The sequence below is a fragment of the Elgaria multicarinata genome, chromosome 10 (assembly GCF_023053635.1).
Source record: "Elgaria multicarinata webbii isolate HBS135686 ecotype San Diego chromosome 10, rElgMul1.1.pri, whole genome shotgun sequence".
In the NCBI taxonomy this organism is placed as follows: Eukaryota; Metazoa; Chordata; class Lepidosauria; order Squamata; family Anguidae; genus Elgaria; species Elgaria multicarinata.
The window spans coordinates 91313933-91386021 of NC_086180.1; the positions used below are offsets into that span (position 1 = coordinate 91313933).

The 72089-nt window shown below is 44.0% G+C and overlaps 1 protein-coding gene across 1 annotated transcript; it reads left to right on the forward strand.

Annotated features, from left to right (window-relative positions):
- The first annotated feature begins 18664 nt into the window (after positions 1 to 18664).
- WDR1 (WD repeat domain 1) lies at positions 18665 to 57948 on the forward strand. Its single transcript, XM_063135613.1, has 15 exons — positions 18665 to 18802; positions 19394 to 19515; positions 38956 to 39046; positions 43165 to 43312; positions 44870 to 45050; positions 47161 to 47238; positions 48092 to 48172; positions 48618 to 48851; positions 50261 to 50348; positions 50810 to 50966; positions 51712 to 51799; positions 53923 to 54033; positions 55191 to 55364; positions 55625 to 55769; positions 56982 to 57948. Exons 1-15 carry the CDS (start codon positions 18787 to 18789, stop codon positions 57089 to 57091), a joined length of 1824 nt encoding a protein of 607 aa, XP_062991683.1. The 5' UTR covers positions 18665 to 18786; the 3' UTR covers positions 57092 to 57948.
- Positions 57949 to 72089: the final 14141 nt, after the last annotated feature.

The window sequence follows — 72089 nt, forward strand, 5'->3', positions numbered from 1 at the left end:
CAGTTGTCAGTGCACTTCAGTACCACTATAAAGCAGTAGTGTGGCTCCTGCCTTTTATATACTGCTTTCATACCGCTTTCATAGTGGAATTTCATGCTTGGTGTAGATTAGCCCAGAGGTGTTACAATACTCCCTAAAGGTGCAGTGGTTAGTATATGAGACTATGAATGGAGAAACATGGGCTCAAATCTACATTTGATCATTAAGCTCACCTTGGGCCAGTTACTTTCTCAACCCAACCTTCATAACACAAGAGCTGTAATAGAGGAGCTGCAGAGAATGTCTAAAAATGGGACATGCACACTCCTATGGTTCACCTTAGGAGTACTAGTAATAGAACATCTGGAATGTGCTCCCAATTGACATCAGACAGGTATCTACAGTTTTGACACCTCCTTAAAATATCTCTCTTTACGAAGGATTTTCCTGAGGTGTGATCCAGCCACTTATAGTTTTGTTAATCAATAGAGTTAGCATTTTATTGTAACTTTTTATTGTTATACTTTAGTGTTGAAGTTATTATGTTCACCACTTTTGTTGGGAAGTGATATATAAACTTGTGAAATAAACTAAATAATAAATAAATGTATTTCTCTGAATTGCAGCTAATTAATTGCATAATTTTAACAGCTGAAAAGTACTCTTGACCGCAAACCTATGCATGTTTCCAAAGTTGTAAATTATTCTAAATTAAATGGGTCTTATGCCCAAGTGAGCCCTTTTGCTAGTTATATCATTTTACTGTTGTCATCTATTTATTTGAATTTTATGCTTGTTAATCAGTTTCTTTGCCAGCTTGAATTAATAGGCAGCATATCAGATTTTAAAATAAATATAAATATGCATAATACAACTGCAAGAGATAAAGAATGACAATATGAAAAGTAAAAACCCACAGTTGGGCAATACCTTTATACCTTTATTAGGACCAACCAAAATGCCACAAAAGATTGTGCAAGCTCTTGAGTTCTCCAGAACTCTTCATCAGGCTAAATGATGAAGGGGATGTAGCCCGATGAAGAGTTCTGGAGAACTCAAAAGCTTACACAATCTTTTGCACATTCTAGTTGGTCTAAGAAGTTACTGCCTGACAGAGGATTTTTGCTTTTTCCTCATGAACCAACACAGCGACATTGGTTATAGAAAATAAGTTTTGTCATATTATAATTATTAAGACACAATGCTAAAGCCAAACAATAGAGTATTTGAATGTAAAACCAAATTAGAGATTGACATGAAACTGCCAGAGAGAGAGAAAAAATCCCTATCCACCTCCATCCATGACATGAAATAATGTTCTTTCTTGGGGTGCAGGAAATAAGACTCACAAGTTAGCATGCACAGAATTACAGCTGCAGCCCGACTTCTTCAGGCATAGCTAAGCTGTGGATGGGAGAAGTAAAACATTTGTATTTCAAAGGAGTTTGAAGGCAAAATCCTAAACGCACTTGCTTGGAAGTTGGTTTTATTCTGTTTGCTCGAGTCTTGCTTTCAAGTAAACAGAGTGACCCTGTAGAAATGGGCCATTTCAAAGCCAGCCCCTTCAGCTTCATGGGCTCCTGGAGGCTGCATTCTGTTTGCCCCATCATGTCTGGGAGGCAAGCTGCCAGGTAGGTAGTCCCGAGGTTCCCACCCTAGGTACCCTCACCTGGAAGTAGATCCCATTGTGGCGCTCACTTCCAAATGAACAGGCATCGTCTTGGCTCTGAGTGACCTGCAGACTACGCTGCGCAATGCGAGGCGTTCCTACAACGTGCATCCCTAACCCTTAAAAAGTGCGTCCTTCCCCGTTGCCTTCGCGAGAAATGGCGGAGAAGGCCGCAGTCATGCGCCGAGCGGCCGCGAGGTGGCAGCACAAGCGCCTCGCTCCCAGTCCCGCGGCTCCGCTTGTGCCCGAGGTGGTTCAACGGCGCCGCGCGAGCCCCGCGGACAGCGAACCACGCAGAAAGGGCGCAAGCAGGCAAGGGGGGCCCCGAGGGGAGGGGAGGGGAAGGGAAGGGGCGAAGGAGCCAGCCCGGCCACGCACCACCGCAGAGGAACGCGCCTCCTCGGTGAAAGAAGGCGCAGGCAGCGGGAACCGGGCGCGGGCGCCCGCTCGACACTCACCTCCGGCACAAAAGGAGGCGCGCAGCCCGGCAGCGCATCCGCCGCTTCGGCGTGGTACAGCGCTCCGGCGCTCGCCCGCTCGCTTCACAGCCTTGAGCCACGGCGGAACTGACCTCAGCTGCCTTCACGGTCGGCCCGCCCCTCGGTTGGCTGCGGCCTGAAGCCCCTCCGCCTCCCCTCGCAGCATTTCTTACCGGGGGGGGGAGCGCGCGCGCGCACTGGGCAAACGGGGGGAATAGAGCTTTGCAGCGCGGATGTGGCCCGGGAGCGCGCTGGGCAGGGAGAGGAGAGGGAGGCGCCCTTAGTGCCGGCCGCGCACTGCGAAGCCTTCGATCTTCGCCTCAGGGACTTGGGAGTAAGTCCCATTTAACTCAGTGGGGCTTACATCAGAGGAGAAGATTCTCTCCCCCCGCCCCCAGCTTAGGACATTGATTTATGAAATGTGCGGCCAAAAGATGTAGAGATGGCGACCGACTTCATTGGCTTTAAAAGAGGATATTACGACACATTGATAGAGACTACCGAAGGCTACTAGACATAATGCTGGTTGCTGGGGGGAAGAACAGCAGGAGGGGATAGGCTGGTGGGACACTGGATGTCAGGCAGGGTGCTGGGCTAGATAAGCCTTTGGTTTGGATCCTGCAGGACCCTGCTTGTGGTCACCACACATGGACAGAATCAGGAGTGAAGGTGGTGAGGAGACCCAGGGCAAGAAGTGTGGATTCATGGAAGGCAGTTTTATCCAGTACCTCTCTGCTTTCTCAACAGCTATGGTGCAGCCTAGTGGGACAGCATCTGGGCTTTGATTCCACCTGGATGGATGCTGTGGCTTCTGACGCTCTCCTATTTGCATCAGAATTCCACTGGAATCAGTGGGGTTAGCATCCAAATAAATACATCGAGGATTGTGACAGATCACTTCCAAAAGCTTAAATCACAGTGCAATGAAAGGGATTGCCATATGTGCAGTGCAATCTCAGGGGGGGATCTACACTACTGCTTTAAAGCGCTTTATAACAGTTTTGACAACTGTTGGGGCCCAGGACACACTGCATATACAGGTTTCAAAACGTTTTCAAAGTGCTTTAAAGTGCTTTAAAAGCAGTAGTGTAGACACCCCCCTAGTAATGTTTTACTCATTCGTAGAATACACTTAGGAAGGATTAGAGCCCCCTCTGTGTGTTGACTGAATTAAGACACATAGTGATGAAGGCATTTCCCCAAGGACTGGTGCTTAGGATTGTATTGTGTACCCACACACACACTTCCGTCAGACACAAAACGGTTTTTCAGTCTTACTGACTTCAGAGGAAGAGTTAGACATATGCTTAAATTTCTGGCAAAAAAATCAATGGGATTTAGAGTCCCTGGTTTTGGCTAGGACATACCCTATGTTTTATATGTGCATTTCAAAGGAAATAAGTTAATATTGTAACAACATATCCTTTTAATTTGTAGAGAATCCCTACAAACACCATTAAATCACAGTTTAAATTTATATCCACAAATCACAATATAACTGTCTTGAATCTAGCAAAACTAAATCCAAGGCATCTGGACCCTCCTGGATTTCTATGATTTTTAACCTAGAAACACTAAAACTACTGTCAAATTACAACTTATATTTGTACCCACAAATCAATGTTTACTTTTTTATTAAAACTAAAAACCATTTATATACCACCTTGTGGCACTAGAAATAATGGATCCACAGTGTTGTGGCACCACTACCATGCAAGAACCTAGATCGTTCTTTACAGGAAAAACACCTCAAATCCACGATGTGAATGCAGTTCACATCTGTGTCACACACAGCCTGCAAGTAAATATCATAAATCCAATGGTTCATGCTGTTGCCATAGTGCAAAAAACAAGATTTGAGGCACACGTTTTCTTGAATCCCCATGTATTTTAGAAACACCAAGACCACCACAACAAAAAACATCACCATCCAGTCACAAGCATGGATCTGTTTCCACATACTTTATTGCAAACAACACAGATCTGCCATCTCATGACAGCTCAGTGGTGCATAATTTTAGGCATGGATTCTCATGATTTCTACATGGAGACCCCCACCCTCCCCAAATCTACTGCCTAATAACTATTGCTTTAAATCCCAAACTGGGTCAGACTGATTTGGAAAGATTCAGAAAACGTCCGTATCAAAGTAGGGCTTCTCGGAAGCAGACAAAATCTGAATCTGATCCCCACCCACAAAGCTCCAAAGCTTCAATAGCAGTTGAATTGGCACATAGTGACCCAGTCTATTTGTCTCCAGAAGGACTTGTTTGTTAAGCGTGCTTGAAAGGGCTTTCTCCTGTGGAATCCACTCACTAAAGACGTAAGATTGGCCCCAGTCACTTGGCTTTTAGAAAGGCCGTGAAGATGCGCCTTTGTAATTTAGGCTTTTAAATAACATAGTTTTAATGCTTTACTGTTTTTAATGTTCTTGCCTTTATTTCTACTCAGCCAGTGGGAAGGAGGAGGAGGAGAATACTGTGGTGCCCCAACTACACTGTCTTTTTGAAAAAGAGGTCATCAGTCATAATTTCTGCTGTATACGTCACTAGGGCTGCCATTAGGGATGTGCGCTGACTACAAGATTTAGTTTGGATCCCCCTTTGGAAAACAACCAAATTCACTTGTATTGATTTGAAAGCAAGCTACCTGATTCAACTTTGGGACAGGATCTGAATCTCAGTTGGGAAATCTAAAGCTTTATGTAAATCTAAAGCTTTATCTAAAGCTTTTACTGGAAATCAATAAATGGCTATAATGTTTTTTTGCTGTTTGAAAGAATTGGATGGAATTTTCAGGCATAGTTGCCCCTGCCAAATTTCAGACAAAGAGGTACAGTGAGTTTTGTGCTAGATGCCTTTTAAATTTTGATTCATTTATTTATTTTCAACATTTGTATACAGCTCCATATCAAAAACAGATTAGCAGCAGCGAATGTAAGAGCTACAATGGTAAAAAGATTAAAGCACCATATTAAAATGATTAAAAAAACAGAATGCCAATAAAACGGCTGGTCATTTAAGGAATGCTTCCTGGAACAGAAATGCTTTCAGGGGGAACTGGAAGCAACACTGTTGGTGCCTCCATGACATCCAGGGGCAGGGAGTTCCAAAGAAAGGGGACCACCACATTGAAGGCTCTTCTCTGGGTGAACTCCAGTCAGTCCATAGATCCATGTGGAACCACTGGGCGCTTGCCCTCTGAAGACCTCAGAAACCAGGCAGAGTAGTAAGGGAGAAGCCATTCCTAGTCCCAAGTAGTTTAGGGATTTGTACACTAGTGCTGAAACCTTAAACCTGGCCTGGCAGTAAATAGGCTGCCAATGCAGTTCCTTCAGCAAAGGAGTTGCATGCTGAAAAAGAGTAGCTCCTCACAACAGCTAAGCTGCTGCATTCTGCATTAGCTCCAGCTTCTGGAGCAGTCTTAACAGCAGCCCTACATAGAGCACATTGTAGTAATCCAGTCTTGAGGTTACTAGCGCATGTACCACTGTGGTCAAGCTGTCCCTGTCCAGGAGAGGCCATATTTGGTGAACTTGTCAGAGCTGCTAAAAGGCACTCCAAGCTGCCATGGCCACTTGGGCTTCCAGCAACAATGGCAGATCTAGGAATACTCCCAAACTACAGACCTGATCTTTCAGAGGGAGTGTAACCTCCCGGTATTGGGCAAAAGGCGGGATACAAATATAATAATAATAATAATAATAATAATAATAATAATAACAACAACAACAACAACAACCTCTTCCAGAACAAGCAATGATCCTGTCTTCTGGACTCAGGAACCACTTATCCACAGTGCTTGCATCTTGCCAGAATTGAGTTTCAGTTTATTAGCCCTCATCCAGCCCATTACTGCATCTGTACACTGATCCAGGATTTGCACAGCCTTTCCTGATTCAGATGTCACAGGGAGTTAGAGCTGTGTGTCTTCAGCATACTGCTGGCACTTGGCTCCAAATCCCCTAATGACTTCTCTCAGCAGCTTCATTTAGATGTTAAACAACATTGGAGACAAGATGGTACCCTGTGGAACCCCATAGCTCAATTGCCAAGGGGCCAAGGAATGGTTACCCAATATTACTTTCTCAAATTGGCCCCGCAGGTAAGACCAGAACCAATACCCATTCCACAGAGTCGATCCAGGTGGTTACCATGACTGATGGTATCAAAAAATAATGAGAGGTTGAGCAGAATTAACAGAGTTGTTTCATAAAGGGCCTCATGAGGCACGGCAGTTACTGCAGCCGAAACTCCACACAGCCTGAGTTCGATCCCAGCGGAAGCTGGTTCTCAGGCAGCCGGCTCAGGTTGACTCAGCCTTCCATCCTTCCGAGGTCGGCAAAATGAGTACCCAGCTAGCTGGGGGAGAGGTAACTGCGACTGGGGAAGGCAACGGCAAACCACCCCGCTACAAAGTCTGCCAAGAAAACATCAGCAAAAGCAGGCGTCCCTCTAGGAGTCAGCAATGACTCAAGTGCTTGCACGAGAGGTTCCTTTCCTTTTTTCCTTTCATAAAAGGAACTGCTGGAAACTTCTTCTTTTTTGGCAGAATTGGATGAAATTGGAAGGCATAGTTGCCACATCCAAGGGGATAAAGCCTGCCAAGCTTCAGACAAATAGGTAAGGGGGCTTGAAGAAAAGCAGCACTTAATTTTTGGGATGTTTCCCGCCAAAATGTATGTGCTTATTCCCCAAACTTTTTGTGAGCAATTATGAAAATGAGCTGGCCCAAAACAACGTTAAGTTGGCCCAAACTAAGAAACAGCAAAATTTCAGAAGGACAGATGCAGCAGGTTTTGAGGAAGGGAGGTTTTAAAATTTGGGGGAAGGGCGATTTGCTTCCCCTCCCCATCTTTGGAGTGTGCTTGGCAATTTTTATAAAAAGTCATATACTCATAGAGGTGTCTCTTGGTAAGAAACCTTAACAATGTCAGAAGGCAATTCTAATGAATGAAAAGCAGGGGGGGTTGGTTTTCTGCTCAGTTGGCATCAAAGTCACAGAAAGTTCAATAGGACAAGGGTAGATAATAGATGTGGAACATTCAGTGCAGTAAGACCTGAACTTCCAGCATTTTTCAAGCAAGTAATGCAGGTTGCTTACCTGTAACCGTAGTTCTTCGAGTGGTCATCTATGCATTCACACAAGTATGGGCCTCTGCGCCTGCGCGGAGTCTCGTTCGGGAAAATTCCATAGCTGAGGCGTTTTGGGCAGGAACCCCTCCCCCATAGCGTACTGTGCATGTCCGGGTTCCCGCCCGATTCTCCTCAGTTCCTGGAGACCGACATTGTGGCCTCGCAGTCGAGAAGAATTCTCAGTACCAATAGGGTGATCGGCCCCGAGAGGGTGTATATGAAGAAAAAACGTATAGCCTATATAAGGTTATTTACAGTATGCCTTCTTATCCCTCGGTATCGAAGGTATGATCCCTTAAACTAGGTACGTCAGGCTTTGGAGTCCTGTAGACAGTAATGCACTCACACCTAGGTACTTATCATGAATACATTGTACACCGAGAGGGGTAGGTGGGTGGGTTGTGTGAATGCACAGATGACCACTCGAAGAACTACGGTTACAGGTAAGCAACCTGCATTTCTTCTTCGTAGTCTCTGTGCATCACACAAGTATGGGAGATTAGCAAGCTGATTTACCGGAGGAGGGTCAGTGTCCTTAAGTCAGTATCGAAGACAAAACTGCTCTGCCGAAAGAGCAATCCGCTCTGGCCCTGGTGTCCAGTCGGTAGTGCCTCACAAATGTGGAAGGCTTCGACCAGGTTGCAGCCCTACAAATGTCTGGTAATGGTACTCCCCTACCGAAGGCTACCGACGTTGCCATAGCCCTGGTTGAATGAGCATGGATCGGTGCTGCCAGTGGAAGCTTGGCGAGCTGATATGCAAGTGTGATGGTGCCTACAATCTAGGAAGCTAAACGCTGTGAAGATACGGGCATCCCTGTCCGGGAAAGCCACCAAATGGCTTGACAAAGAGAGATAAGACGAGCTGGTAGCTAAGCAACAGATGTGTTTATTTACAGAAGCCTCACACAGTGCCAGGAAAGGGGAGGGGAAGCGGGGGGTTGAGCTCAATAGCCCAGGGAGAGAAACAGTTCGGGATTCAAGCTCTTAGAGAAGTCAAAGTCCAGTCCAGGGTTGAGGGAATGTGGCAGAACGGTGATTCGTGAGTCCAATCCAAGATCAAGCACAGCCAACGGGTCAGCAATCATCCAATAACACAGTCCAGAGTCACAGGGCAACTACAGGCAAAACGTAGTCACAAACCAGTCCAGGGTCGAAGCAGGTATCCAGATTAGGCAGACATGGTCAACGGAGTCCAGGGATCAAGGCAAGAGTCGGGAACCAGGAATCCAGAGCAAGGCACGAGGTCGAGAGATCTAAGAACCAAGGCTTCCGCCAGAAAGTTCAGATAATCTCTGACAATTTGGCATGGCTCACGGCTGCGCTTTTATGCTCAGTCAGAGTGCTGAGTCATGGTCTCTCAGCTGATCTTTAATTGCCTGGCGTTTCTGGTGGAGGCAGCAAGACCGGCGTCTGGTTGCCTTCTCCGCCCACAACTGGCTGAAACCAGGCTTCTCCGCCTCTTCCTCAGACTCCTGCGGCTCCTCCGTAGTTTTTGCTGGCATCAGGCCCTCAGAGCTGGCAGAGGTCCCAGCTGGCCTTGGCTCCTCTCCCTGAGGCTCTGCCACAGTCTCTGCCAGTTCAGTCTCCTTATCTCCTGAGCCGGGCCTCTCGGCACTAGGTCCAGCCTCTGCCACTTCCCCCTCATCTCCCGACTCCATCTCCATGCAGGGCATGACAATCCCCTTGCGTTGACCAGTGTAACAAACAAATAGTCACTGCGACTTTCGAAAAGGATCAGTTCGTTGCTTATAAAAAGCGAGGAATCTCCTAACATCGAGAGTATGTAGAGTGGCTTCGATTTCAGAGGAAGGAGCAGGAAAAAAGGCTGGGAGAATAACGTCCTGGTTTAAATGAAAATCAGATACTACTTTGGACAGGAATGCGATATCTGGACGCAGGACAGCCTTATCCTTGTGGAAAATCAAATAGGGAGCGTCCACACGTAAGGCTGATAATTCGCTAGCCCTTCTGGCAGTAGTGATGGCTATAAGGAAAGCTGTTTTCCAGGACAGGAGTCGAAGGTCTGCCATTGCCAAAGGTTCAAATGGTTTGGATGTTAAAGAGTTCAAAACCACTGAAATGCTCCATGCTGGTAGCTGATGTCTGACAGGTGGTGCTAAATTATTCAGTCCTTTTGGGAAACGTTTTGTGAGTGGGTGTGAGAAAACGGTATAACCCTCGATATGAGGGTGAGAGGATGATATTGCTGCAAGGTAGACACGTATGGAAGAAGGTGTCAAATTTTTTTCTGATAGGCTCAGTAAGAACAAAAGGATTTGCTCAATCTTTGCGGAAAAGGGGTCAAATTGTTTATCTTTAGCATAGTCCATGAAAAGTTTCCACTTGTATTGGTAGGATTTTCTTGTTGTAGGCTTTTTTGCGGCTTGCAGTACTCTTTGCAGGTTAGGAGGTACTGTGGTAGAAGGTGTTATATTCTCCACGCCGTGAGCCGGAGTGTCTGAGTGTCCGGGTGTGTCACCGCGCCGTGTTGCTGGGTTAGTAATGATGGTAGGAGTGGGAGTCTTCGATGTTGACTCTTCGATAGCCGAAGTAGTGTGGCAAACCATGTTTGCCTTGGCCACCAAGGGGTGATTAGTATGCACTTGGTATTGTCCGCTACTATCTTTGCTATTATTTTGGTTATGAGTGGGAATGGAGGGAAGATGTAGAAGAGACCTTCCTTCCACTGGAGAGAGAAGGCGTCTCCCTGAGAATTCCTTCCTAGGCCCGCACGGCTGCAAAAACTTGGGACTACCTTGTTCGACTCGGTTGCAAATAAGTCTATGTTTGGTGTGCCCCAGATATCGAATAGTTCGTGTAGCACTTTCTTGTGTAGTTGCCACTCATGTGGCATGATCTGAGATCGGCTGAGTTGATCTGCTAAGACGTTGTGGATACCTGCGATGTGAACTGCAGTAAGTCTTATATTTCTGGGGATGCACCAGTGCAGGATCTTGATTGTAAGAGATAGGAGCTTCCTTGACTTCATGCCTCCTTCCTTGTTCAAATATGCTACTACTGTAGTATTGTCTGAAGCTATTTGAATGAAATGTCCGGTGAGTTCTCGCTCGAAAGCTATGAGAGCTCGTTAGACTGCGCGAAGTTCTAGAATGTTTATGTGGTCACGGGTCTCTGCAGTCGACCATCGGCCCTGAGTTGTTAGAGGGCCTGAATGTGCTCCCCATCCTGTCTTCGAAGCGTCTGTCGTTAACATCTTGGTTGGTTGTCCTTGTTGAAAAGGAAGTCCCTGGGTTAGGTTGGTTGTAATGGTCCACCAAGTGAGGGAGTCCCTGACGCGTGTGGGGAGATGTAACTGCGTCCTCTTGGATTCGTTTTGCATGTCGAAATGGTGTATGAACCACGATTGCAGTGGTCTCATCTTTAGACGTGCGTGTTGGACCACACTGGTTGTGGAAGCCATGAGGCCTAGTAACTGCTGTATGTTGAAGGCGGAGGTATTTATTTGTTGTCGTAGCTTGTCTGCCAGGAGTGATATTCTTTGCGCCCGGTCGGGTGGTAAGAATGCTCAACCCTCTGTCGAGTCCAATACTCCCCCGATGAATTGTATGATCTGTAAAGGTTGTAATTGTGATTTTTCATAATTAATATAAAGGCCCAGATCATGCAGAAGGGAACAGGTAGCATCTATTGATCTCCGGATCTGTTCTTCTGATGGCGATACTAAAAGCCAGTCATCCAGATAGGGGTAGATTTCTATTCCCCTAGTACAGAGAAAGGCACAGACTACTGTCATACATTTAGAAAATACTCTCGGTGCCATAGAAAGTCCAAAAGGAAGAGTAGTGTATTGATAGATATGGGATCCAATTACAGATCTTAAGTATCTACGGTAGAAGTCTTGAATTGATATATGGAAGTATGCATCACGAAGATCAATAGATGCAAACCAGTCCGCTTTAGATAATAGTGGCATGATGGAAGCTAGGGAGATCATTCTAAACTTTTTAGGTCGTAGAAAGGTATTGAGGAGTCTTAAATCAAGGATAGGACGAAGACCTCCGTCCTTTTTCGGTACCGTGAAGTATAACGAGTAAAATCCGGTGCGATGTTGATCTATGGGTACTCTCTCAATGGCCCCTTTTTGTAGGAGCATCTCGACTTCTTGTAGTAAAGAAGGTGTTGGTGGTGTTATCCGCATGGTACCGATTGGAGGAAGGTCTTCAAACTCTATCCTATATCCTCTCTGAATGATAGATAGGACCCAAGAGTCAGTTGTGATCTCTTTCCATGTATCGAAAAAATAGGAAAGTCTGTTATCGAAATAAATTGGAGAAAAGGGGTAAGTATATGGGGCAGTTGGATTATCAAAAGCGCCGTCTAAAGGAGCTGTCTCCCCTACGAAAAGGGGTTTTGCCCCTCTGAGTGGGAAATTGCTTACGTTGTGGAAGGGGTTGTTGCTGTTGTTGTTGACGTGGTTGATTTTGTTGATATTGTTGTTGTCGAATTGGATAATATGATGTGCGTGGGCGAGACCAGCGGCGTTGAAAAGGTTGTTGTGGCAGGGCGAACCCCATTTTACGCGCAGTTGTTCTGGCTTTGTGCACTGTATTGAGTGCATCATCTGTTTTTGAATTGAATAATCCTAGGCCATCGAAAGGTAGGTCCTCTATTCGTGATCTTGTCTCCTGCGCGAGTCCGGCCGATCGGAGCCAAGCATGGCGACGAAGTGCTATTGTTCCGGTAAGGGTCTTAGCCATACAGTCGGTCTGATGTCTGGATGTATGGATCTGTTGCTGTGAAAGTCTGAGGGCTTCGGAATGGAAGAGTCTTGCAAGAGACTTTTTATCATCTGGGAGATAGTCCATAAGTTTTCCCATCTTTTCCCATAAAAGGAGTTGATATCCAGACATCGCTGCCTGGTAGTTAGTGACTCTCAGTGCAAGCGAGGAGGATGAGTAAAGTCTTCGGCCAAGAAGATCTAATCGGCGTCCTTCCCTGTCTACAGGGGAGGCGTGTTGATGTCTATCTTTCCCTTGTGCTGCCTCTACTACGATAGAGTTTGGGGCAGGATGTTGGAATAAAAACTCGACCTTGTTTTGTTGAATTTTATACATGCCCTCTAATCTTTTGGAAGTTGGTTGCATTGTCGATGGGGACTTCCATGATTGTTTTATGGTGTCGAGGAGGGCAGGTAACATTGTTATTGATACAGGTTTTGTTGTATCTGAGATGATGGAATCGAATACAGGGTCTTGAGTCGTGGATGCTGATTGCTCAACTTGTAAGCCCAATGCCTGTGCCATTCGTACGACCTGGTCAGAGAAATGTCCCAGGTCCTCAGATGGGGAGATTCCCCCTTGTGGGATAATCTCCGGGTCTGGAGAAGCTACAGAAGGAGGTGTAGTTGATGTGGAAGATGAATCTGAGCAATACTCATCTTGTCCCGATGATGGAGATTGGCGCGGGGCTGAGTGTGGCATAGCCTGAGCCGATGGGATCGTCTGAGATTGTGTTAGTCCCAGTGAGTCCGAGACAATCCTAGATGGTGTCCCAGAGAGTGGCAGTTGTGGCTCATCTTGCTGGTGTGTTAAAACAGCATATTGTTGGGGAGGTATGTCCTCATCCTGCGTTGTTATAATAGGCTGGGTTATTGGGTTAGGGAATGTGGCAGTGGGTCTGGATACTCGTGAGGGTGGTGGTTCTCGGTATCGATCCTCTCTACCGTAAGCATCTTGAGGGTAATAACCCCAGTGATCGTCATAGTGATGTCTATAGTAACGATCATGGCCCCAGTAAGGTGGATAATTGGGGTCTCGATCCCATCTAGGCTTCCTGTCCCTGTCGAACGGAGAGCGAGATCTCTCTCTAAATCTTAGTGGTGGTTCATCATAGGAGTAATCCCTTCGTGAACGCTGTGAGAACATGGAGTCAGGTGAATCCTGCCTGTGTTCTCTCCTGAGCGGCTGACCCTGTATTGGAGGCATGGGGGTGGGAGAAGTATCCCGTATCTCGCCCTCCGATATCGACGTCTGTCGCTGGTCCCCTCGTGGGAGGGATCGTACAGTCGGTATAGGTGAGAGGAGTAGCGGCGGTGGTGGTGGCGGCATCGGTTGCAGAGGCTCGGTGGCCGATGTGCCCGGTGCCGTAGTATCCATCGATACCAAGGTGGTCGGTATCGGGGAAAGCGTTAGTGGTCGAGCCTCTCTCGGCATCAACTTTCTAAGAGACTTCTTTTTGCTCTTTTTTCTGTGCTCCTCCGAGCCAGATACTGTGTGTTTCACCTTTTTTGCCCTTTTGGCCAGTCTCTTTGCAAGAGAGAGAGTAACGCCCCTTCCCAGAGTTGGAGATAACTCCTTTGGGTCAGTTACGGGCAGTATTGCAGGTTGAGGAGAAGGGTCTGTGGTAGCCATGGCTGGACTTTCCGTACTGGGCTTTACTCCAAAGTAGGGCTTTTAGCCTATCAGACCTGTTCCTCCTCGTTTGTTTGGAGAAACCCTGACAGAATCGGCAGGTTTCAACAACGTGGCTCTCACCTAAACAGAGTAGGCAGAGTGAATGTCCATCCGAGGGCGGGAGTTTGCTGCCGCACCTAGTGCATTTTCTGAATGGCGCCCTGAGGGCCATGCGCCCCTTAGGGTGATCAGAGATCGCGAAAAGAAATAAACAAATATATAACTATAAAGGTAGAAGTAAAATTAGAAGGATAGGAAAGGTAGAATTTAGAAAAAAAGCCTCAAATTTTTGTTTGTTTGTTTTTCACAGAGGATTTCCCAGACGAGGTTACCACAATGGCAGTCGAAAGAGAACTGAGGAGAATCGGGCGGGAACCCGGACATGCGCAGTACGCTATGGGGGAGGGGTTCCCGCCCAAAACACCTCAGCTATGGAATTTTCCCGAACGTGACTCCGCGCAGGCACAGAGGCCCATACTTGTGTGATGTACAGAGACCACGAAGAAGAACCAATGTTACACAAGCATACAGCAGCTCGTTTAATGTCCCTTCTCTTCGGATTGAGAACCAGGAAAGAGCGCTAAACACTGAAACAGTCCTATGAGATATTACTTCCAACATCCCTCCCACATAGTGTTGGGACTGAAGAGCCGTGGTAAAACCATCCACTATGATTAGAAGCTAGAGCTGTCAGTCACAAAACTACACCCGCTTCTCTTTAAAAAAAATCCTGTATGGAGAGGTTGGGAATAACTGTATCCATTTTTGCAGGCACACTGTCTGTGGCCATAGCTAGACCTAAGGTTTATCCCTGGATCGTCCAGGAGTCAAACCTGTTCATCTAGGTGACACACAGGGGATCCAGTGCTCAGGGATGATCCCAAGATAAACCTTAGGTCTAGCTGTGGCCCATGTCTCTCTGAGTTGCTAAGAAAAGCTTCAGGAGAGTTCAGATTTAGATCAATCCACTTCAGAGGAGCCTACTTTGTGATTTGTCTCCCACATCTTTCTAAGTGTGCTTGATTTGGTATTGGATTTGCCCAAATCTGATGCATATTCCTAATTGCTGGATTCTTGTATTATGCAGATATCCAAGTATTTATTTATTATGACTACCGTATTTCTTCAATTGTAAGATGCCATCGATTGTAAGACGCACACTAATTTCAGTACCACCAACAGAAAAAAAAACCTAAGACACACCCGCGATTCTAAGATGCACCCCATTTTTAGAGATGTTTATGTGGGGAAAAAGGTGTGTCTTAGAATCTAAGAAATAGGGTATTTATATTCCACCTTTCAAGATAGAAATCCTTCCATGGTGGCTTACATGTAGATGAAAATACATTAATAAAATCACTATAAAAATATTATTTTTAAAAAATCTCATAAGGATCCATAAAAGGCCCAGTGGTGTAAGGGAGGATGGCCAGCTGGAGTAGGGGCCTGAGGTGGTCTTTACCTGCCTGCATCTTTGCCTGCCTCTTTGCTTTCTGTTGCAGTGCATTTTTTTTCTGCACTTCACCATCATTATTACCCGAAACTATGAGCACTGCTGTGATAGAAATCACTCCCTACTCCCACCCACACATGTATATGTTAAAGAAGAATAACCCTGCAGAAACCAGAATTATCCTGCCTGGAGAAAGGCAAAAACTAAAGGCTTCATTGAAATACAGGTAAAGGAAAAGATTCAGAAAGCTCTGGGGGAATCCTAGAAAATTGTTCATGGTTTCAAGTGGATGAGAACTAATGGAAATCATCAGGGATTTTAGCAGTGCTGAGCCTGGTCCAAAAGTTCAGAAAGCTTAGAAGGATATAGGGTGAAAGGCAGAGGGCAGGAAGATAGATTATAACACCAACTACAGCAGTATCAGAATTTGTATCAATTATTTATTTATTTACCATGGAACTACGTACATTGCACTGGAGGCAGGCAATGATGCATATGTAAGAAAATTGTAGGTCAGCCTCATCCAAAATCACATACAAATACGGGCATTTGAACATGGCTTTGTTATTCAATATATAAGGTTTGCAATCCAAGGTATCTCCAATTAGTAGCGTTGGTCCGTCTTTCACATGCAAGGCAATGGCGTCCATCTTCTTTTAACAAAAACTCAGCTCTGATTTGTTCCATACTTCATCTAAGGATGCATCCATGGAACATAGAAGATGTTGATCAAAATTTGTGGTAGTTATGAGTAATGCTGACAATGCTTCCTGACCCCATCACACATTAATGGCTTGTCTTTTTTATCCTTTATGGGCACTTCTGTACTAACTTTCATAATAATATCAAACCTGGATGTAAGTTTCTCTTCCTGTATGTTCCTGGGAGTTCAGGATAATGATTTCAGCCATAATGATTTATCAGCAAAGATTCCAAATATTTGACAGACACTGAGCTGTCAAATACTGGAATGGATAAGATACAACCCATCAGATAAAACCACCATGTTGCACAAGAGAACTGCCCCCATGGAACAAGTGAGCTTCGGCTATTGGGCAGTATAGAAATGTAATAAATAAATAAATAAGTGTACCTCTAACCATTCCGTTTCCATGGGTTCCATAAGTAAGTCTACAATTCATGTTTCAACTAGATAAATGTGTTTTACTTTACATTTATACATACAATGATTCATAACAGAAAACGAAGATAAGTAAAGTTGCAACCCTTTCCATGTTTAGACGGGGGGGAATCCTACAACTTGCAGCATCCCTTCAGACAGCCATGCTGGCTGGGGTATGCTGGGAGTTACAGGACCTTTTTCTGTCTAAACATGCATAGGATTGCACCCTAAGACATAGTATTTAATTATGGCAATGAAGGATGTCTATGTGATGGCCATTTTATCTTAGTCAATGTTTGACACAATATCTTGCACTAAGGTAGAGCCAAACAGGTGGAAGAATCTGGTAAATTGCCTACCTTCTTAAGATGATTGTAAAGTATGAAATGTGGGGGCAGAGCTGTCAGTTGGGTCTATTGCATGGTCTGGTCCCTCTGTCCTGTGTACTATTGCTGGTTAGCATCCGCTTCAGGTTGGGAGGTGGTCTGGAGGCCAGGACTGGTCTGCCTCCCAAGGCTTGTGAGAGGGAAGTGTCTGTGCTGATGATGGATTGGAGTTCACTGATGATCCGTTGCAGTGGTTTCAGTTGGGGCTGTAGGTGACAACCAGTGGTGTGCTTCTCTTGGCCCGTTGTCCTTCCTGGGTGTCCGAATGGCCCTGTCAATCTCTCTTTAAGTTTAAGGGGCTGCTAGTGTTGGTGATAATTTGTCCAGTTGTGAAAGAGAAATGTGTTTGGCTTGGGCATGGAGGGGTGGGTGGGTTGTCTGACAGGGCATTTGTGCAGTTGGGAAATATGCTGTTAAAAAACCCCGCTGGGCAAGTGCTGTCCTATGGATCCCTCTGAGCAAGTCCTGTCATTTGTTTTAGTATGTCCCATTTATGACCCTCAGTAAAAAGCCTCGCAGGATCTCTGAAGCGAGCAATCCCCCTACTATAGCTGTCACCGCTGGCCAGTCCTTGTCTCAGGCACAGCCCGCAGCTTACAAATAGCCCTTCGAAGTGGTTCAGCTTCCCAGAGCAAAACCTCACATGCAAAACACGCCCCGGAATGCAGCAAAGGCGCTTCAGGCTCCTTAAATCGCCATCAACCTTCCGGGGCCTGCAGAAGCCTTTGCGCTCTTCTGAGTCGGGCTCTTTGTACCTTCATTCCACTTAGGGCGCAGCCCGGTGCAGGTTCAGGCAGAGAAAAGCACCGCAGCTCCCGGTGTTGCTCAGCTAGCCTGGCTGACTGGGGCGTTCTTGGCACTGCGGATTCCCCCACCACACAGCCGCCCCTCTCTGCCTGAACATGCACGTGCTGTGTTTATGCTGTATTTTTGAATTTGTGTTTTTAAACTGTAGGTTGTTTTATTGTGGTTTTAATTTTTGTGAACCGCCCAGAGAGTTTCGGCTATTGGGCGGTATAAAAATGTAAGAAATGAATAAATAAATGCACACAGTTGCCTACCTGCCCGGACCCTAAGGTCATCTTCAGGGGTCCTTCCCCGCAAGCCCCTGCCAAAGGAAGTGAGGCAGGTGGCTACCAGGAGGAGAACCTTCTCTGCTGTGGAATGAGCTCCCTAAGGAGGTTCGCTTGGCACCTACGTTATATGCTTTTAGACGCCAGCTGAAGACCTTTTTAACATTAATTTTAACCTTGCTGTTTTAAATTTGTAATTTTGCATTGCTGCTGTTTTTATCTGGTTGAGATTTTATACTGTATTTTATACTGTTGTTTTATACTCTGAATGTTTTTAATTTTTGTGAACCGCCCAGAGAGCTCCGGCTATTGGGCGGTATAGAAATGTAATTAATAAATAAATAAAAATTAAAAAATGTCCCCACGCTTCTGAAAGAGCAGAAAGCCCTGCCTGGACCCAGTCTGCCTTTCGCGTGCGGGGGGAGGGGGGAGGCGGCCGGCCAGGCAGAGCGATCCCCCCCTCCTAACCCGAAAATGGGGTGTTCTGTTGATACCGGAAGAGCGGGCTGCGCCTCCCTTCGCTCCTGTCTAGCTCAACGTCGTTTGGCCGGTCAGGTGCACGTAGAAGCGCGTGCTAACGTCAGAGGTGGGGGGCTGCTGCGTTGGGCCGCCTCCCTTCCCTTCCCTTCCCTTCCCTGGCTGTGCTCGGGGGCGGGGCTTGCTCCGCGTCGGTCTCCTTCTTGGCGGCATTTCCGGGACGGGTGGGCGCGAGGTGCAGCGCAAGACAAGCCGCTCCTTCTCCGCGCGCGGCTCGAGCAGAGTTGACTATATATGGTCAAAGCCAGGGGGAGAGACGGAAAAGTGGTGCGAGCGGGCGCTTCCTGGTTTGGGCAGCTGGGAGTTGACGTCGCTGCTGCTGCTGCTGCTGCTGCTGCTGCTGCTGCAGGAGGAGGAGGAGGAGGAGGAGGAGGAAGGGGAGGAAGCAGCGGGGGAAGAGAGAAATCGGCCGCCCGGCGCCTGGGCTCTGCGTGCGCCCCCTCCTTCCTGCCTTCTTTCCTGCGTCCTTCTCCGTTGCACCGGGGCGTTTGTCGCAGTCCAGGAGCGGAGCGGCAGTAACAAGTGGGGGGGGCGAAGATGCCTTACGAGCTGAGTAAGTCTGCCTGCCGAGCGGGGGAGGAAGCGGGTGGAGCACCGCAGCCCCCGCCGTGGCCAGGCGGCGGCGTGGACCGGGCGCCCCTGGCCGCGAGGACGCTAGGGCTCGCCTTCCGGCTGTCAACCCGGGGCACCTTTGGGCGCCCCCACCCCTCCTTGCACGCGTGGGTAGGGCGGGGATTGCAGGGTGCGGCGGGCGGGTGGGCGAGGAGGCTGCCGTTTAATCTGGCCCCTGCCCTGGAAAAATCAAACTCCGACCAGCAGCAAGACTGTGGGGGGGGGGGGGCGTCGGGGGGTCCTCCCCATTTGCACGTTGCGATTAGCAAAATTAGAAGGAAGGTAGATTTATTTTGCCACTTTTCCGAATCGCCTCTTGGTTCCCTTAATGGGAAAACCAGCAAATGTGGCCGCCTGAAGCTTCCTTCCATTTCAACATGCATTTCCAGCAACAAGTTAAATGCCTCCGTGGCTGTATCGCCCTGCGTCCTTCCTCCGGAGACAGCTGTTGGTAATGCGCGGCTAATAGATGTCTCTCCTCTTCTCCCCCCCCCCCATTTTTCCTTTCTCCCCTCTTCTTCTTTTTTGGTAGGAAAAGTGTTCGCCAGCCTCCCGCAGGTCGAAAGAGGCGTCTCCAAAATCATTGGGGGAGATCCAAAAGGCAATAACTTTCTGTACACGAACGGGAAATGTGTCATCATTCGAAACATTGATGTAATGTATCCTCATTTTTAATATTTCATTTTAAATGTGTGCATTAATGGCTTCTTGATAACTATATTATCAAGGTCAGAGATCTGTGTCAATTTAGGATGGCAGGCATTGGGATGAAAGTAGAAAATGACTCACAGGAGCTGAGAATAACGTAGATGAGGTTGCTTGTGGAATCTACCGAGCTGATGAAGGGCAGTTTATGCATGTTTTAAATGAATAGAACACCTGAAATACAAATACTGGTTCGGGGTGGTTGGGTGGGGAGATTGGAGCTATTATAGGATGTATTTTAGTACTGATGTAGAAACACAAAGCTTTGGGCATATTGAACAACAACCTATAAGCTTATCTCATTTCACCTGTTGTGCTTTCCCTAATCTTCCAAATAGTATAGCTGGAATCCAGTGTGTATGTCTTGCGTATTTTGAACGCTTGTGTTTATTTATCTGGTATGAAAATACTTACAATCTTAAATAACTTGGGTTTTTTTTAATGTTCAGTGGCATAGAGTTGTAGTTGCAAGATACTCTTTGCTTACTCTGCCTCAGGAGAGGAGCATAGACAGCAGTTCTTCATGCCCTAAAGCTATGGTGAACAATAGGGAAATTGTAATAGTATTTATGTGTTAACAGATACAAGCACATAACAGAGCTTTTTTAGTGTACTGAAATTCATCAAGTATGCAAATGTTAGTGCTGTCAGGGGGACATAGAGAGTGAATCTGGTGAAACATTTTTTTATTATTGGAGATTACGACTTGAAAATTCCTTGCCTCTTATATTATTATTATTATTATTATTTATTTATATAGCACCATCAATGTACATGGTGCTGTACAGAGTAAAACAGTAAATAGCAAGGCCCTGCCGCATAGGCTATCAATGAAAAAAACATGTCTAGTAATTTCTTACATGGAAAATTTAGATATGATGGTGGTGATGGGAGGGAAATGTCTGCTTTATATAATATTTACACATTGAGAGTTGGGTGTCAGTTTGCCTATACTCCCCATTTTTTTAAAAAAAATGCTGGTCATGGGATTGTCTTTAAACTCTGGTGTTGGTGTCCATAAAGACTAGACCCTACACTTAGCAAAAACTTTTTCAGACATGGTCTAACTTTATCAAGTGAGTTTAGAGAAGCAGTCTTCTACCATTCCTCCCTACACCAGGGATCCTCTGAGCCCTATCTCCTCCTGATCTTGGCGCCAGAGAAAAAGATGGGAACTTATCCCCATGCTTGTACTGCATATTGAAATGTTCTGAAACATCTCCAAAGCTCAACAAGACCCTGCGACTCCCCCTTTTGGTGACCACAAATCTTGGCCTACTACCTAGGTCAGCTGAGATTTGTGGATACATATAAGCAGCTACATAACATGTGAATTGCCAGCCCTACAACCCGAGCAAGAGAACATTGTGGTATGCCTGGAAGGGGCAGGAGGGCTGGGCTATGGCATAATCAAGGGGCTATATGCCTCGCTGCCTGCCTCTCCAGCACTGTGGTCTCAAGAGCTACCTCAAAGCATGAGAGACTGTATCTTTGTTAGAGATGTGAAGACCCAGGAAAAAAACAGAAAGATTAGGAAAAAAACTGTTTTTTCTCATTTTTTTCCTGAAACCTTTTTGGGTTTTTTTCCAAAAATTGAAGAAAAAACAGATAATAGTGCTAATATTGCATTATTTCAATTTTTCTGAAAATTTCCTTTTTTTTCGGAACCCCCCCGAAAAATCCCAAGTTTTTCCCATGGCTTCAAAATTTTCAGAAATTTTACATCTCTGTTTGCTATACTGCGCCATAGGATGGCACCACTGGTGTAGGCTGGCCACTATTGATGGAGTTCATAAAGCACTTGGAGGGCGGGAGGGGCAGCGATCTTTGCCTCCATCCTCCTGCCTTACATTTTTTGCTAGATAGTTGTTTTTGTTTTTGCAATGGCACTTTGGCGGGGTGGGTGGGAAGGAGGGTGGTGAGGCCTCAGGATAGCTCATATGGTGGCCTCTCTGGTCCCCTCCCCTCCTTGCCCAATGAAATTCCCCTTTCCACTTCTCTGAGGCTACTTTTCCGACCATGGATGGCTGCTAGCAGGGTTCTTGGCCCTTACTGTGCTGGCTGTGAGGGGTTGAGGGAGCGGGGCTTGGATCTCCGACTCCCCATTCCGTGGCGGGGATGCTGCCTCTGTCTTCAGAGCAGGGGATCCCCAGTATCTCATGTCTCTCAGGCAATGTCTACAGGCCATAGGATTGCTCCCTGAGATACAAAAATAAAGTAGTTCTTTTAAAAAAATTACATCTACCATATGTCCCATCCTTTTTCCAAGGAGCACGCATGGAGCTTTCCCCACTTAATCATTTAATATAGTTTCTGGACTGAAACTATATTAAATGGATTTGAATCAGTCTACTACTTAATCTGCTCTACACTTACTAAGCACAAAATAAGCACAATGAATATTCGTGACAGAAATAACTGGTGATAAAACAATGATTCTAGTGTTGCTAAGTTAGTAACCTGTGAAAGGAGATTAGTCTCAGTTCATGCCCAAGTGAACATTATCGTCCAAACCAGCTCCCTGCGAGTAGCTACGTGTGTCAACAAAAGAAACACTCCAGCGGTGGTTTGAAGGAAGCTTTACTTTAGGGATAAGTAACTTTCCCTCCTAGGATAGGATGGCTCAGTCCAGCCATGTCGTCAGCAACCCATGAGGCAGGGAACAAGAAGAAGAAGGAGGAAGTAGAGGGGAGGAGACAGGAAAGGGGGAAAACAAACAGCCCATCACTCCCCTCCCACCTTATTCAGGTACACATTAACTCTTTCACTCCAGGTTCAGTGACCTATAGCCCGAGTTCTGCTTACACCCCTTCTCGAGGGCCATAGGTCACCGCACTAGTCCAAATGGGTCATTGCATCAGTCCTACGCCCATCAGATGCCACTGGTGCAGTTCCCCTGGCAAGGGCTTGGTCAGCACGTCTGCCACCATTTCTTCGGTCAGGTCAATCACCTCTTGCTCCTCCAGGTCTCTTATCAGGTGATGCTTCACATCGATGTGCTTTGTCCGTGGTCTCAGCTTTTCACTCAATGCCAGCTTTATGCACCCCTGATTGTCCTTATGTAGCACCGTGGCTTGAGTGATCTCCAGCCCCATGTCAGTCAGTAATTGCCTGAGCCAAATCACCTCCTGACATGCACTGGCTGCCGCCACACATTCTGCCTCTGTGGAAGACATGGCTACAACCGCCTGCTTTTTACTGGCCCAACTGATGGCCCCACCATTGTATGTGGACAGGCTTCCCGATGTAGACTCATCTCCCGCCCAGTCTGCATCCACAAACCCAATCAGTCCCATGGATGCGCCTCTTGGCAGTTTTAGCTTTGCGTGTGCATCACGCACTTCACTCCATTCCAGTCTTGCTGAGATGGGTTGGCCACATTCCAGCTCCGGATGCCCACAGCTGCAGTGATGTCTGGCCTGGTAACCATTGTGATAAATAACAGCTTACCGATCGCCTTTCGATACTGCTGGTTGTCAGGTAGTGGAACATCATTGTCTTGACCCTTCAGAGGATCCGTGGTCATGGAATCTTGACCCCTTTCGCCTCTGCCATTCTAAAGTCCCAACAGCATCTGTTCAATTTTCGGTCTTCGGTTAAGGAGAAAGCTCCCATCTTCCCCCTTCTCAACTTGTATGCTTAGATACTGCGTTATTGGACCCAGATCTTTGATCTCAAAGTTCTTCCTCAACCCAAGCATGATTTCTGTGCCATCGCTTTCCTGCTCATAGCGCAGGACTAGGTCATCCACATACACTGACATGTATGTCCACCTGCCCCCTTCCACCTAGTGTACAGACTGGTCTGCTTTCCCCCTGGTGAAGCCTAGATTTACTAGGACTCCATTAATTTTCTCATTCCAGGCCCTGGCAGCCTGTTTAAGTCCGTAGATGCCCTTGTGCAATTTACACACTTTCCCCGCCCCTTTAAGATCTGCAAACCCTGGCGGTTGCATCATGTACAGGTCTTCTTCTATCTCACCATATAGGAATGCAGTTTTAATGTCCAGATGCTTCACTTGCATCTCTCTGCTGGCTGCTATGCTCAGCGTGGCTCTAATGGTGGTGTGTTTGACTTCTGGGGCAAAAGTTTCATCATAGTCCTCCCCGTACTTTTGGGAATATCCCTTCGCTACTAATCTATTTCACCATTTGCATTGCATTTCACCTTGAAAGTCCACTTGCAGCTGATTGCCTTGTGGTTGGGTGGAAGCTTGGCCAGGGTCTGGGTCCTATTCTTGCGTAATGAGTCCATCACTTCTTGCGCAGCCTTCCTCTATTTATCTGCCTCATCTTTAGGCAGGTGGGCAATGCCCTCCCAACTTGCTGGTTCTTGCATCTGTTGTGCCTTGGCTGCAAATTAATGGTCACTGTACCTGGCTGGTGGCAACCCCTTGGTAGCCCTCTCTGACCTCCTGGGTTCCTGTTGCTCCGTTGCCTCCAGGTTGGGCTCCTCAGTGTCACCAGCATCACTGCTGCTTTCTGGAATGTCGACTTCCCCCTCATCTTCTTTGTGCACCGTGGGCTCCCCTTCCCCACTCTCAGGTGTGCTTAGGTTCACCTCTATGAGCTCCATAGTCCCGGGCCTTGCAGTCTCAACAAACTGCTGACTTCAGCTGACTGTAATGCTGCAGTCGTGGGGAATAAGGACTCTGTAGCCTTTACCATAGGGGCTGTATCCCATCAGGACCCCTTTAATGGCTCTGTCACCCAGCTTAGACCTTTTTTGGTCTGGGATGTGAGCTTGGGCCTTACCACTGAACACTCTCAAGCGGCCCACCTTTGGCTTGACTCCGTGCCACAGCTCAAAAGGTGTTTTATCAGTGGCTCTGTTTGGCAGTCTTACCATGTGTAGGAGTGACCTGTTGCGCCTCTCAGCCACACGTAGCTGACTGCCCTCTGGTACACGATGTTTTGGCCCCCAGGCACGCTTCCATTTCCTTTCCAATGTACTCTCCTCCATTGTCAGTGTGAATGTCACTCAACGTCCTATGGTACTTGTTCCTGGCCGCTGCAACAAACTCCTTCAGCTTGCTTAGCCCTTCATCCTTGCGCTTGATGATGTCGTGAACCTGGAATAATCATCAATAACCTCCAGGGGTTATTGCCTCCATTGGCCCTCAAAGGTCGGAGTGGATGAGCTCCAATGGTTCCTTGGCTCTGCTCTCGCTTGCCTTGGGCAGTGGGGCTCGCGTGGCCTTGGTCTTGATGCAGCAAACACAGCTCATCTTAGACCTCCATGCTGGGATTTGTAGGCCTGCAGGTGTCATGTGTAGCCCTGCTCCCCCTGTTTTGGTAGAAGGTTTTTCAGCCAATCAATCAGAATCGGATTCTGAAGTGGAGGAGTCGGCACCAGACCAGCCTGTACCAATGGGGGAGATACCCATTGGTATTCACGATCGTATCTCGGCATGTCTTTCAGATATCTCAGCTTGGCTGCTTCATCGTCGCTTGAAGCTTAACATGGCAAAGACTGAATTGCTTGTTTTTCCTCCTAAACCTTCTCCTCATCTCTCATTCTCTCTTACTGTCAATGATGTTACGCTTACTCCGGTCAAGGAAGCTCGTAGCCTTGGCTTTATCTTCGACTCCTCGCTCTCCTTTATTCCTCATATTGAGGCAGTAGCTAAATCTTGTCGATTTTTCCTATATAATATTGCCAGGATTCGATCATTTTTGTCTGTCTCTTCTGCCAAGACGCTTGTTCATGCACTGGTTATTTCACGGTTGGACTACTGCAACCTTCTTCTCTCTGGCCTTCCTTCTTCTCACATCAGTCCGTTGGTTTCTGTTCACCACTCTGCCGCAAAGATCATCTTCTTGGCTCGCCGCTCCGACCATGTTACTCCGCTTCTGAAATCTCTTCATTGGCTTCCAATTCACTTCAGAATCCAATATAAACTTCTCCTGTTAACCTTCAAAGCTTTTCACGGTCTAGCTCCTTCCTATCTCTCCTCTCTCATCTCACACTATTGCCCCGCTCGTGCTCTTCGCTCCTCTGATGCCATGTTTCTCGCCTGCCCAAGGGCCTCTACTTCCCTTGCTCGGCTTCGTCCATTTTCGTCTGCTGCCCCTTAGGCCTGGAACGCTCTTCCAGAACATTTGAGAACTACAAGTTCAACCACAGCTTTTAAAGCTCAACTAAAAACTTTTCTTTTTCCTAAAGCTTTTAAAACTTGATGTTGTGCAGACTTCTACTGTTACTTTCTACTGTTAGTTTTTCCCTACCCTGTGCCTGCTTACCCTACCCTGTACCTGTTTGCATTCTCTTCCCCTCCTTATTGTTTTACTATGATTTTATTAGATTGTAAGCCTATGCGGCAGGGTCTTGCTATTTACTGTTTTACTCTGTACAGCACCATGTACATTGATGGTGCTATATAAATAAATAATAATAATAATAATAATAATAATAATAATAATAATACCTCTCATGGTTGCTCCTCCAGCTGGTGATCTCGCTCCAGAGCTTATCTCTTCAAGGGCAAATCCTACACCTGCAGTGGGAAGCGATGGCTCTTCCGGAGGAGAGCGTCCCAACAGGCTGGCTGATTCTAGGCTAACATGCGCAGAGCGAAAGGAGGGTGTGAGAAAGTCAGCTCAGCTCACATTGCACCAGAAGCCACCTCTGAATCAGGCTCTCTGAAGTAACAGCTTTGGGAAAAGGCTTTCTGTTCTCCTTGATAGGACAATTGTCTCGCTTAGTTTGCATAGTTTTGCCTAAGGGAAAGTTTCCAAGAGGCTAGACTCTCTTCAAGTGGGAAGAGATGTTAATTGCTTAATAAAGGCTCTGTGGTTTACTTAGCAGGCCTCATCGTTTGTTTCCCATCGAAAGCAGGAGTTTCCTGAGAAACGCGACAGCAGTAAGTCGTTTGGTCACCAATTTGTTCACTGCCTCTATACTTCTGTGCCCTGTGTGCCTGTGCCAGAGATGGATGCAGCCATCGTGGGGTATGTGCTCTGCCCTTCTGGCTTCTTCTCTTCTGCCAGCAACTTCGTACATGGAGTTCCTCACCCTGCCATTGCCCTACAAACTTCCTTCTCTGTTGATTTGACATTTGTTCCCTTGGAAAAGCAGGATGAATCCATCTTCTGCAAGCCTCCTTACAGAGAGCAAGCTCCCTTCCAGGTCTGGCACAAACAAGACATCCGTCACCGCCTTGTGGTGGAGCTATGCAGTCTATGGTGCCTTCTCCCACCCCGGCTGTTCTTATCCGTTCTCCGTTTGCTAGGCAAACATAATCTTGCCTTCGCTGATCCAGTTTCTCGAAGAACTCCCCTTGGCTAATCATGTGGCTGCTAGTCCCTGAGTCCAACACCCAAGTCAGATTATGCCCTTGAGCTTTGGTTACCTCAAGGCCAACCGTTTTGCGAAGGCTTGTCTCTCACTGCCCTTTGTCTCCCTCTTGTGGCCTTTTTCCAGGTAGTGTGTCTTGGCTCCACACTTGTAACATTCCTTGGTCCTTGCCTTGAGGGCTTTTTCAGATTCCCTCGTGGCCTTTGTCCTGTTATGTGAGGCGTCAGCCGTGTTTTCCATCCTGCGACTCCACTCACTGATCAGCCTGGCCTTCACGTAGTCCAATTTTAACTCTGCTTCCGGGGGGGGGGGGCGCTTCTAAGGCTGTTATGAGGGTTTCATAGGAGTCGTTTAGGCTGCACAAAATAATGGCCACAACATCCTCTTCTGAGACCTCTGAGCCAATTTCCCGTAGCTCTTCAGCCACTTGCAGGACTGCATTTATACGGTCTGGCAAGCTGGCTTCTCTTTCAAGCCTCATTCGAAACAACTTTCTCTTCAGAAAGAGCTTTGCATTTATTCTGGCAGGCTGATGCACTTTCTGCAAGGCCTCCCAGGTTCCCTTGGCTGTTTCCTCATTCCTGATGTGGAGGAACTGGTCATCTTGGACTGACAATGCAATGGTTGTCTTTGCTTTTCTGTCCCCTTCCACTAGCACCATTTCCATCTTGAACTTCCATGTCTGGTACTTCCTGGTGTCCAGTTTTGCCATGGCTGCATACGTGTTGCCTTCAACCATTATCCCACACTCCGAGGTTATTTTTTCTTTGTCTAAGCAGTACTCACAGTTCCTGAGTGATTCTTTTCACAGGCTATTCTTCTTTATCTGCATCCTGGGCCCATAACCAATTGTTGTCCGAACCGACATGCAAGTAGCCACAAAAGAAACACTCCAGCGGTGGTTTGAAAGAAGCTTTACTTTAGGGATAAGTAACTTTCCATCCTAGGATAGGATGGCTCAGTCCAGCCATGTCGTCAGCAACCCATGAGGCAGGGAACAAGAAAAAGAAGAGGGAAGTAGAGGGAGGAGACAGGAAAGGGGAAAAACAAACAGCCCATCAATCTCCTCCCACCTTGTTCAGGTACACATTAACTCTTTAGCTCCAGGTTCAGTGACCTGAAGCCTGAGTTCTGCTAACAATGAATATAAGCAAACTTTTACACCAGTGTGGTGTAGTGGCTAAAGTGTTGGACTGGGAGTGGGGAGATTCAGGTTCTAGTCCCCACTCAGCCATGGAAACCCACTACCAAACCTACCTCAAAAGAGTTGTTGTCGTGAGGATAAAATGGCGAGGAGGAAGATTATGTACACCTCCTTAGGTTCCTTGGAGGAAAAAAAGGCAGGATATAAATGTAATCGTAATAATGATGATAACAACTTGACAATTTCTAATTCAGCCGTGTTTTGTTGAGAGGTCATCCTTTACAGCTTCTTTGTTGAAGAATGGCAACTTTCAGTTTGAAGGAGGTGGTCTGGGATTACTGGTATGGTTTCCCATTAGTTTCTGAATATTGTCTTCCTGAAACAAATATTATAAAGGGTATTCTCAATACTGTAAGGGGTACTCTCAATGAATGCCTAGTTCATACTGAGGTTATAAATCTGTGTGTGGTCTTATGAGTTGGATTTTTTTTTTAAAAAATAAATCTGCATGCAGAAAAGTTAATATTAAAGGAAAGATAAAGCTAAGACCCATATTTCAAAGAGATCTTGTGATTTATGTGCAAGTAATTTTTATTGAATGGAAGAACATCCAATCACAGGGACCCCATCTGCCATTAGTAGTGCAATCGAACTACAGTTCTACAACTTCATGGAGAAGTAGGTATTGCAACCCATTTCTACTTACGTCTAGTTGGAAATTACACAGAGTTCAGTGGGATTTATTCCCAGGTTAGTGTATTTAGGATTGCGCCTTCGACTCTAGCATCTTTATTCTTAAGCTATTTGGTTTTCATTGGAAATTTTCCCTGTGAAAACCCTATGTAGCAGAGTTTTTATCGTTCTCTTAACACTGCTTTCCACCCTTCAAAAATGCCAGTTGAACTATTCTTGGAGAAAACGGCTTGAAGGTTGCAGCCTTTTGAAGTTTGATTCTAGTTTGGCAGTACCAGATCGCTTTAAATAGGCGGCTTCCTAACCCTGCCCCATGCTTGTGAACTGGTATTGGAGCACAGTATAACTAACGCAGGATCACCCTGCGTTAGTTATACTGTTGTTGTTGTTATTATTATTAAATTTATTTATTTATTTGTATCCCGCCTTTTGCCCAATGCTGGGCCTAAAGGCGGCCTTACAAATAAAACATACATTGGGGGGGGACATAAACATTTAAAATACACAACAAAATTATAAGACATTAACATAGATGGAGGGCCAGATTATTCTCCAAAGGCCTGCTGGAACAAAAAGTTTAAGCCTGCTTCCGAAAGCCCATCAAGGAGGGAGCCAGCCTATCTTCCCCGGGAAGAGAGTTCCAAAGCACTGGAGCAGCCACCGAGAAGGCCCTCTCCCATGTTCCCACCAAGCGCACCGTTGTCTGTTGTATGTGTGATTGCTGCACAAGACTCTTAGGAATTCTCAATGTTGTAGTTGTCTCTCTTCTTTAAATCCTACTAATGTACCTTGCACTTGCTTAGTCCTTTTGTTTTGTTTTTAATGTGTGTTTTTTAATCTTTCCCTGCTGGTGGTTTTTACTCTGGTTTTTATTCTGCTTTATACTTTTACAGATTTATATTGTTTATGTTTTATTTTAAGGTTTTTATTTTTGTTAACTGGCAAAAAAAAAACCCAGTTCCCAACTATATGACATTAGGCCATAGAATTTGGAAAGCAATAAAAAAAGCTGCACAAACTAATGAATAACAAAACTGTGGAAACCGTCAAAAGTGGAATATGACCACTTTCTAGTGCACTTCTCTAATTTGATACCAAAGGCATCATATGGACAATTGCAAGAGTGAATTTAAAATAATATGTGGTCAACAGTTAGTGTAGTCTGTAAATATAATTCAATAAACGGTATTTCATTCGGTAAAAGCAAATTTCCAACCTTTTGCTAAAAAGCCATATAAACAATCTACAGCACCTGCAGGACCATGAAGTAAATCATCCAAGGAAAACCCTAGCATGATGAAGCAACATGAAATTGCGATTTATTATGAACTAGCATAAGATACATTGCCAGTTCATATCGGTACCTTTTCACCCTGAGTCCATAGGCTACTGTCTCACGGCTGTCCATAATGAGCATTCCTGGAGGTACTATGCGCCCCATTAATGTTCTAAAAGAGTTTTAGAAAGCACCATAAGTGTTTCAAAGATAGGTTTGTTGCAAATGAGGAAGGCAGTATTATATAAAAATAAAACTTTTACTGCCTCAAACAAACATTGCTTCTAACTAACTTCTCTCCAGCCCTGACTGATTCCTGAGAGTGCTGAGTCACTGACTGCTGTGTCACCTCCTGATTGGGCGAGTATTCCTTCAATCAAAGTCTGTGTCCCTGACTTCCTCTTCCATCTAACTTCCTGTGTGTCTCACTTAGTTCTACCTATTGATACATCTTTCCTTTTTTTATTCTAACCAACAATACATTACAACTCCCATTTACCCCCCAAAAAAGTTAAACATAGTCTTGTAGATGGTGTGGCTTCTGTACCAGGCGACCTGCTCGAGTTCTTACTTGTTTTGCTATAGGAGATGTAGTTTCTCTGGGGTGATAAGCGGTATCATGGGTATCCCTAGGATGTGAGGACATTTCAACTATCTCCCCAGTCTCTCTGGCAGGGGATTCCGAATGACCTCTTGCCTGGAGGCCAGACTATGAAGTGGGTGCTCTCTCCTCCTGGAATTGCTGTTCTTGGTTGTGGTTCTGCACACCTGCATTTGATACTAGTTGGCTGCTCCTCCGCAGATGTCTACGGTTTCTTCTGAAGACTTGACCCTCTGGTGTCACCACCTCAAATGACCGTGTGTTCACTTGCCTTTGTACTTCTGCCTTTCGCCATTCCTTGTTCTCTTGCCCTGCTGGCTGAATCCAGATTTGCTCCCCACTGTGTAGATCAGGTAGATCTTTGGCCGACTTATAATAATGGGCCTGTCTAGATTTTTGTTCTGCTATAGAGTCAGCTCGCCTGTTAAGGATTTCTGGCTGCAGCAAATTTCCTCACATTGGAAGTAAGGTCTTAGTTCTTCGACCCATGAGACTCTGAGCTGGACAAGCATCCAAGCCTTGTGATGGGGTGTTCCTGTGGTCTAAGACAGCTAGATATGGATCTGTCCCAGCTTTCTTGGCTTTGACCAAAATACGCTTTGCTGTCTTGACAGCTGACTCAGCTTTCCCATTGCTCTGGGGATAGGCCGGTGATGATGTCTGATGATCAAATTCCCACTGTGCTCTGAAGGCCTTAAATTCTTCAGACACAAACTGAGGGCCATTGTCTGAAAATAAAACATCGGGTATTCCATAACGGGCAAAGTGTCCTTTAAGCTTTCTGATAATTGTTCGAGATCGGGTATCTAGCAAGGAGTCTATCTCCCAGAAATTGGAATAGTAGTCCACCGTTATGAGGTAGTCTTTGTCTTGCAACTTGAATAGGTCTACTCCTACCTTTTCCCAAGGCCTCCTTGGAATCTCATGTGGGTGGAGTGTTTCTTTTTGCTGTCTGTCACCTAGAGAATTGCAGATCTCACATTGTGCCATGTAAGTTTTCAGCTGATTGCCAGGCCAATATACGCATTCTCTCGCTCTCCTCAGACAGCTCTCAATTCCCATGTGTGAAGAGTGTATCCTTTTCATTATGTCCAAGCGCATTGCTCTGGAATGATAGCTCTGTTTGCCCTAAAGAGAATTCCATCTTGCACACTGAGCTCCTCTCTCATTGAGAAATAGGGTGTAGCTTCCACTGGTAGCTGATGTTTGGTCTCTGGCCAACCATCCAGGACAATGCGTTTAACTATCTGTAAGTTGGTATCCTGCTCTGTGCCTTCCTGTATTGCTTGTAGGCGTGGCCGTGAAATGGGTAGATATTGCAGCATATTTATTGACTCTATGTCCTTTTCAACTGAATCATCTTCACTGGGCTCTGAGAGATATGCTCTGCTTAATGTGTCTGCCATTACCAGGTGCTTGCCTGGATGATATTGGATCTGTACATCATACTTTTGCAATCTCATCAACATCCTTGAAGCCTCTTTGGGGCACTCAATAATGGTTTCCGCACAATGGTTTCCAGTGGCTTGTGGTCAGATTGGACATGTACTGTCTGTCCAAAAGTGAGCTGGTGGAAGCGTTCCATCCCAAAAAGGACAGCTAACAGTTCTTTTTCAATTTGTGCATAACCTCTCTCTGTTTCTGACAGTGCTCTACTGGCAAAAGCAATTGGTTGTTGTTTTTGTAAAAGGGCCGCTCCAAGCCCCTTTTGTGAGGCATCACATTGTAGGACTAGCTGTTCTCCTGGGCTGTAGTACTTCAGTACAGGGGTCTTGGATATAGTATCCTTAATTTTATGAAATGCTTGCTGATGACTCTATGACCATTCCCATTCTACTTCTTTGTGTGTCAACTGTCTGAGTGGCTCACAGTCAGCTGCTAACCCTTTACAAAACTTCGCCAGGTAGTTTATCATGCCTAAGAATCGTTGCACACCTTTCACATCCTCGGGTCGTGGCATCTCTCGGATTGCCTTAACTTTTCCAGGGTCCACCTTCAACCCATCTGCAGTCAGCAGGTGGCCAATGTAAGGTACTTCTTTCAGTCTTAATCTGGCCTTATCCTGATTCAATTTGATGTTCCTCTCTCTGCACCTCTCCAGAAAATGGCACAACTTTTTGTCATGATCCCTTGTAGCTTCTATTATCGTATCTCCTTCTCCCACAATTAGGATATCATCTGCGATTATCTTCAGGCCTGGGATGTTCTCTAGCTCTTGATTCAACCTGCGTTGAAACACTTCTGGGGCAGGGCTGATGCCCATTGGCATTCGTAACCAGCGGTATCTGCCAAAAGGGGTTGCAAATGTGGTCAGGTAGCTAGATTCCTTATCCAGTTCTATGTGCCAAAATCCATTTTTCACATCAAACACTGAAAATACCTTGGCTTGTGATAGGTCACATAGAACATCGTCAATGGTTGGCAGGGGATAATGACTGCGTTTTAATGCCTTATTTAAAGGTTTAGGGTCAATACAAATACGGAGCTTTCCAGAGGGTTTCCGTACAATGACCAAGCTGCTGATCCATTCTGTGCTAGTCTGTACTGGAGCAATTATGCCTTTGCTTTGAAGGCTTGCTAGTTCCTTCTTCAGTGGTTCTGCCAGTGCCATAGGAACTCTCCTTTTAGGGATCTTTACTGGTTCTACTGAAGGATCTACCTGAAGTTTCAATTTCCCTGCCAAATGTCCTTCCCCTTCAAAAACATCCCCAAAATCTTTCAGTATTTTCTCCATAGTCCAAATCCTGGACTGGTTCTGCTCACTGGCTTGTACAGCATTCAGGATGTTCTTATGTTGCACGTGAATCAATTGCATAGCTTGGACTGCTTCGCTTCCTAGCAGTGGTCTGTGGGCATTCCCTTCCACGATGATGAACTCTAAGCGATAGAGTCTATTATTCTTTGGATTGCGAATCTTTAGCCTGCACTTCCCCACAGGTTTCAGGGTACTGCTATTGTACATAATGAGCAATTGGCCACATGGTTCCAGATCTGTTTCCTTGTCTATTAGAGCTAATGGCAGCACATTGCAGGTGGCTCCACAATCCAGTTGGAAACGAACTGGGTGTTTGTTCAACAACATAGTGGCAAACAATGTGGTGGGGTAGGTTACCTTCTTCCCTGTATTCCCCACTATGTGGGCATCATGATTCACTGGACCCAAAGTGAGGCTTAAAACATCCTCACAGTTTTCAGACTCATCGCTTTCATTCTGTATTGTTCTCACAGCCAGCCTATTAGGTTTCTTCTCACTCTTGTTTCATTTTGTTTAGGTATGCAGTAATCATCCAGCCCTTTTACTAGCTGTTGCAGAGTAGAAGTTGTACTAAACCCAAGAGTTTTGCATATCTCTCTCCCCTTTTCTCCAATCAGATAATATAATAACTTTACCTTTTGCTTTTCTTCCTCTTTTGTGAAGGCAAGATCCAGGTACAATTCAAACTCCTCTTTCCAGTTCTGCCAAGCTTGAGCCAGATTAGGCCCAGTGAAATCCAGTGATGGGGGGGCTTTCAAACTTCGCTCCATAATCCAAAATCTCAAGCTGTTTTGTTGTTGTTGTTGTAAATGGGTCCTGTTAGACTTCTGACACCATGTTTCAAAGATAGGTTTGTTGCAAATGAGGAATGCAGTATTCTATAAAAATAAAACTTTTATTGCCTCAAACAAACATTGCTTCTAACTAACTTCTCTCCAGCCCTGACTGACTCCTGAGAGTGCTGAGTCACTGACTGCTGTGTCACCTCCTGATTGGGCGAGTATTCCTTCAAAGTCTGTGTCCCTGACTTCCTCTTCCATCTAACTTCCTGTGTGTCTCACTTAGTTCTACCTATTGATACAATAAGGACAACTTATGGGTAACACTGCACTACCTAATTCCATTAATATTTTACTTCTGTAGTTCCCTCATCCAGTTGAATGATTTGCACACTATTGCAAGTAGATCTGGTTTCAGTGCTCAAAACACACACTGTGAACTAGAACACTACATAGCTGTACATGTAAATTTAAGTTAATCTCTTTCTCCCTCCCCCACTTGAGTTGTCTGGTATTAGATTTCCTTCAGAGCTTTCCTGGTGTTCCTTTTGGTTTCAGACAAAAACAATCTTAGATTAACAAATTTATTATGGCATAAACTTTCATGGATAAGAGACCACTTCATCAGATGCATAAATAAATATGTGTGTATGTTCTGTGTTTTAGAGTTTTAAATTTTGTATACTTGTTTTTACCTCAATTTTAGAATTTTTGTAAACCGCCCAGAGAGCCCTGGCTATGGGAGCGGTATATAAGTGTAATAAATAAATAAATAAATAAATAAATGTTATTTTCAGGTGATATGTGTAGAGCGGAGGCAAAAATGGTCCAATGACAATGAAATGCAAAAAGTACATATTTTTCAAAGTGGGTTTCTTGCCGCGACACAGGTTCTTGACAACAGGCCTGTCCGTGGACACTCCCTGCTCAAGCTAAGCGCCACCACTTTAGGAGCCTGAGGTGAGGGACAAATGCCACCTTTCTACAAACTATGTGGAGAAAGGAGATAAACAGGAATAATTTCAGGAATAAAATAATGCGCTGTGAATTATATGTGCTGACGGTGAATTAATGTCAGAACGGGTGTTATATGTATATAACACCAGATGATAAATGCCAAGGAGACACATGGGATTTTTGTGGTAGTAAAACTGAATAAAAAATTATTTCAACGTTCACAAACTTTGTTTCATAATAAAACTTTTCAGACCCTTGTTAAAACCTCTCATCCAATCCTTTCTCTCTTCTCATACATGCTTTCCTTTCTCTCATACCTTCACTCTTGAACTTTCTTTATTATCAGGATTGGTTAATATACACCAACTGACAATCTGCCCACTACACTCAAAAGACAACCCTCTTTACCCTGAGCCTCTAATTCTCCCTCAAACCAAAGTACTTTAAACACACACACAAACACACACACACACCCCGATCCCCTCAGTCATCCCCTTATATATCCTCCTCCCCCATCCTAAGATATTCCATCTCCACCCACTCAGGTCAACATTCTAAACACAATAGACTTACAAATCTTAAACATACATTAGGGAACTGACTTGTGGGGTTTAATGCCACATTCTTCTGTACAGTATTTGTCTCTTAGCTCAAAGAAGAGCTGTGGTATGTAATATAGAAATGATTGTAGCCTTAATGTTCTATTTTTAACACCAGTCTTCTAAATAATCTTGACTTAAACAGCAAAGAAGGCATGTGACTTTCAGTAGAAATCAATTATAGTTTCTCCTTCTGAAAGCGACTGGTACCATAGAATGGGATAGATTGTTACAGCGAATGCTTGCTTATGGTCTTGAATTGTCTGTTAATGTCTCTTTATAGAAGCTAATCCTTAGGCAATGATTTCCCATACAGAACTCTTGAGTGTTTTCAATAGAGTTGCTTTGGAGCTTTGGAAAGGTGACCCCACCCCCTTCTTAAGGGTGTGTGTGTGCATAAATAGAAAAAGACAGAAGCAAAGTTCAGGTTGTCATGCAAGCCTGGGGATCTGGAACTAGCCATGGTGTGTATCACATTGTGGTACACACAATATGGTATAGTGGTTAGAGTGTTGGACTGGGACTGGGGAGACCTGGGTTCAGTTACCTAGTTGGCCATGGAGTTCAGTGGGTGACTTTGGGCCAGTCTCTGACTCTCAGTCTAACCTACCTCACAGGGTGGTTATGAGGATAATTTTTATTTATTTATTTATTTATTACATTTCTATACCGCCCAATAGCCGGAGCTCTCTGGGCGGTTCACAAAAATTAAAAACATTCAAAGTATAAAACAACAGTATAAAATACAATATAAAAGCTCAACCAGATGAAAACAGCAGCAATGCAAAATTACAAATTTAAAACACCAAGTTAAAATTTATTTATAGACTGTTAAAAGGCTGGGAGAATAAAAAGGTCTTCACCTGGCATCTAAAAGCATATAATGTAGATGCCAAATGAACCTCCTTAGGGAACTCATTCCACAGCTGGGGTGCCACAGCAGAGAAGGCCCTCCTCCTGGTAGCCACCTGCCTCACTTCCTTTGGCAGGGGCTCGTGGAGAAGGACCCCTGAGGATGGCCTTAGGGTCCAGGCAGGTACATATGGGAGGAGGCATTCCTTCAGATAGCCTGGCCCCATACCAGCACTTTGAATCGGGCCCGGACCTGGACTGGCAGCCAGTGAAGCTGGAAAAGGACTGGCATGATGTGGTCTCATCGGCCAGTCCCTGTTAGTAACCGCACTGCCCTGTTTTGTACCAGTTGAAGTTTCTGGACCGTTTTCAAAGGCAGCCCCACATATAACGCAATGCAGTAATCCAAACGAGAGGTTATCAGAGCATGGATAACTGTAGCTAGGCTATCTCTGTCCAGATAAGGGCGCAGTAACTTATAAAGTGGAGAGGAGAAGGGTTCTGTAAGCCAACTTATGTTTCTTTGAGGGAAAGTGGGGTATAAATGTAACAGACAAACAAATAACTGAAAAACATTCTGTGGAAGGATATAATGGTGGGAAATTTCCACCCTGTATCTCTGGGCTACTATCAGTCACATTTTGTATGATGCAGTGGTATGTGTGATGGGATTGCCCTCGCTGCACCCAACCTCCATCCATGCATTTTGAGGATCTTGCCTACACAAGTAACTATGGGTATTCACTTCAGTGCCCCTAAACTCTCTGCCCTCCATTCTTTAAGAGTAGAGATCACCCTTTTGGAGCCTATGCAGGTTGGAGGGTATGCACATACTGTAGGCCACTGTGCAAACAGGAACTCAAACACAGGACGGTTGGGTGTAATGTGGGGGCAGAAGTGATCGCTGCATGTAGCAAACATTGTCTGCACAAAGGTTGAGTTCCTCTTTAAGAAGGCTGTCAGGGATTTCCCCACCAGGTTTTTACTCAAGAAGTCACACTCTGAAATTGTTAACAAGTCCCGGCCTGCTTAGGCCAGGAACTCCCCGAAGAGGCTCACCTGGTCCCTGACTTATCTTTTAGCACCAGGCAAAGACCTTTCTTTTCTCTCAGGCATTTTGGAGATGTAGTTCTAGATTTTTATGACTGTTCTATCAATTTCTGTGCTGTTTGTTGTTTTGCATTGCATTTTATTCTTTTAAACATTTGTATTGTATTTTATATTTTTAACTGTTTCTATGGCATTTTAGTGTTTTAACTGTTTGTAACCTACCCAGAGAACATTGGTTATTGGGCTGATTGGAAATGTAATGAATAAATAAGCAAACAAACCAGATCTTATTCCCTTTGCAGTCTTCTTTTGTTTAGTTCGGCAGGACACTTCACATATATACCCAGATGATACTGCACTCTAAGGCTCTGTTCACATAACACTTTTCTCAATGGTGGTGTAACAACTCCACTGTGAAGTTAAAACCATCACTGAGAAAAGTGTTGTCTGGAGGGAAAATTCCACCCCACCCTAAATTTCCACACTGTGCAGAGGAGAGTTCCTGCACAACAGTTGTGTTCCATGTTGTTTGAAGGGCTCCATGGAGTTTCCCAATGGCCATGGAGTTCCCTGGCAAGAGCAGTGAAAGGAGGGAGTGCTGCTCTAGGAGAGCCGCTGGCGTTGGGGTTTTTTGCAGCAATGGCTGATGGGATACTATTGGGAGGAGAGAGGGCAGAGGAACTGTCAATCAAACGCTGCATTGACTTTTACTCCACTCCACAGGCTACACCCACACACAATGGTGGAATTATAACATGTTGAGTGGTGAGTAGAATCATAGAATAGCAGAGTTGGAAGGGGCCTACAAGGCCATCGAGTCCAACCCCCTGCTCAATGCAGGAATCCACCCTAAAGCATCCCTGACAGATGATTGTCCAGCTGCCTCTTGAAGGCCTCTAGTGTGGGAGAGCCCACAACCTCCCTAGGTAACTGGTTCCATTGTCATACCCCCTACAAACTCCACCGTTGAGTGGAGTTTTCCCACTGAGTAAAGAAATGTGTGAAGTGAGCCTAAGAATTGCCAGTCAAAATTTTAAGTTCTGAATATTAGCTTAAAAGTCTTGATCAAGAAACCCATAGTATTGGCCTGGTGATCTTGTTGGATCCAGAAGAAACTACTGGTGCCACTGATCGTGAGCTGTTAGTGACATGCGTAATGATCCTGGCAGCTATCTGTGGCATTTTGCGCCAATGATCTCACTTGTGCTTGGCAGAGAGCTCCCAGAAGTTGCAAATGGTCAGTTATTTCCTTGGCACCTGCTTCTAGGTTTCTTATTTCCACCTCTCCCAAGAACTTTGCATTAGCTCTGTTGGCTGTGAACAACTAGGAAACTTCCTTGACCATTTATTTGAAAAGCTTCATTTTGAAATTACAATTCTCTTTTAGAATCCAGCAATTGCTGACATCTACACTGAACATGCGCATCAAGTTGTGGTTGCCAAGTATGCTCCCAGTGGCTTCTACATTGCATCTGGAGGTATAGTTTAATATCAATATGCATACAATGCAGTGCAATATTGCTACTACCCATTTTTTCCAAAAGAAGTGTTCAGTTATCTATGGCTGAAATTCTATGAGCTTAAGTCCATTGATTTTGGTATGCTTCTGTATGTACCTCTGTTCAGGGTTAGGGCCTGCAGCATTATTTGTGCTTGTTACCATTGAATGTGTGGGTCTTAGTAGTGTAACCTGGAGGCTATGACACTGAGGTGCAGAAAAGTCCCTGGTATTCACCTTGCTACCCTTAGGCAAGCCACTCTTAGCCTCCACCAGCTATGTGAAATGTGGGTTTACCTTACCAGCGTGTTGTAAGGGCTTGAAAGAGAATGCATGTGAAGTGCTTTGAATATTCTAAAGTGATATATAAGTGTCAAATAGAATCGTGGCTAGAAATGGCTGTATAATTGTTTCCAAATGGAACATAGTTGTTTTGAGCCCCAAAACAAAGTCTCTTTGCAAAATCTGTAGCAGTTTTCCATTTGCCACCTTAAAGAATTAAAAATGGCAAGGGACTCCTTTTCATACACTGTCTTAAACGTTTGTCCTTTATTTTTCCAGGAAAGCAATGCTTCCAAATATACTGCCTTGTGATATCTAGTATAGCCACAGCTGTGCACATTTTGCATTAAAAAAATGAAGCTTGTGACTCTTATAGATTATGCAAATTAAGCAGTTTGTCAGAACGTCATTCAATCCCCCAGTTTGTAACAAAATGGTACCAACAATCACCAGAAAAAGTCAACTTTTAAAAGAATTGTGCACCTGGTACCATCCTTACTTTGCACTTCTGTAGCATTGCTAAATACATACTATCTGGATATAAAATGAATGACTTTAGGTTCAAATCTCAAAAGAAATAGCATTAGCACTCAAAAAAGAGCGCCCATTAACAACTTCGGTTGGTATGCCAACTACGCCCGTTCCTGGATAGGAATAACCTAGCCATGGTCATTCATGCACTGGCCCTACTGTAACACGCTCTATGTGGTGCTACCCGTGTGTGGTTCGGAAGCTGCAGCTAGTGCAGAAAGCAGCAACTCAATAAACTAGGGTGCTCATGGGGACACCTAGCTCTGCCCACATAAAACCTGTGTTAAAAGAACTGCACTGGCTGCCTGTTAGCTATTGAGCCACATACAAAGTTATGTTGTTATCCTACAAAGCCCTAAACAATTTGGGACCAGGATTATAAGGGAACAGACCGCCCTCCCTTATATACACACCCAGACAACAACTACGATCCTCAAAGATGGCCCTACTGGCCATTCCGAAACGAATGGAATGCTGCCATGAAGAACCTCAGTGGCAGGGCCTTCTCTGTGGTGGCACCCACCCTCTGGAGGGCCCTCCCTCGTGCGGTTCAGGAGGCAAAAAACATTTCTTTTAAATGTCTCCTGAAGATATGCCTTTTTACACAGACTTTCCCTGGTCTTTAATGTAGCTGGTTTAAACCATGCTACTTAACCACAAAATGGTTATGCATTCCATTAACCATTTTGTGATTAAGCAGCATGGTTTAGCATGTTGTCTGAATGAGGCCATTGCCTTTTAAACTTCACATGTTCTCAAATTATACTTATATTTTATGGTTTTTTAATTGTGCACTGCCCAGAGAGTTTTGGCCGATGGGCAGTATAAAAATTGAATAAATAAATGAATATACAATTAACTTCAAGGGAATCTAGGTATTTTCCCACCATTCTCTTCCCACTAGCTTACTATCTACTTGGCCAACTAGCTTACTATTTACTTGGCCAACACCTAACTTTTTCTACACCCAAAAGTGAGGGTAAGTTAATAATAACATCTAGTGCATAAGCAAAAGCAAATGGGCCCCAGGCTCAAAGGGGTTACAGTCTAAATTGGTAGACAAATAACTTTAAAATTAAGCAAGCTTTTGACAGAAGTGTGCTTTCCACAAATTCAAAATAGCAAAAACCTCATGATTGTAGAAAGAAAAGCAAACATTTTGTGAGAGATCTTATTACCTATCCTAATTCCCATCCTGTTTGACTATTTATCACAAGGGATATGTACGTCCTTGCAGATTCCTTTAAAAATCCGCATAGAGGTATTTTTGCACTAAAGAGTTTATTTATTTACAATATACTATTCCCCAAAAGATTTCAGAGTGATGAACAACAAATAGAATAAAATAATATAAGGAGGAAGGAACCTCTCGTGCAAGCACTGAGTCATTACTGACTCTTGGAGGGACGCCAGCTTTCACTGACGTTTTCTTGGCAGGCCTTATAGCGGGGTGGTTTGCCGTTGCCTTCCCTGGCTGTTATTACCTTTCCCCTAACTAACTGGGTACTCATTTTACCGACCTTGGGAAGATGGAAGGCTGAGTTGACCCGAGCCGGCTGCCTGAAACCAGCTTCCACTGGGATCGAACTCAGGCCATGGGGAGAGTTTCAGCTGCAGAAACTGCTGCTTTACCGCTTTCTGATAAAACCTGAGTTCTGGTAAAATCATGGCCATTCATTCAATGAAAGCTCCCTGAAACAACAATGTTTTCAGAAGGCGCCAGAAGCAATACAACATGGATGCTTGCCTGACCTCCAAATTTGTCTTGCTGAGTTTGGTCAGAATGAACATGATCCCGTCAACTGAAAATAGAAAATGCATTTTTGCCCAAACTCCGTGCCAGTTGCAATCTCTGATGGGCAAAGCAGCTGGCCTGTATAAAGAAGGGGAATTGGCTTGGCTGGACAGTGGCCTCCTGAAGTAGTCTTGAGCATGGTTGGACGTCATTGGGTCATGTCAGTCATTGAAGGCCCTGTGTATGCATGGTTTCCAAACTTCATGCGTGGTGGGGTAGGGTGGCATGGGGGTAGGCCTATCCCCTGCCTCGGTTGCTGCTTATGAACAGCACTGGCAATGTAAGCGGCCTGACCCTTTGCTTATTCCTGGCTTGAGCAGTTGCCTTGGATTACCTTGCTGCGGGGTGGTGCATTTGGCCCTGGCCGGCATGGCACTGGTGTATGAGCCTGTGCTTCATTCCAATGGAAGGCACAGGCTCAAGTCCATTCTCCTGGGATTCTGTCCTAACTTACTTAGCCTCACAATATATAGCCAATCCCATTGTTTAACTTAAAACTAACATTGCAAAGTGATGTGAAGCTTGTTTTTGAATAGCATGAAACTATGTAATGAAGTCTTAAAGGTAAAGACATTTGGTTGATATGTTTATTCTCACCAATAAACTTTCTAGAGATCTCAGTAGTGGGTAAAATAGAAACATTGCTGCTGTCTATATACAGTATTTTTAGAAGCACCTTAGGAAGTGACCACCTCCTTATTAGACTTTGAAATGCTGTCTGCTGCGCAGTAATGGCAGGTTTCACAAACAAGGGCTTCAGCCTCCATTGAGTAGGCAGAAATTACATAGATCAGGAAATCCAAGGAGGAGATTAAACAAAGTTTAATTCAAAGTTAGAAAGATGCCGTCTTAGTATACCAGTGACTTATGGGGTTTTTGTAAAGGCATTTGAAAAATGAAGTCTATTTTGCCTATATTCAGGACATTTGTATTAGAATTGTTTTTGGAATGTTTTGCATGTTTTTGGAAGTGGACACGCAGCCCCCAGCATTCCTGGCCATTGGCAATGCTGGCTGGGGCTGATGTTGAAGTCCAAAACATCCCAGGTTGGGAAAAGGCTTCTCTGCTTCTTATGTATGTTTGTGCTGTTCATAAGGTATGTTTGTATTTGCTTTGGTTTTTTAAGTCTACTTCCAAAAACACCCAGGATCAAATATGTCCTGAATATAGGCAAAATGGACTTGATTTTCCAAAAGACTTAGTAAAAGTAATGAGATAAACATAGCTAAACATCTTGATTTGTTCAAGTCATGTACAAGCCAAGTTATGTATAAGATTATAGCCAACAGTGCCTATGGTTCAACGTCCTGAGAGAATTGTTCCAAAACTTTTCAGATAGCCACTATATCATGGTAACTACAGTTTGTTTAAAATTCTAGCACTTGTGATGTGCACAATGGCAAGCTCTTTAGAACTGGCATGCCTGTGAGTGTGACAATTTGATGGTCATGCAACAACTTAATCTTTCTGGAACCATGACTTTATGACAGATATCTCCGGAAAACTTAGAATTTGGGATACTACACAGAAGGAACATCTTCTGAAATATGAATATCAGCCCTTTGCAGGAAAGATAAAAGATATTGCATGGACTGAAGATAGCAAGAGGCTTGCTGCTGTTGGAGAAGGACGAGAAAAGTAAGTGGGGAAACAAAGTATTAATCAGTCTCTCACATTGCTGCAGAAGAACTTAGCTCATTATTGTGTTTTAATTTCAAGATTCACAGTTAATAGCTATTCATTTGATAGCTTAGACATCTCTTAATAGCATACATCCTTGGAAACAGGCTGCAGAAGCAAAGCATGCATTCTGAAATGGCATCAAGCAGCAATAACAAGGGTTCGCTAGTATTTTAGTCTTGGGCAGAAGGACCTACAATCCAAGGGTACCTGCAATTCAAGCTCCTTCTTCCTCTTGAACTCCCAAAGTGCTTCTTAAAACATTCCCTAAGCTTAAAATGCAGCTGGTGGTTGGTATGAGGACTTCTTTTTTAAAAACAAAAAACAGAAATACAGCTTCCTGGGGCATTCCAGTATTTCCCCATATAATTGTATCTAAGACTAAAGTTGTTTTTTTAAAGAATTCCTGTGTTTGGGGTTAGAGGAAAGGGGACAGTCCTGTTGTCTTTAAACATAGTCACCTTTTTATAGCCCTGTCTCGGCTTTAAAGGATGTTAATATGATCTGATCATTGTAACGAATTCTGTCCAGTTCGTAGAGCCTCTTCTATTTCAGAAGCTGAAAAGATCTGTGAAGAAATGGAGTTGTCTGCTGCTGTGCCAAAGTATGGTCTGAGATGCATTTATTTCTAGAAACATCAGAACTGTGATTTGTTCTGTACCTTTGGATACTGTGGACCTATTGGTTCCCTTCTGAGGAGCCTTATTAGTATGAAGAAATGTGCATATTTTTTCTTGCAGCATTCTTACCCAAGAAATAGGCTCCTATCAATAACTTGAGGAGTTAAGAAGTCATAACTATGTCAATACTTCGAATCATAGAATAGTAGAGTTGGAAGGGGCCTACAATGCCATTGAGTCCAACCCCCTGCTCAATGCAGGAATCCACCCTAAAGCATCCCTGACAGATGGCTGTCCAGCTGCCTCTTGAAGGCCGCCCTTGGTCATTGGTTCCATTGTCATACTGCTCTAACAGTCAGGAATTTTTCCTGATGTCCAGCTTTAAAGATGTCACTGTGTAAATCAACCACTGTGTAAATCAACACAGTAAAATCTGAATTGATTGACACAGAGAACTCACTTCCTTTTTTTGCTGATATATATAATGCAAATGGAATTTGTTTAGGAGCAACTGCTTGGTTAGGGTTAAATAAAACATGTTGATCAGCTTTAAATGTTTGAATGCTGTGCAGTGTTGAAATGATAGAAACAATCTTAGTCTTTAAAAGTAGCTTCTTTTTCCTGAAGCTGCTTTTAAAGACTAAGATTCAGTATTGTATTACAGAGTGTTGTTCTTTCATCTCTGGATTCATGAAGTAAGTGTCCTATTTCATTATAGCATTTGTTTATATGTAATGGAGAAAGCACTTGAATGCCATAGGAGGCAAGGCTGAAATTGCTGAATTAGATTAGATCTAATTTTTATTGTCGTGTACATTAAATACTTTGGCTGTACGCTAGGAGTCAAGCCCTGCTTCATCATTTTTATGTGACTTGATTTGTTTCTTGCAAACAGATTTGGAGCAGTGTTTCTGTGGGATACCGGTTCTTCAGTAGGTGAGATCACTGGACACAACAAAGTGATCAATAGTGTGGATATCAAGCAGACAAGGCCCTATCGCCTGGCGACTGGCAGTGATGACAACTGTGCAGCTTTCTTTGAAGGACCACCATTCAAATTCAAATTTACAATAAGCGTGAGTTGACCCTCTTGGCTCCTTTTGTGCAAACTTTATTGCCAGGATACGCGCAGGCGCGCACACGCACACAAACCATGCTGCTTAACCACAAAATGGTTAGCGGAATGCATTGACAATAATGCATTCCATTAACCATTTTGTGGTTAAGCAGTGTAGTTTAGCGTGTTGTCTGAACCAGGCCACGCACACACTACCCCTGCACAAGTAGAAAGCACTTTTCACACACACATCAGGGAAGTGGCCCTGGGGTGTTCCAGTGGGCATGTAGAAGGAAGAAAAGAATGTAAAAGCCCCTGCAAGCATAAGATCACTTATGGCACTTTGGAACCCACTCACAGTATTTTGCAACAAATTGTGGGAACCTACATCTCTTTGCAGTTAAGTTAGGATTGTAAATCCTTCCACAGTGAGAGTGGAAGGATTTTAATACCCGAAAGCAATTGTCTTGCAGTGCAATTAAGTGATCAGTTTCCATTCTGGCCTGAAGCTGTCTAGATTTAAACTTAAACTTCTTTATCTGCTCAGGTCAACAGAACTTGGATCTTCAGAGAATGTTTCAGGAGTCCCCTTTCATGCATTACTTGCATAAAGGAGTTCTCGAACAATAGGGGCAATAGGGTTCATCTGCAAGGGGAAAAGCCTATATGCGTGTAGGTCTAGGACCGAGATCCCTGTGTAATCAGAGTTCTAGGGAGGCCTACACATTTACAGATCTATGTGTGTGGGCTTTCCCACTTGCAGAAGTCCATAGTTAATGCAGAGACATTGTGGGTGAGGCAAAAGAAAGTTGTGCAGCCCTTTGATCATGCGAGTAGCACTTCACATCAGTTATATGTGATGTGAAAGGGGTTGCTATTACTTGGATTTCTTGTAACTATTTTTTTCTGAATACATATCCAAGACTCCAGCAAAATACAACTCTTCGAGAAGACAGGTAGACTGGCACATATAACGTGCACACACTTTTTTGTTCAAGGGTGTGAAACTAAAATTGCATTGAAAGCCAGTTCCGTATTCTTTTGGCCTATGCAGATGTGGCTGAAGCCATGTAGAGCCTACATGTAATAGAGGATCATACTTGCACCTGTATGCCCAGATCCACGTCAAATGTGTACACTAGAAGTCATGGCCAAATAATACCCCATGGGTGACACCTGTAGGCCAACCTTCCCTAACTTGATACTCTCCAGATGTTTTGGGGCAGAAAGGAGTTGAAGTCCAAAATTACCCAGAGGACACCAGGTTGAGGAAGGCATCTGAAATTAGCATGCAGCTTTTGAGCAGGTTCAGATCAGTGCAAGTGGGTGCAGTCTTGATCCCTCACATCTGAAAAGGGCTTTTGTAAATGTATATATGCATTTTTAATCTGCCCTATAACTCACTTTCACTGCTATGTATAGCAGCTTTAGCTATGACGTGTAATGTCTGCGTGGCTTTGAGAACTAGGCACCTTAGCAACAGATGCAGCGGCACTCCTGACAACATCACTTATCCATGTTAGAGAGAGCGATGAATGAGGCACTGCAGATTAGCCCACGATCTTTGGAGGGTGAGTTCTGCAGGTAGCCTCTATTGAGATAGAGGATGGATATAGATCACTTTCCAGGGTTTGCTTGTAACAACTTGGCATCTGGTTGTCTGTTTCATCCTACAAAATGTAATGGAAGATTTAACATTTTTGTGGTTGAATTGTCAACTCACCAAGAGCACTTGAATTATCTGTGTTGTACAGAAGGACAGTGCCGTTCTTAGGCCCCATCTTCTGGGCTGTTCCCTAGTCTAACTGCTGGTTGATGACCTAGCCAGCCATCGTTCCCCATGGAGTTCTGAACGCTTTGCACAACACAGGAGAGATTGGAGCTTCTTGCACAATCCACAACAGGCTGATGATAGAAAGCAACTAGCACAGGGGTGGGCAACCTCCAGCCCTAGAAACGTTGTTGAATTGCTACTCCCCTCATCCCCCACTATTTATGCTGGCTATGGCCGATGGGGGTTGTCATCCCATAGCATCTGGAAGGCCAGAGGTTGCATACCCCTGAACTAGCAGAAGAAAATCAGCTGGAGTAATCCATTTGGGAACTGAAGTTGTATTTTTCTTCTACAGGACCACAGCCGTTTTGTAAACTGTGTGAGGTTTTCTCCTGATGGAAATAGGCTTGCCACAGCCAGTGCAGATGGCCAGGTAACATTAGCCGTGTCTTACTAATAAGGTGCAAGTGAGGTGGGGAGTGGGGTGGGGGGGGTAGAGAAGAGCCTCTACAGCTTATGCTTTGAATGCAAAAGATTCCAGGTTCTGTCCCCAACACCTCCAGCGAAAAGGATTTCTGTGAGCAGGGCCAGGAAGGGCCCGTGTTTCAGGCTCTGCAGTCATAGCCAGGCAGTGGAGAGGACACTGAACTAAATGAACTAGTTGCCTGATTCTGTATAAGGCAATCATAGGTTTGTAAGTGGAGAAGTTTCCTTTGCTGTTTAGGAGATTATTATTATGTGATTGATGTACATGGCACTTTCGAGGAACTTGTGCTTTAAAATCAGTGCTGGGGAAGATAATAGAGCCGGGAGAGAATGTGATCAAAAGAAGTTACATATTGAGCTTAGGGAATGAGGGTTAAAGGGTTCTGCTAAAGCCCTTGCAGAGATGATAATTTTGAAGGGGGGGGGGGGAGAGGTGGTACCATGTACAGCTTGAATGTGGAATGTGAAACTTCTTTCACTTAAAAGTATCTGCCAGGGCAGTGACTATTTTAACATAGAGGCACAGCTCTGGCTTTGGAAAAGTGGAAAAGTCCCATTGCAGCAGGAGCTGCAAACTTAGCAGTTTCTTGTATTTCAAGTGCTTGGATGCTTAGATCACTACTTTTTATTAAAAGTGCATTTAGTGTTTTCTGACTGTTGTGAAAATGTCAAATCAAGATTTTCAACTTCGCTCTTTCCCTATATACTGAAATACTAGCAGTTTCTTTTAAAGTAGTCCCATATGTAATTGCTACAAAATACTTAACTAATGGATGTTTGTCTCCCTTTGGTTTTAAAAGATTGTTATTTATGATGGCAAAACTGGAGAAAAAGTTGGAGCTCTAGGCGGAAGTAAGGCACATGATGGAGGCATTTATGCTGTAAGTATGTCTGCTTCTCTGCCCCCCTTCCTTGACTGGATTGGGAACATATATTGATTGAAACATGCATCTCAGTCCCATGAAACTGCTTTTATTTCAAGGGCATAAATCATGCCTTGCTCCATAGCACCTAAAATTTCATATTATGTTAGCCAGGTGTGGCAGAGTTGCTCAGTCACTTGTCAGACACTTTGGCAAAATTTCCCCTAAAAGGCAGAGCATAAATCATGTAAATACATTTTGTCTAGCTGTGCCTCAGTGGGTTCACTGCATAACTGATAAACTTTTACTGTGAGATGCCTCTGGCTTTATTATGGGGACTGACCTCGCATGAGGTCTTCCAACTCACGCTCTGGAGAACAGTGTCCCTGGGAATTCAGACACAGGCCATCCCTGATGCAAAGGGTGGGGCTATAGTTTTAAATCTCCTGTTTTCTTTGAACAGATTAGTTGGAGTCCAGATGGCAGTCGCCTGCTTTCTGCTTCTGGAGACAAAACTGCTAAGATCTGGGATGTTGGTGCCAATAGTGTAGTGAATACATTTAACATGGGATCGAATGTACTGGATCAGCAGTTGGGTTGTCTCTGGCAAAAGGGCCACTTGTTGACTCTCTCTCTTTCTGGCTACATCAACTATCTGGATGAAAACAACCCAGACAAACCTCTTCGCGTCATAAAGGTCTGTTGGATCATTATTAAAGGGTCAATAGTTTTAGTAAAGTTAAAGAAACCATTCTTAGATGTTTGGAGGTGGGGAATCATCATAGAACAGGAAAAGCTAACCTCTCCTGGGAGCACGTTGATCAAAACACAGTATATTCCAGTTGCTTTCAGGCAGTGGCCAGGATCCAAAGAATCATAAACTAGATCTGTATGCCAAGCCCAAAGGACTTTTGATTTGTTCCTCTTAAGCAGCAATCTGTCTCTCCTTGCCCTCCTTTCCCCCCAACATTGCCACAAGGCAAACCTCTTTTGGAACTGAGGGGAAGTTTGGGTACAGTAATCTGTCATTGGCTAAGAAAAGCCCCTTGCAATTGGCATGCAGAACTAGCTGCCTGAGCCTTTGGATCATGGCCCCTGCCTGTGAAGCTCCCTGCGTCTCTTGTCCTTTCTATCCGCAATGTACCTCTGGGTGGGGTTTCCGTTCCTCCTGCCCATTATCAGTCATTTGGAGATAAACTTCTCTCTTAAATGGCTCTGCTGTTCACCCCATTATCCCTAGAACCCTCACACCGTACACTCCTCTCTTCTCCAAATCTATCCTGAAAACTCAGCTTTCCCAGGTAGCCTTCGGCACAATCTTAGTCCCCGTCCTCTATAGAAACTAAGCCAAGGTACATGGTACTGAATAGAATGTGTGTTCTTTCCCTTTTACCGTCATTGCCTCCTTCCTCATCCATATCCATGTGAGGTTCTCTGGGCTTGTTCTTGTGTTATTCCATGTTCTTACATTATTCCATGAGGCACTACACACCTTGATGACTGCACAGTAGTCATAAAAGGTCAAACATTCATGCAGTGTAAAGTGTCTCTTAGGATTGTAGAGAGGGTAATGGGTTTGGATCACAATGCTACTGTGACTGTATAGTTCAGTAGCATGAAATATTTTTAAAAGTGCTAAAAGTTCATGATCAAAGCTCAAAAGTGCTTATGATTATATCAGACTTTTCTTTTTCTTTCTTTTTCTTGCATTGGGCAATATTGGAATGCAGGGAAATTAGATCCATAGCATGTAATAGGGTTACGGTTAGCAATAGTTACCCTGTTTTGTTTATAGACTAGATGAAGAATGAGGCAATGGCTTGGAATCAATCCTTCCCCTCCTTTCTCACACAAGGCACTTCCAGGTATGGTGTGTGTGAAATTGGCATTTTGGCTATAGCCAAAGTACATGAAGGTTAGAAGGGACTTTTCAAAGGAAGGGGGGGGGGGGCTTCTGCCAGAAAGAGGTATAGGGAAAAAAGTCCTTTTGTGCAAGTAGAAGTAACCCCATACTACTTTGGATCGAAGCTTCGGTTCATACAACTGTGGTCTCTCTTTGAAATATAATTGTAACCGTTTGTAGTAATTATGTATGCTTTCTTGCAGGGTCACAGTAAATCAATACAGTGTCTTACTGTGCATAAAAATGGGGGGAAATCTTATATTTACTCTGGGAGCCATGATGGACATATTAATATCCTTTTACTAAAACATCCCAACAGATAAAAACTTGAGTACTATACAGCACTATAATGCCTTTATTCCTTTTCTGTAATCTTTGCTACTCGGTTAACCTTTCTTGGCCTACAGTGTAGTATTGGAACACAGTTCTCATTCGAACTGCTAGGTGAAAATCTTATTATCCAACTCTTTCATTTCAGCTGCTATTTTTAGTGTAATTTTAGTGCGGTCGCTTGAGGGGGTTTTTAACGCAAACTATCCCATACAAAGAATACCTGTTGCAGCCATTTCCGCTTGTTAAATTTCAAGCTTCCTTTCTGTGCCAACAGAAAAGATTCAGCATGGGATATTTTCACAAATGCATCTTTAAGAAAATCCTAGTGCTCTGTTACATTGCAGATTGGTGTATGGGATAAAAATTGGAGTATTCTGTTTTGCTCATTCTGAAGAGTATTTCCTTAATATTTTGCTCACATTATTGGGATTCCGAGACAGGGGAAAATGATGACTTTTTGGGGAAAGGACACACAAATCAGGTTTCACGAATGGCTGTGGATGAATCAGAGCAGCTGGTCAGTTGCAGCATGGATGATACTGTGCGTTACACCAGTCTTAGCAAAAAAGACTACAGGTGGGTGGGTGTTACATCATTTACCAAAACCATTGTCAACAAAAAAATTAAAATGACCATGTACAACTCAAATTTGCTACATTAAGAAGACTGTATCTGGTGACCCAATGCCACAGGCAATTGATAATGTGGTTCTTTCTGTAATCAACATTACCACTGGTGTTCAGATAGCATCCGTTTTACCATGTTAAATGAATCGAGTGTGAATGTGCTGCAGTGGCTATTTGGTTAGTTGCACACTGACAGTTGTATTTGTCAAAATACAAGCACAATGTAGAAGTGAAATAATAAATATGTGAAGTACACCCAAGTGGAGAAACATTAATAGATGACCAAACTATTAATAATAGGAACTTAAAACGTTGTTAATGAGAGCTGTAATATGGCTAGTGGTCCAGAGTAATCCCAGTTTCTCCCTTGTTGTGCCAAGCAAGTCTTTCTCTTAGTACCAAACGATAATAATTTGGGGCTTCTTCTCCTCTTTTTGAACTGATGAAGAATATCACACTTTGGCCCCTGCTGGCCTCAACTCCTGCAGTCTTCTGTCTCTTCATTCCAGTACTCTGATGAGAAACTCCCTCACTGGCTTCCGGTTTGCTCCCAGATCCGTTGTACGTGCCTTCGCCTTGCCTTCAAAGCCCTGCATTCCCTTGTCTCCCCTCTCTCTGCTCTTTATATCCTGATGCATCTTTGCCCGTTGGCCTTTGCTCCTCCAGCTGAAGAAAAACTCTTTTTTTTCCCCCAGTGGCCAAGATGCTGTAAAAATGGATGTTCAGCCAAAATGTATAGCTGTTGGACCTGGTGGATATGCAGTGGTCGTATGCATTGGAGAAGTGCGTATCAGAAAAAATGGATTACAATCCATTGTTTTATTTAGATATAAGTGCTACATTTATATACTCCCTTTCCTCCAGGGAGCTTAAGATAACGTATACATGGTTCCCCTCCCACCCCCACCCCATTTTATCATCACAAGGAGTCTGTGAAGTAGATTACGCTGAGTGGAAGTGACTGGCCCAAGGTCACCCAGCGGGGCCCTTGTTTTTCTTATTCTGAGGTAGCAACTCTGCGTGTTTGAAAAGAACAAAAATAGCTTTCTTCAGGTATCTGACAGAGAACATATGGAGGACAGACAGGGATACATGCACTGGTGGAGGTGCTGGAGAAATTTAGACAGACTAAAATGAGTTCAGATTTCTAAGAATCCAGCCTGTGGAATCCACTGCCAGGTGGGCCTTCCTAGGCCATGCAGAGTCCGCGGACTTCTGGATTTTTTTACTATTCTGAAATTTACGCAAATTCATTTGGAGGAAAATACGCAAGTTTCTGCTGAAATATCTGCCATGCTGGAAAATAAACTTAGGGAAAAGTCAAATGGACCGGGGATGGGGGGGATAATACGCTAAATGTTATGTGCGAACGTAAATGATATAAATTGTTGTGAAAGTTCTTATGGAATTATTTACATATTTTTCTGCAGAGTGGAATTTTTTTACTCCATCTGTGAACGGACTCCAGAACAAATAACACAAATAATCCTTGAAACACACGTAGGAAACACACAGAATCCGGGCATCCCTTTGCACCAGCCCTGCCCCTCAACTGCTGGCCTCCTTGTGTTGATGGGGAAGGTCTTCAACAATATGGTACCTGCATTCATCAGGGTTTTGTTCCCAGATCCACAGGATCAAAGCACCTGTGCAATCTGGGTTCCCGAACATGTGGAGGATTGTAGCTGCATTCAGCCAATCATGGCTATAGACCCTCCCCATCACCATAGGGAAGTTGGGGGTGAAGGGGGCAGGGCTGCCCTCCATGTGTTTTCTTTCAGAACACCTGAAGAGACATAATGCATCTAATCTTTGTGTTATTCCATGAGAGGTCTGAAAATACAATAGCAAACACAATAACTATTACAATCTTCTGCTGAAGATTGCACATACAATAGCACGTAAGAATTGGAGATAACTGCAGAATAGTTTTTTTCAGTCACTTTTTATCAAGATTTTTCAAGGACTGTCACTTTTCAGGTCAGGGCCAGCCCAGGACAGTTTGGGGCCTGAAGCAGAAAAAGTAGAACTGTATCTGTAAAAGATGTTTCTTCTCTCTCTCTCTCGTCGTTTAATATGGGGCACAAACCATTGGCAGTTCTTCTGTGAAGGTTCAGCTGAGATTTGTGGTATCTGCACAAGAGCCTGTAGTTTTCTGCTCCTGTTCATTATGACGGAGTCTGCACAGGAGACCCTCCTGTCTGTCTTCTACTCCTAGTGGCAACCAAAAACTGCCTTGCGCTGTCTCCTGTGAGGGCTGCCTCTACTTGAGCAGAACAGTTGTGCTAAAATAAGTGCACATACTGTAGATGAAGTCTGCTTTCATAAGAAATAACTATGAATGCTGTCTTCATAGGTACTTAAAAATACATAATGCTATGTGAGGTGTTTCCAGACTTCTCATGAGGTACTTGGTACTGAAAAATTGACCCTTCTCCTAACTAGCAGAACTCAGTGCTCACCCTGAGATCACTGAATGTTTAAAACACATTATTTCAGTCCAGTCCTCTCTCTTAATAAAATGAATTAATATATTTTTGCTAACTTTCATCTCATCAGGTATTCTAGCTGATAAACTATTGATGGGCTATAGGGTGTGCACATGTGACATCCCCACACATGCGCAGTCTGCAGCCCTGCCCAGCTGCAGTAGGTGCCTGAAATGCCACAGCCGTGTGGGCAGAACTGGGCACCTCCTGTCCTATGGTCCCCTTTCCCGCAGGGTGGGAACGCGGTTGGAAAGACAGGAATAATCAGTGCAGGTTTATGAAGGTGGTTCATGTTGCAAATGATTTGGACTGAGAAAGTAGGAAACTCCTATTCTAGAACCCTCATGTAGCATATATTAGTATTTCATTGTCTAGGCAATCACTCAGAATGTGTTGCATAATTCTCTGCCATTACAGATTGTCTTGATGAAGGATAAGAAGAAATGCGTCGCAATTGATAACCCTGGTTTTGAACCAGAAGCGGTAGCGGTTCACCCGGGAGGTGGTATGGCAGCAGTCGGAGGAACAGTAAGGATTTTATTTTCCTAATAAAAGTAGCATTTTCTGATCATCAGGCACTTGGCAGCTACTGTAACAGCACGGCAATGAATGTGGTAATAATAATAATAAAAATAATAATAATATTTCTTACCCGCCTCTCCCTCTGGATCAAGGCAGGGAACAACATTAAATACAATATAATACATAAAACTAGTTAAAAGAGCATATAAAACCAAAACAATTTTAAAATAACAATCACAGCATCTTAAAATTCTGATAATAATATATTTATTAAATATGGTAGAAAAATGCAAAGGCCAGATTGATAACAAGAACCAGAAAGTTTGAACATATAAGACTGATTCTGGCCCGCTTGCATTGGCTGCCTATACGTTTCCGAGCCCAATTCAAGGTGCTGGTTTTAACCAATAAAGCCTTACACAGCTTGGGACCACAATACCTGACAGAGCGCCTCTCCCAACATTAACCTATCCGTACACTGCACTCAACATCTAAGGTCCTCCTCTGAGTGCCTACTCCGAGGGAAGCTTGGAGGATGGCAACAAGGGAGAGGGCCTTTTCAGTGGTGGCCCCCCAATTCCGGAATGATCTCCCCAACGATGCTTGCTGGGCACCAACGTTGTTATCTTTTCGGCACCAGGTCAAGATTTTCTCTTCTCCCAGGCAGTTAACAACATGTGCTGAGTTTGTTTGTTTTTAACTGACCCCAGAATAGTTGTTTTAAAAGGATATTGTTGTTTTTACGCTTTGGTGATTTTAAATTTTGTATATTTGTTTTTAATGTTCATTGTTTTTAACTTTTGTAAACCGCCCAGAGAGCTTCGGCTATGGGGGAGGTATATAAATGTAATACATAAATAAGCTTTTCAGTAAAATAATTTCAGATGCTTTCTGAGCTTGAGTTCTCATTGTCCCTTAGCTAGTTTTATCTTTAGTTTTCCTTTCCAAACAATCCATCTGCTGTTTCTGTACCATAATAAGCCCATACTTCCAATCACGGATCCCATTATTTTCTAACAGTAGCAAGATGTAAACAGTTCCTGCCTGCCTGCTTTTAAGGTAATTCTCAGCGTTGGCAATACCAGATCTGAAAGCTGGCAGGGACTTTTTACACTCTTGTGCACACCGAACGGAGCTTGACTTTGTAACATTTTGACTTTCAGGATGGAAAGGTGTACTTGTATGCAATCCAGGGAGCATCTTTAAAAAGAGATGATAAGATATTGGAAGTGAAAGGTCCTGTGACTGACCTGGCATACTCTCAAGATGGTGCCTTCCTTGCCGTGACAGATGCAAGCAAGGTTGTCACTGTATTTAGTGTTGCTAATGGCTACGCGGTGAGTGTATTTTTCTTTCATTTCTTAAACATAAAGAAGCTTTGCCAGCAGTCAGCACAAAATAAACCAAAGCTTTATCACAGATTTCTCACGTACAGGTTTGTTTAGTTATTTAAAAGCTGCTGTAGCAAAGCAAAACAGCTTTTGTGCAATTAGATTAAGCTTCTGAAATTGTTGACCAATCATTAGACCTTAGGATTGAAAACATCTCTTCATTTTATGCACTATCTTGCATATTTTTGTTTTCTCTTTCAAAACAGGAACATAATGTGTTCTATGGACATCATGCAAAAATTGTTTGTATTGCCTGGTCACCAGATAATGAACACTTTGCTTCTGGAGGCATGGATATGATGGTGTATATTTGGACACTGAGTGACCCGGAGACCAGAGTCAAAATACAAGGTAATGGTATACTTTTTTGTATTATTATTATTATTATTATTATTATTATTATTATTATTATTATTATTATTTATTTATTTATTTATATAGCACCATCAATGTACATGGTGCTGTACAGAGTAAAACAGTAAATAGCAAGACTCTGCCACATAGGCTTACAATAGCAGACACATTTAATTTTGAGGGAGCGGAATTGGCCTGGCTTGATAAGAGAGTGCTCACCAGTGAAAATTACCCAGTCTAATAAAGTCTTAACTCAAGGGGGATGGGATATTTCTAAATAGGTTCTTCAAACATGGCAGCCTTCCTCTTCCTTCATTAAGCCATGTTGCTTGCACATGAAGAGGAGGGTGTAGCGTGTCACCTGCAGGGCCTTGATATATTGCCTTCCCCCTGATAACTGTACCACCTCTTCTCTTGGTCCAGCGCCACACAGCAAGACCTTCTAGCAGTTCTTCCCTTCAATCCTAGTGAGCAGGCATCTCCCAGCAGAAGCGGAACCATGCACAGGGACCTAGGGAAGAAGAGCAGGCCACTAGATGCTAGAAGATGAGATCTCTGAAGAACCTTGGCTGGAAGTTACAGACCTGGCCATATTGTAACACATTGGGTCTGAAGGACTGCCTCCTTCCATAGGAGCATGCCCTTAATTTGACATCTCCCATCAGAGGCCCTGTTGTATGGGTGAGGTTGGTGGAAGCACCTCAGCTGCGGAAACCTCTCCACAGGGCTCCATCCCTTTTAACGATTAGACAGGCAATAAAAACTGTATTATTTCGCCAGGACGTTGGCTTTTAAAAAATGTCTATTCTGTTTTTAAAGAGGGTTCTGCATATTTATTTATTTATTATTTAGTTATTACATTTTTATACCGCCCAATAGCCGAAGCGCTCTGGGCGGTTCACAAAAATTAAAACCATAATAAAACAACCAACAGGTTAAAAGCACAAATGTTGTTCTACTTTTATGTTGTTTATTTTATTGGATTTTATTGTACATTGCTTTGAGGGCCTGGTGCGCTGTGCGCAGAAAAGCAATACATAAATAATTATTGCAATAATAATCATACAACAAAGGTGCATCAGCAGCATCATGTGGAAAGGAATGTACCTGCCATAAGCATTGGTCTAAATGGCAGACATGCTAAACTTAAGAGTAAACCCTGAAGAAGAGGCAACCAATTACATTTCTCTTTCGTTTTCCCTTTGCCAGATGCCCACAGATTACATCATGTGAGCAGCTTGGCATGGCTGGATGAGCATACCTTGGTAACGACGTCTCACGATGCATCTGTCAAAGAGTGGTCTGTCTCCTACAAATAATATGCCTTCAATCAGGAGAACCTCATCAGGGACTAGAACTACTGGAGTGAAACATAGCATTTCTCTTTCTTAAAAATTAGCAAATCTGTAATGCCCTTTGGGGTCCTATAGCATATTCTCATATCTTTGCAGAGGATGTTCATATCTGTAATTAAATGACCTTTGAAAAGCTTTAGTCAGTAATGGTTTGCACATGAGAAGCACTTAAATTATGTCTGGAGCTTATAAAACCTTTTGTGTGCTGAACATTCCAGGGTCTGCAGCCTAACAGGTTGGTATAGGAGAGTTTAAAGTGATTTGGTTCCTTATTTTTTAATATCTAAAACACACACACTCTTGCACATGGTATTGTACAGCATGAGAGAATTCTCATTTTTTTCTAATTGCAGAACATTTCTGTACTAACAGTCACAGTAAGAATTTTAGTTGTGATCCAAAAATGAATCGTGGTGTGCAGCTACTGTATATTGGCTTGTCTGTAATGCACCAAATAGTTGCCTCAGATTTCATTCACCAGATATCAAAGTGGGGTGCATCCATAATAAACTTTTCCTGTATTTCATGACCAGATCTGTAGTTATTTTTAAGATAAAAGTGTTGGATTTGATGTACTTTGCCATCCTTTTAGAATTTAAAGTTTACAGATAAATGTGAAGGCATTTTTCCAGATATACCTTTGTTACCTTTTTGAACAAATGAGAATATTTGATCATGATTTGTTTGTCGGGAGAGGGATGCTTCTAGATCTGCTTTAAATATACCTGTTTCGTAAGGAGAAATATGTTAATGTACGAAAACTTGCAGTAATGATAAAAATGCCTTTTTCGGTACAGGAATTAAAGTGAAGTAAAGCATTATTGTGAGTTGGATTTATCATTACCAAGAGCAACCCCAAATCCTGCAGAAACAAATTTCTGATTAAGAGTCCCTTGTAATTAAGCAAAGCTTTCATATTGCTTTATCTCCCCACTTGACATAGTTTGTGAAGTCACATTTATTTCAGTGGCTGGAAAAGGTGATATTTATAACTGCGTGAACCTACTGTCAAAACACACCCCGTGGTCTATTTCACAATAGCATTGCTCAGGCATTACCGCTGTGAAGAGGCCACATGTAGAGAAGAAGGTGGTGCTGCTGTGCCTCTAGGCCTGCTGCATGGCTAGTGCCAGTTTCTGGATTCTTAATCATGGAGGGGACCCTGCTGCAGAAGTTTAATTAGAGCAAGGGGAACCTGGCTTGAGCTTTGCAATGATGAGAGCAGGGCTAAAGGCAGGACCGAGCAGCTCTTTTCTGCTCATCGAGGTTCCTTCACCATTATAATGCTTGAATAAATATTATTTCATTTCTAGACCACCCAATAGCCGAAGCTCTCCTGGCGGTTTACAACAATTCATAAAATAATAAAGTACAAAAAAAAAAAGAGCAAGTTAATGTCGCAGCAAAATGGTGGATTCCTGCATTGAGCAGGGGGTTGGACTTGATGGCCTTGTAGGCCCCTTCCAACTCTGCTATTCTATGAGTCTATGAGCCTATGAAATACTTTCTTCTTCTTTTTAAAGAATCAGGGATTTTCCCACCAGGGGTTGAAGAAGCTGGGACAAGAAGGCAGTATGGCTCATAACCATTAGCCAGAAATATTTGGTGGAAAATTGAACATTTTGGCTGGTTCACAAGAAGAAGCAGTTTAGTCCCAGCATGTGCAGCTGCCATTTTGCATGTTCACTCTCTGATCAGGGTGAATGGGGGTGTTGCAGTGTGTCTTGCAAACCTGGCCAACATGTCTTCAACAACTCACACTTAACCCAACTGCTAATCCAGGATTATTCAAATCAGCAGCCACATATGTCCCACATGCACTGTGGCTAATTGTGAGTTAGTTAAGTACCCCACTGTCTGGTGTGAACTTAGTCTATATCTTATTTAGCACAGGGGCTCAATGGTATGTTAGTGAAGGGGGGACAGATTCTCAATAACAACCACTATCACTGTAGATGCCAGTGTATTATTTCTTAGATCTGTATCGTGCCCAGCTAGCAAATGCCCTTGGGGCAGTTAGCAATCATAAAACCAAAGAACAAAATAATCAAAATAATACAAGTGTCAAAATGATTAAATATTAAAACATTTTAAATAATAAAAACATTGAGAAGCCAGCAATAAAATTCATAGAGTAACAAATAGAGGTTAAATTTCTCCTTAAACAAGAAGAACTGAACCTGGTGATGAAATGTATACAGTGAAGGCAGCAGGCAGATCTTCGTGGAAGAACATTCCATAGATGACAGGCCACTACAGAGAAGGCTCTCCTGGTAGTCACCTGTCACACGATTCTGGGCATCAGCACCAAGAGAAGAGGAGAAGAGCCTCCTAAGATCTTGGCAATTGGGCAGGAACATCATGCATTTCTCCCAATGGGAGTTGGGTAGCATATGCGCGGTAATCTTTGAAAACCCATTTGTATCCACCAAAATAGCTGAACTAAGGGAGCAGTCCTATGGCCCCTAGACATTGTCTGAGATTCCCCTTCCAAGGTCAGAAACAGCACTCTAACCTTGGAAGGGGGAGTAGGAGGTAGCATAGAAAGAACCTTGTAGAGGAAAAAAGGAAGTGTTCCGGGGGGTGGGGGGATACTGGAGAGGCCAAGATATGAGCCATCCTGAGGCCTCTCCAGTCTCCTTCCCTCCCTCTCCAAAGCACCCCAGCTAGTCAAGCAAAAAAGCCTGGCTAGCAAAAGATGTAATACAGGGAGACCTCCAACGCTCCTTCTGCCCTGCATTGGATGAACGAAAGCCTCCGAGTTCAGGGGCTTCTGATTGTCAAGGGCACAATTGATAAGACTGCACACTTAGTTTCTGACAGTAAAGTACATAAGAGCAGAAGATGCTATGGTTATAATCCTATATCTACATGCTTTGAAGTAAGCCCCATTGAACACTCTCAGACTTAGTTTAGAGTAACAATAGGCCTGGCAGCATCTGATTTGAACCTTATGTTGTACACTTGAATGCCAGGCCCGGGCTCTAACAGCGAACAAGTTCTTTTGCTTTTCACAAGCTGGAACGAAACCTCTTTTCCCGAGGCACAGACTACTGGGTTAACAATAGCAGACTATTGGTGTGTTTGGCAACATTCTTCCACTCAAGCCCAACCTTACTGTCTTCAGCTCTGGGTCCTCTTCCAATGTTCCTCTTTCTTCAGCCTCCTATCTTCCTCTCCTGACTCCAGCTCTGACACCCTCAACAGTGCCTTGTATGGCCTACTTATTCTCTTAATGGCCACAGCCTTGCAGGACCACGTTTTACCGTTTTTACCCAAGGCCCCAAAGAGTTCTTTTAGAGTACCCCGGCTCCACCTGCAAAGAACAATTCCACTTAGTCCCTTCTAATGGCCCTTACCCCTTTTAGAAGTACTTTTGATGGCCACATTCGGTACTGCTAACGGTGAAACATACTGCCCTCCTTAGCAATTGTAACCAAGGCCTCTGTCAGCAGGCAAGTTCCTAAACACTGTGACCCTCAGAGAGGTGTGATGTCTGATCAGATACGTTACTTCCCGTGTCATTTCAAGCTGTGGAAGACACTCTGGATGGCAAAGTGAGAATGTAATCATGCTGGAAAGGAACTACTTCTAATATCACTGCCATTCAATAGGCTCAATTACAAGCTGCTATTATTATTATTGCATTTAGATACTGCCCCATAGACAAAGCGCTTTGGGTGGTTTGAAAAGATTAAGACTAGCATTTGATCAGATTCATGGCAAGGCTTCCACCACTTCTGCTCTTGTCATCTTCCTATTTGCTTCATTGCCGTTAGGGAGCTCTCTGGGTTCTGATCAGTTAAAGCACAGATTTAGGGGTGTTCATGTCAACCGGGGTATCAACAGGGGTGCTATCTGGGCCAACCAGAAAGGCTCCAGGAGCTCTCTGAACCCCTGTGGATTCCATAAGCCTTCTGGCGTGGACCATCCTGACTGCAGAGAGGAATTGCTGCGGTGAATCTAAACCTTGGCTGGAAGTGATTTAAGCCATGACCAAGAAGTTAAGAGTAAAATCCCCAGTTAAGGAAACCAAGTCAAAAGTGTATCATGCTACAAGAGTTGTAGTTTACTATCCCTATACTTCATTGTAGTCTTGAACCAATGTTTCTTTGTGAAAAATGTGCTCATCCTCCCATTTTGTTGTGAGCAGAATGGGTGGTGGGAACAGTGCAGGTGGGAGGAGTCTTCTCAGACCCTCCCACCTGTCAAAATCTTATTATGTATGGTGACCATGAGAGAAGCAGTGTTTATTACAGGCAAATGGAAAAGCCCAGCAAACAATGTATGGATTGGGGCTAGGAATGTTGAGAAATGTGTCATAGCAAGGGATTGTATGGAAAAGAACATTAGCCGTGAGCTGGAGAGGTGTCTTGCATTTCTCCAATACCAATCCTTTATCACTTGCATGTCCCTTATTTATTTATTTTTATTCAAACTGGGGTAGTTGTTTTCAGTAGTGCTCTCAGGGCACAAGTCCAGGCCCCTACACAGCAGAAAGAGCAGATGAGTCCCTAAACGTAGCAGGGCTGGCCTACTACACTTTGAGGTAAGTGAAGAAAACACATTACCACCCAAACTTGGAGGGGGGGGGGGTGCAGCGGCGCCTGTGTAAGACCATTAAGTCCAGAGTCTAAAATAACTTAACTGCACCACCAGCTATTCTGAGTGGACAAACTACAGGAAGGAAAAGAGGGAAGTAATCCCTTTCCCTTTCTCCTGGCCAGACATCATCTCCAATTTCAGCTTCCTATTACTGCTTTTTGTTTTAAAACAAAATGTCAGGACAAGTCATCTGTTGCACCCTGCCCTGCTTTGTTGGTCCCTGGCCGACGGCTGGTTGGCCACTGTGAACAGAGTGCTGGACTAGATGGACCCTGGCTCTGATCCAGCATCAGGGCGCTTCTTACGTTCTTACGTCTGTGTTGGCCCTTAATTTAACACTTAGGAGAGACAGTGAGGGGCTTGCATGGCTGTCATCCCAGCGCTAGATGGTGCATTGGTTCCATTTGCTTTAAACCCTTCATAGGGTAGCAATTTGAAGGAAGAGACTGGATGAGTATATATGAGGAGCACAGGGATTGCCTAATGGAATACAGTAGATGCTCATCTGCCGGAAATATTCAGCTGCATAATATTTCTCTGAAGAAAACCACACAGCTCTATAATGTGTGTTTTTTGCTTTGGCAATCCTAGTTATACTGTTATTAGGTTTTAGTGCATTTTGTTGCTTAATCAGCTAGTTCCATTCACTCTGCAGCCATGTTATACCTGCCCAATAAATACGGTATAATTGTCTACATCATGATTAAATCATCCTTATGGAACTGGGGATTTTCTCTTAATACTTGTGGCAATATGTTGCTTGCTATTCTAGTTCTTAAGCAGAATCTTATGTCCTTGGTGATGTGATTCCACTTGTCCACTTAGCAAGTTCTCAGCATCTTATCTTACACATATTGCATAGAGCTCCCATTGCAGCTTTTGCTCCGTGTTGCTCTGTGGGTAGCAGGAAATGGTGACTGCTAATAATGCCATTTTGAAGTTACGTTGCTACGATGCTGCTGCCACCCTAACTCCTATACTTTATTTTGTGCTTTATGTATTTCCTCTTGTCTTTCTGTTGTCTACATAGGTAGGGCTTATCTGTGCATCTCATTTAATGTGTTCTCAAAGTAGCTGTTTTTTTAAAAAAAGCAGTATGGCATTGACTGCACAATCTGCAGTGTTAAACCACTTTATTAAAAAAAAACTGAGCAGGTCTGAGCAGTACAGGCTTTCTCCAGGGCCACCTCCCAACGCCTTGATTTGAGTAAGGATCCTTCAAAGCACAGCATTCAGGCCTGAGCACCTCTCTGGTGAGGCCACCTGCCTGATCTCTCATTCTGGAGACTATACTCCATCACACCTATTTTTTCCCCTGGTTTGCCTACGCATTTTTTTACCTCCATTTTATAAGTGCAACAAGCATTCCTCCCTTTCACGCTCGTCACTATACCGGTGAACTCTCTTTTCACTGGTTTGCCCTCCCGCTGCTATTGCACCCACCCTGCCCCTTCTCCTCCCCCTCGAGTTCATTGGTTCTTCTCATTGATGAACAGTGTGATCAAATGGCAGCCTCCCCCCCATACTCATTGGAGCTCCTATGGTAATTAACCAAAATGCTTACAGCACCGTCATCTTTAAAGATAAAGAGATGAAACTTGGGACCCTGAGAGCTCTTAAGTAGGGCTTTAGGTATGCCAAGTTTGAATCAGATCAGTTCATCTCTTGATTTTTAAAGGAATTTTTAATTTCCCCCTCCTCAAGTCATTCCTTCCCATTAACACACACACACCTCTCCGATTCTGCGCAGGGGTGCATTAAGGCAGAATCACAGGGGTGTGGGTGTGTTCAATGGAACTGGTTTATTTCCTGGGCTTGATTCCCTTACTCAAGAGTAAATCCCATTGATTTCAACTGCATTTACATCCAAGTCATACTAAAATCTAATGCATGGTTACCTTTGAGTAAATCCTGTTGAACAGAGAGAGACTTACTTCTGAGTAAACAGAAGTAAGACCTCAGAATTAAGCATGGGTTGCAGAGCACTTTTTTTCCAGATTGCTGTTTTAGACTTTTAAAAAAAAAAAGCTTCTGAATGACCACACTATTAAAAGCCAGTTCTATATGTATTTACTTAGAAGTAAGTCACTCTCCATATTTGGAAGAGTCTGAGTGGGGTGAGGGGTAGCTTTGATGTTGACATCTGTTGCTAACCAAAATGCTTACATCTGCATAATTTTTAAAGATAAATAGATGAAACTAGGCACGGTGAAAGCACTTAAGGAGGGATTTAGCAACACCAAGTTTAAATCAGATCCATTCATGACTTTATTTTAAGTTATGTTTTAAATGGAAATTAATAAAAATGCTTACATCTGCATAATTTTTACAGATAAAGAAATTAAACTGGGCACAGTGATAGCTCTTCAGGAGGGCTTTAGCCAAGACAAGTTTGAATCAGGTCTGCTCATGCCTTGATTTTTAGGCATTTTTTTAAAAAAAATCCCTCAAGCCATTCTCCTGATACTCCACCAATGTGAAATTCCACCTGTTTACATTTGTGGAGGTTCTGTTTCCTTTACGTTGATAATGCACAGCTATGCATCACCAGTTCATAAAAATAGACATCTGCTGGGGTCCTCAGGGATGTGGGCTCCTTTCGCCTGCCCACCCCCGTCTGACATTGTTGTCTAGCGATTTATTGATTTAATGTTTCATCGGCTGGGCTCCATTTCCACAGGCAATGAGGGTGGGGTTGTCCATTCATTTGACAGAATGTGATGGAGAAAAAGAATTGCCCCGCCCTCCCCTTTCTTCAGCAAGACTCCATCCAAAGCACATGCCCCCAATGAAGGAAAAAGCGAGAGGACAGCAATACATGGAGGCTTAAGGGCGCATTAAATTCGCTTGGGGGAAATAATCCAGACTTTCCCTGCACCAAAATAATATGCAAAATGGAGGAAAAGAGGAAAGATGGGTGCAGGACAGGTACGACATCATGTGAGTCCCATGCTGCAATACCAGATATCAGACATAGCATGAGTCCTGGGGTGATGGAACTCTATCTCAGAGCAAGTAATCAGGTATGTGTGGTTTCCAGGAAAACTGCCTGCCTGTCCAATCTCTTGCTTTGAAAGAGTCCTCTGAAGGAGAGATTGGGTGGGCAGCGTCTCTGGAGAGGCATGCCGGCCACTTTGTGCAGCTGACATGGCTTTCCAGAGAGGCTGCCTCACCCACCCAATCTCTCACTTGAACCCTCAAAGTGAGTGATTGGGTTGGTGGACAGGCAACGTTTAAGGCAGCCATAACGACTAGTCACTTCTGGCAGGCCTACCCAGATGAATTTTAAGATTGTTATTTTAATATTGTATTGATTTTTTTTAATACTATTTTTATTGATTTTCAAGTAAGGACAAATACAATAAACACACAGAGTAAAATAAAACACTCAACAACAATATAAATGTTCCCACAGCACCACTATAAAAAAGCATGGGTGTTCATTCCTTCAATAAGCACTTGGTACAGAAAAAGATTTCTGGGCGCAAAGATTACTGCAGATGCTGACTGCAGCCAGGAAATCAGAAGACGTTTACTTCTTGGGAGGAGAGCAATGACAAATCTTGATAAAATAGTTAAGAGCAGAGACACCACACTGACAACAAAGGTCCGCATAGTTAAAGCAATGGTATTTCCCGTAGTAACCTATGGCTGCGAGAGCTGGACCATAAGGAAAGCTGAGCGAAGGAAGATAGACGCTTTTGAACTGTGGTGCTGGAGGAAAATTCTGAGAGTGCCTTGGACTGCAAGAAGATCAAACCAGTCCATACTCCAGGAAATAAAGCCAGACTGCTCACTTGAGGGAATGGTATTAAAGGCAAAACTGAAGTACTTTGGCCACATAATGAGAAGACAGGATACCCTGGAGAAGAGGCTGATGCTAGGGAAAGTGGAAGGCAAAAGGAAGAGGGGCCGACCAAGGGCAAGATGGATGGATGACATTCTGGAGGTGACAGACTTGACCTTGGGGAAGCTGGGGGTGGCGACAGCCGACAGAAAGCTCTGGCGTGGGCTGGTCCATGAAGTCACGAAGAGTCGGAAACGACTGAACGAATAAACAACAACACAGAAAAAGATGCAGGTTAAGTTAGAACCTCTGACCAAAAGGATTCCTGAGTCATTGGGGGTCTGGGTTCGCCAGGATTCATATTAATAAATGTGAAAAAGTCCAACCAGTTTTGCACAAATGTGTCTGATGTTATTTCTCCTCTTGCTAACCTGCTATGTTGTGTCAATTTATCATTTAAAGCTAGTTTCCAAATCTTATCAAACCAGCGTTGATGGTCAAAAGGTCTGTCGCTTTTCCAGAATTGGGCAATTTCCCACCTGGCTGCAACCAGCAAATGGGTGACCAAGGCTTTGGGAATAATGTTTCTATTGGCATTCCTAAAAATAGAAAGTAGAGCCAGTGCTGGATCAGTTTCTACTTCAACATGAATAATGTTTGTAATGGTTTGGAAAACCCTTGACCAAAAAGTTTTGACCTGTTGACATTCCCACCAAAGATGAATATAAGTGCCAGGAACTGAGCAACCACGCCAACAGAGTGGGGATATATTACCACTAATATGGTGCAGTCTAACAGGGGTGATATACCACCTGTGAGTGATTTTCAGAGTGAGCTCTTTAACTTTTGCTGATATTGTTTTACAGGGTGCTGATTGCCACAAGCTTTTCCATTCACCTTCAGTGAAACTGGTGCATAGATCATGTTCCCAAATCATTTTTAACCCTCCCTTATCTGGGAATTGACAATTCAACATCATGTGATATATATCAGAAGCTCCCCCTTTAACCTTTCTAGAATAAGTCAGGCAAGCTTTCTCAAATATAGTAAGCGAGCGTGGAATGTTATGGAATCGATATAGAGCATTTGCAAAAGAGACTATTTGCAGTTTTTGGAGCCAGGTACAAGAGAGTGGGCTCAGTTTTGCCTCAAATTGTTGCATTGATATGATTTTTCCTTGTATAAAGAGATCACGAATATGGAAAAAACCTTTTTCTTCCCAACCTGCAAATTGTCTGTACTTAAATTGATCTCTGAATCGGGGGTGGTCTAAAATCGGGGTTAGGGAGGAAGGGGATGGTGCAAACCATTTTGTCCACTTTGCCCATACCTTTAAATTTGCTTTCAAAAACGGGTTATTAATTGTTTGAATATGTTTTTTCAGTGTTGGAAGGAATGGGATCGCCTTGATCGTAGGGATGCAGGGGGCGCTTTCAATTGACACCCACGGGATTGCTGTCTCATTTCTAATTATTTTGAGTAGTTGCCTCAATTGAAAAGCATCATGGTACAGCCTAAGATTTGGGACACCAAACCCCCCTAGTTTAGTTGGTCGGAATAGTGTCGCTTGATTGACACGGATGCGTTTGCCCCCTCCACTGAATGTGGATAGAGCTTGTTGCCAACGTTTGAACTCATTTCCAGGAATCTCTACTGGCAGGGTATGAAATAAAAAAGACAGTTTAGGCAACAAAGTCATTTTCAGGGCTGCATTCCTCCCTAGCCAAGATAATTTAAGTTTCTTCCACAGTGTCATATCTTTTCTTAGCGCATTCCATAAAGGATCAAAATTGCGTATACGCAGTTGTTTGATTTCCTTAGTGATCTGAATGCCTAAGTATTTTAAACTGCCAAATATTAAAGTGACTTTGGAAATTCGTTGAATATTTTTCTGTTCAGCCAAAGGGATATTAACACAGAGCAAATCAGATTTGTCATAATTGACCTCCAGACCAGCAACTTCCTTGAAGGTATCCAGATGTGTGCGAAGAGCAGGAAGAGCAACCTTAGGTTCTGTTAACATAAGCAATATATCATCAGCAAAAAGTTTGATGCAATGATGTCTCCCATTTATTCTAGGCCCCGATATAGCTGGGTCTGCCCGAATTGAGGTTGCTAGGGCTTCTATTGCAATGGCAAAGATAAGTGGAGAGAGTGGGCAGCCCTGACGTGTGCCTCTAGTTATTTGAAACCTTTTTGATTCCCAAGAGTTAACACATACTGTTGCCTTAGCATCAGAGTACAATTGCTTCAATACCTTAAGAAATTGATTACCAAATGCCATTTTATGAAATAAGCAGAAAATAAAAGGCCATTCCAAGCGATCAAATGCCTTGAAAACATCAAGAGAAAACAGTGCCAAAGGAGACTTTTGGCTTTCGCTGTGGTGAATTAAGTTAAGTATCCCGTGCACTGAATCTACTAAGTGTCGACCTGGCATAAAACCTGTTTGATCTTCATCTACATATTCTGTTATAAACTGGTTCAGACGATGAGCAAGCAAGGATGTGAAGAGTTTAGCATCCTGATTAAGAAATGCTATTGGGCGATAAGAGTTCACTAGGAGGGGATCTCGTCCTGGCTTAGGAATGGTTATCAAGCGCGAGCGTTTCCAGGATTCTGGAATCTCCCCACCTTCTAAAATAAAATTAAATAATCTCACTAAATAGGGAGTAAGAGTGACTTTAAAAGCTTTATAAAATCCCCCCCCAAGACCATCTATGCCTGGTGATTTCCCATTTTTTAAACATTTTATGGTCTCTTCTATCTCCTCAGCTCTTATGGGACTATTAAGAAGAGTTCTATGTTCTACTTTTAATTTAGGGATAATCAGTCTAAGAATGCGTCTATCTTGGTCACATCAGGGCTGTCTGTAGTATATAGTTTTTGGTAGAAATTTTCAAATGCCTTACAAATTTCCTCATTCTTATAAAGAAGGTCCCCCTGAGGTGACTTGATATGTGAGACCCGAGATTTAGCCATTTTTCTGCGTAAGGCTTTGGCTAAAATCTTAGAGCTTTTGTTGCCAAATTCGTGATAATAACGATTAAGAAATGCCAAGGATCTATGAACAGTACGTGTGTCTAAAGCAATAAGTTCACCACGTTTACCCATTAGTTGTCTGTATGTCCTTTGACTGCCGGTGCGTTTATGAAGCACTTCGAGATGAGAAATGTCGTACAGTAGCCTGGTGCGTGCTGCCTCTCTCTTCTTCTTTATCTGTGAAGCCTCTTTGATGCACGATCCTCGAAGAACCGCTTTCATAGAATCCCATAAGATATCAGTTGAGATTTCTGGCAGGTCATTGAATTGGAAGTATTCAGAGAGATCTTTTTGCAGTTGTTCTCGAACTGATTGTTTGGTTAAAAGATGAGGGTCCATGCGCCAGAAATAAGAGTTGGTGCGATCTTCTGAAAGTGTCAAGTCAATCCAAATTGGGGCATGATCTGACATTGTGATGTTGCCTATGTCAGCTGTAGTCACTTTGTCCTTTAAGGGCTCAGATAAGAGGAGGAGATCTATACGGGAGTAGGAGCGATGTCTTGCAGAAAAACAGGAAAAGTCTCCATCCTGCGGATGTAGAACTCTCCAAATATCACACAAGCCCTTTTCCTGTAGAAGGTCCGTGAGAAAAGTTGAGGATTGGGGTCGACCAGACTTAGCCTTAGAGCGATCCATCTCATCACTGGGTACAGTGTTGAAGTCACCTCCAAGGATTACCTGACCCTTTTTAAAAGTGTCTAGGGTAGAAAACATACCCTGAAGGAATGAGCATTGATTAACATTAGGGGCATAGATAGATCCAATTGTGAGTTGCTCAGAGCCCAAGAGTCCCGAAATGAAAATGTAACGGCCTTGTGTATCACAGCATGTGTCCAAGATCTGAAATGGGCATTGGTTAGCCACAATTATGGCTACTCCTCTTGATTTGGAAGAACCAGGGGAGCATACGTAGTGTTCAATCCATCTGGCCTTAATTTTGTTTTTCAATTGAGATTTCTGATGGGTCTCTTGTAGCAGAACGATGTCGGGTCGCTCTTTCCTGAGCAGCAGTTCCACTTTGGCACGTTTTATTATGGAACCCAGGCCCTTTACATTAAATGATAGAATTTTCAGTTTGTCAGCCATCAGAGTCCAGAAAAAACAAAGCTATTGGTAAGTAGCGCTTAGATGATAAGAACCACTGCATAGAAAGCAAAGTAGAGGATATAGGACACCCAGTGAAAGCATGCGCGTGGAGGGAACTGCCATGTTGAGCAACATTAATAGAACAAAACATCACAAACAAGCGCCACCGACTGGCTGAGGTCTGAACAAGCGAGACCTCCACGAAATCCCTAGACGTGATCGTCACCTGTGGGCGTTTCCAGGGGGCAACAGGAGGGGAAATAATTCTAAACATCTGATATGAAAATCATAAAGTTCTTTTGAACCGTGGGCATTGCTGAAAGCCCACATAGATGGGGTTATAGGTATTCAAGGAACGCCTGTTAAATATATGTGTGTAGGAGGTGCAGTACAGGGGATTGGGTGAAAGCCAAGCCCCCCTAGTAAGCCGTACAAATCAATGAGTATCCATATTCAATCTGGGTGAGGGGAGCGACTGTGGTCTGGAGAACCATCTGCCCTTGTTAGACGACATTGAATTCCAGCCCTTCTATTGTGCCCTCGAGCAGTTGACCAATCTGGAGAGTGGCCACATGAGCCCATGGGGGTGTCACCTGTAGCAAAGTCTGGAGGATCCAAGTGCAGGCTTTTCAATAAGGCAATCGCCTGGGTTCCAGATGAGGCTGTGTAGAAACGACCATCTTGCTGAACCACTAGTTTAAAGGGGAAGCCCCACTGGTAACGAATGTTGGCCATACGGAGAACATCTGTGTAAGGTTTAAAACGCTTACGACGTGCTAGGGTGTCTGGGCATAAGTCCTGATAAATCTGAAGATCTACGCCCTCATATTTGATTGTACGGAGATTGCGCAAACTTTGTATATTTGCTCTTTCTTTGAATACCGTTCAAAGCATATAATGTCTCTCGGGGGACCGCCATTGTTGTTTGCCCTTCCCAAGGATCGATGTGCCCTCTCTATGTCTTCTCCTGAAATCTGGGTTCCTAAGTTTAAGCCAGAAAGCCAGGTTGTTATGAACTTGATCATGTCTCCCCCCTCTTCTTTTTCTGGGATCCCACGTACCCTAAAATTTCGACGTCTGCTGTGATCTTGATGTTCCTCCAGCTGAATGTGCAAATCTCTCACTGCACCTGTCATTTTCTTAATTTGGGATTGTGATTTCATTCCCATTTCCAGGGCTGTATTTGCAGATACGGCCGTTTCAGCTTGTTTGTTGGCGAATTCTTTTACTGTGACTTCTAGCGCTTTAAAGGCTACAGTCCAGCTTTCTGTTAAATCATGTTTTAATTGCTTGAAGGAGATCATGATTGCTAACAGTCTCCTCTAATTCCCTATTTTTCCCGGCCTTAGGCTTTGTTGCTGCCATTGCGGCCTTCTCGGTTTTATCTGCACTGTCAAATAGGCTGTCAGTGTCAAGGCCTCTGAGACTTGTTTTTTTTTTTTTTTTTTTGCAGCTTCTCTCTTTGGCTGCAGTCTCTGTTGCATCCCCTCACTATTCCCCCCACTTTTAAGAAAAAACTAGTGCTTAAAGCCAGTTTCCAAATGCTTACTGTGCCCACAGTTCAGAGCAGCAAGAGATTAGGCCTCCATCTTGAGCAGAGCCAAGCCACGCCCCCAATATTGTATTGGTTTTATATGCTCTTTTAAGTAATTTTATGTATTATATTTTATTTAGTGTTGTTCCACACCTCAATCCAGAGGGAGAGGCAGGTAATAAATACAACATCATCATCATCTTCATCATCATCACCACCACCATAATCATCATTATTGGGTGGCCTCCCCAGAGAGCCTGCCTGCCTGGTCTCTCACTCTGAGCCTCTCCCAAAGTGAGAGATCTTGCAGGAGGCCTTTCCAGAGAGGCCACCCACCTGATCTCTTGCTTTGGGAGAGGGCTCAGAGCTAGAGATGGGGGCGGGGGGCAGTGCCAGCAGGGACCCTCCTGGTGTTGTTGGGGGGGGAAGGGCATGACCCATCATCCCTCCTGATCTTCCTCCTGTCTCATGGGAGGGCCAGCTCTGATTGTAAAGCAGAGAAGAAAACAACAACAACAACATGTTCCCAGCCTGAGGTGAATGTAGAGCCATAGTATATTCATAGGGAGTCACAGAATATTCGTTGAATTGCAGAAGGTTTTAATAACAACACGGGATGATGGGATGGGGCAGGAATGAGGGACAATGTGGGCAGTATCCAATATTGCTAGTGAACTCCCGCTGTTTCTCATGTGCTAGTGGGACCCTCCGCTCGTGCGACAGGAACTAGCCCTTCTGACAGCAAGCCCAGAACAGCACAGATCAGTGGTGTTCCCTTCTGCAAGCTCCACTGACCTGATCCATTCCTGAAAAGAAATAAGCATTTCATTCATTTTGGATTGTTTTAAGGTCCACTAGCTTCCCGTTGTACCAGCAGTGGATCCCACTAGCATGTATGCAGCATTGGA

What these genes read in the sequence shown, in the direction of transcription:
- WDR1 (XM_063135613.1), top strand. An exon ending in AACCTCTTCGCGTCATAAAG is followed by an intron (nt 48,852 to 50,260) that starts GTCTGTTGGATC and finishes GCTTTCTTGCAG; the next exon opens with GGTCACAGTAAATCAATACA. An exon ending in GTGTTGCTAATGGCTACGCG is followed by an intron (nt 55,365 to 55,624) that starts GTGAGTGTATTT and finishes CTTTCAAAACAG; the next exon opens with GAACATAATGTGTTCTATGG.